Source organism: Lepidochelys kempii, chromosome 9 (assembly GCF_965140265.1).
Source record: "Lepidochelys kempii isolate rLepKem1 chromosome 9, rLepKem1.hap2, whole genome shotgun sequence".
NCBI classification, from domain to species: domain Eukaryota; kingdom Metazoa; phylum Chordata; order Testudines; family Cheloniidae; genus Lepidochelys; species Lepidochelys kempii.
In genome coordinates, this window is record NC_133264.1 from 56640863 (window position 1) to 56702535 (window position 61673).

Below are 61673 nucleotides of genomic sequence, written 5' to 3' on the forward strand. Positions count from 1 at the left end.
TCGTGTGGTGACCGTTGTCTTTAGTGACTTGCTTTGCTGACTGCACTGTGAAAGGGGAAAATCATCCGCGATCCTTGTCCGTAACTGTAGACAACAGCGACATCTTGAGTCTAAACCAAAAATTGCTCGAAATGAATCGCAACATCAAAACCTCTATCAAGAAAATGCTTCATCAAATGTGAAGAGGAAAGATAAATGTGGGAATGTCATAAAAGCTACAAACACATATTTTCTACTGATTCTTTTGCACGTGTAGGCTGTTATAGTATCGGGTTCTGTAATTTAAAAACCAACGAAAAAATATAAGTCTTGACCCAGTTATAATATGTCCTCTTACTACAGCGTCCATTTTCTTTTACTGCATACCCTTAGGCTCCGTATCTCTTGCTAATGACGCATCTCATATACTTTGGCAAATAGGCCGATAAATGAAATATTTAAAGCTAGACATAAATAATTAGGATGTAATTGTTAGTCGTCAATATTGGGAGTTTGTCTCCTTACATATTAGTCATCATCGTATGCGGATGAATTAGAAAAATAGTATAAAAGCATTATCATATGTTTATTAAATGTTTGCCTCCACTGAAAGTACCTAGTTATCTACAAAAGGTTAAACTTCATTCCATCTTTGTTAAGAAACTAACATATCTTACAAACGAAAAGAAGAAAGCAAAGCTTTTTACTCAAAACAGCTGACTGAACAAAACATCTCCTTCCTAATCGGAAGCTTCCTGAATTTGGGCTGTCAGGCACAGATCGCAGTCAAGGAGAGAAAGTTAAAAAACCTTGGGTTTTGTCATCCCTGAGTCTAAGTTCTAAAAAGCACTATGGCTCTCTTCCCTTGATCACCTGGTATCTCTTCTCTGCATCTAGTCCACCATCACAAAAGGTGGATTTAAACTTGATCAAGTGAACTGTTTGATTGTAAAAAGTCTATACAAGCTGTATCAGGAGTACTCCAAACCGTGAGCAGTTATCTACTAGTGTAGTAACCCTCTGAGATTAGGACATTATGGGTTTGACTCCCTCCAGTGCAGTAGGGGCTGCAATCTGCACCACCAGGGCAGTCCTAACGTTAGGGTAGACTTCACCCTCTCCCTTTCTCTTGCCATTCCACTGGAAATTTATGCTTGGGGCACCACAGGAGCACCGCATACTGACACTGGCTGGAAGCTGCACTGGTTCACTACATCTCTGGGATGCCCTGCTTGGGCTGGTGCCAGCCCAGCTCAGGAGGCATACGTTCAGTACGACCTGTATGAATTCAGGATAGTATCTCAGTATTAGCCAGCCTAAATGTACTTCCTGTCTAAATAAAATTGGCAAAATGCAATCCATCCTCATAGCAATGTAGTTATAGATATTTTAAAACACATGAATCATTACTTGACAAATGTATTAGACTGAGCTTGTCGCCATTCTGTAGCTCAACTCCCAGTTGGAAGAGGCAGGATGGGGAGCTAGCTCCGCGAGAGGATGCTTCACTCGCTGACCGTGCTTAAACTCCTGGATGTCTGCCACCTCTCTCGGGCAGTACATAGACAACCGTGTTGAAAGCTGCAGAAATATCCAGGAGAATTAGAATGAATGTCTCTCTTTATCCATTTACATACTTCATACATCAGTGCCCTTAGAGCGGTTTCCATCCCATATCAGTGCCTGACTCCGGAGTGTGCTGCGACTAGAATGTTGGCCTCATTGGATGGACTTGCTACTGACCTTTTGTTAGCTTCCATATCAGCGTGGTCAGGAATGAAACTTTTGACATTAGGAGGCAGTTGGCTAGAACCAATGTATCCAGATTTCGTCAGTGTCGGTCGGATTTCACTGCATGTTTGAAGCAGGAAGGGACGAGTCCCTCCCTAATGATCAGTTGACCATTTCTTCACGAGTGGCTTCAACTGCTTATAACTAAGGCTGCCAGTCGTTCATGTAAGTCACAGGAGTCATGGAGTCTTTGACTTTCCTGGAAGTCTGTGACTTCCAGAGCAGCCGGTGCAGGGTGACCCCAGGGCAGACGTACCGGTCACTGCTTGGGGTGGCCCCAGGCAGCTGGTCCCGGGAACTGTCCCAGAACAGTAGTCCAGGAGCAGCAGCGGGGCCCCATGCCTCCCTCCACCCGAAGCAGTAGGGGCCACCTGCAGCCGAGAAGCAGAAGCATATACTGATGCCGCCCTCCCAGGAACAGCGGTGTCCGAGAAGTGCACCCCCTCACCCCCCGCGCCCAGTACCTAACGCATAACTAGGGGTAGTTTTAGTAAAAGTCATGGACAGGCCAAGACTTTTTGTTTATTGCCTGTAACCCGTGACTAAATTGTAGCCTTACTTATAACTTTCACCAGCGAGTATGGGAATGGGTCAGAGCCACAGCTGTAGGGTTGAGACTCTTTTAGCATAGCCAGGACTGCTTTAATGTGCTTGTACTCTCTTAGTTTGGTGGGTTTTGGCGGGGGGGGCAGATCCATGATGCTTTTTGCTGAGTTTTGTTGCAGGCTGTAGGCACTTGGGATTGATGAAACGAAGCTCTTTAGCGTTGGATTTGGCAGCATGGATGGAAGCTATCCTGCTGCTTACCTTTCTTCCCTGTGTCAGGATCCTGAACTCAACCAACTCATGGTCACTGCCTCCCAAATTCCCATCCACTTTTGCTTCCCTCGCTAATTCTTCCTGGTTTGTGAGCAGCAGGTCAAGAAAAGCTTCCCCCGTAGTTGGCTCCTCTAGCACTTGCACATTGTCCCCTACATTTTCCAAAAACTTCCTAGATTGTCTATGCACCGCTGTATTGCTTTCCCAGCGGACATCAGGAAAATTAAAGTCACCCATGAGAACCAGGGCTTGCGAGCTAGTAGCTTCTGCGAGTTGCCGGAAGAAAGCCTGGTCCACCTCATCCCTCTGGTCCCGTGGTCTATAGCAGACTCCCACCACTACATCACTCTGGTTGCTCACACTTCTAATAGAGCATCCCATGTGATGCGGAATGCATCTCCTAGGAATCCATGTCCCAGGCGCGCTCTAGAGCACAATTTTGAGGGCAAATGTTCTCCGGAGTGGCAATGATGTCTATGGTGGGGAATCCCAAGCAGATGAAGATGTAATGAAGGACTCACGTGTCGAGTTCCCATTCATGATCGTGGGAAAAATCCCCTCCAGTTTGCAGTGATGTTTTGGTGTCCAGGGAGGTATGCGGCTGAGATGGCGATGCCGTTTTGGATACATCGTTGCATACTTTTGGTGCCTCAGAGCAGAGAGTGGGACGTCGCCTGTTGAGGTAGAACATGCAGGCGGTATTGTCCATCATGACTCTGGTGCAGTGTGCGATCCCTGGGATAAAGTGTCTGCAGGCATTGCGGACTGCTCGTAGCTCTAGGAGGTTAATGTGCAGAGTGTATCTGGTTAAGGACCAGCTGCTCTGCACTGTATGAGTGTGAAGATGCACTCACAAACCAATTTAGGAGGCATCGGTTGGCCCAGATCCTGGGTGTGGGTTGCAGCAGGCTAGTGTGTCTGTCTCAAAAGGCAGGGTTCTGGAGTCTGTCTTAGTTTGAAGAAGAAAATAAAGGAAATGCACCCCAGGGTGACTATCAGTCACACTGTCATATAAGACAAACCCTCGGTGAGCTGCTCGATCAGTTCAGGGTGACGGTTATGGCTGTAGAAAGCACTGGGTCTCCCTGATCTTTCACCACAGTCAGCGGCCTCGCTTCCCAGCCGCAGCGTTCTGATTCCCCATGTGCAGTCCCACCCGGAACAGGCTGCGGTCAGCGGCCCGCTGGAAGGAGAGCCACGTGTGACAGCCCAGATCGCCGTCAGAAACCCGCAGCCTGTGAGCCAAGTGCCCGCAGCTCGCAGCGCGGGGCACTTTCCCGCAACACCCGCGGCTCCCCAGCTGGCAGCAGGCAACAAACGTTGTTATCCTCGTCGAGAATGAAGATGTGCACAGAGGCTGTGCCGCTCAGGGAGGGGACCCCAGCGTCCGCCGCCGGGACATGGACACTGAAGTTCTTCGTTCGCCCGCAGGCCCAGGTGCCCAGCGCGTAAATATCCCCGCCCCGGGAGCTGATGGAAACCAGCGGTCCCCCAGCGCCTCGCCGCTCAAGATGGCGTAGGACAATCGGCCATTTCCAGCCATCAGGGGCCACACGCCGGCCACCGAGAAAATGGAGGCGGCCAGACTCAGAGTGATTCGCTGGCACACAGACCGTGTACGAGGCCGATTCGAAGCAGGGGACCTTGTCATTTACATAGGAAATTCTCACTCGGAGGGATTCCCTGCGAGGCAGGGGAGGGGAGCCGCAATCACAGGCAACTATAGTGATGTTGTAGGTGGCCGCCCCTCCGCCCAAGACGCCGCTGGTCACCAAGGAGAATGTGTTTTCCGCAGGGACAGCAGCTGAAACGGTACGTTCTGCAGAATGTGGCCGCTGATCTTCCCGTTGTCTTCGGAGCCCTGGTCTATGACGCTGAGCAGACCGACCATCGTCCCAGCTGCAGTGTCTTCCCCGATAGGATCGGAAAGGGAATTTTCCGTCACTGCTGGGACATTGTAATTGCCATTCACAACATTTACAAGAACTGTGCAACGCTAACTGACTTCCCTCCCGCGCCTGCACTCCCACATTATATTCTCCACAATTCACTTCACCTTCCACCCCTAACTCCCCGTTATCAGGATCGATAGAAAACATTTTCTGAACATTGATTGTCGTGTTGCTGCCAACAATTTCCTCTAGCCTTCCATTTCCTCCTTCATTTAAATCGGTGCCATTCAGTCACTAACCAGGATGCCTTTGTCCACAATCTCCACTAGGCAGATAGTGTAGATGTTTCCATGAAATGCAGGGGCGTTATTGTTAGACTCCAGCACAGTGATACTCATCCGGCGGGTGCCAGATCTTTGGGGAGCCCCATTGTGTTTAGCTGCTGTTATTCGAGTCTGAGTCGATCCTTTTTCTCTGTCCAATGACTCTTCCAGTATTAAAATTGCCACTTTATTATGTCCGCCACGAGGCTCTACTTTCAAAGCAAAGTGTGCATTTGCCCAAATCTCATATGTGACCAAAGAATCAGTACCAAGAGGATCTTGAGCCCTACTATAGGAAGTACACTGCCCACTAAAACAGATTCAGCCACGTGGGGAAATCATCCAGGATTTCTAGTTCCACATACTACATTGCAAGATTTTCAACCACAATCTTAAATTTCAGTGCACAACGTCCTGTCCGCCCACGCAGCTCTGCTCTGTCCTTTTTCACAGTGACGATCAGGGCTCCATTCTGCATTTTCAGCTCCACAAATTCTCCGTTCCTGACACAGTCCGCAGCCTGCGAGCTGGCAGGTTTCTGATATTATCCAGTTCTAGATCCTCGGCCATATTCCCCATAAAAGCACCAGGCTAGCGCTTCAGACACTCAGTAACGAGCCTCTTCAGAGACAGACACACAGAACCAGCATGCAGTAAATAGGTCTCTTAAGTACCAGCCCTGAGTCCGACATCTTAGTTTGCTTCTGTTCTTCATAGTAACCGCTTCATAAAGGCTTGGCAATAAGATCATTTCTTGTCTCTGCCTCGCTGTGGTTCACGATGTTGTGCAACAAAATAAAGAAATAATTAAAATATACAGATACATTCCTTTGAAAATACCTTTCTTTTACCTTTGCCTGTTTACTCGTGTGGTGACCGTTGTCTTTAGTGACTTGCTTTGCTGACTGCACTGTGAAAGGGGAAAATCATCCGCGATCCTTGTCCGTAACTGTAGACAACAGCGACATCTTGAGTCTAAACCAAAAATTGCTCGAAATGAATCGCAACATCAAAACCTCTATCAAGAAAATGCTTCATCAAATGTGAAGAGGAAAGATAAATGTGGGAATGTCATAAAAGCTACAAACACATATTTTCTACTGATTCTTTTGCACGTGTAGGCTGTTATAGTATCGGGTTCTGTAATTTAAAAACCAACGAAAAATATAAGTCTTGACCCAGTTATAATATGTCCTCTTACTACAGCGTCCATTTTCTTTTACTGCATACCCTTAGGCTCCGTATCTCTTGCTAATGACGCATCTCATATACTTTGGCAAATAGGCCGATAAATGAAATATTTAAAGCTAGACATAAATAATTAGGATGTAATTGTTAGTCGTCAATATTGGGAGTTTGTCTCCTTACATATTAGTCATCATCGTATGCGGATGAATTAGAAAAATAGTATAAAAGCATTATCATATGTTTATTAAATGTTTGCCTCCACTGAAAGTACCTAGTTATCTACAAAAGGTTAAACTTCATTCCATCTTTGTTAAGAAACTAACATATCTTACAAACGAAAAGAAGAAAGCAAAGCTTTTTACTCAAAACAGCTGACTGAACAAAACATCTCCTTCCTAATCGGAAGCTTCCTGAATTTGGGCTGTCAGGCACAGATCGCAGTCAAGGAGAGAAAGTTAAAAAACCTTGGGTTTTGTCATCCCTGAGTCTAAGTTCTAAAAAGCACTATGGCTCTCTTCCCTTGATCACCTGGTATCTCTTCTCTGCATCTAGTCCACCATCACAAAAGGTGGATTTAAACTTGATCAAGTGAACTGTTTGATTGTAAAAAGTCTATACAAGCTGTATCAGGAGTACTCCAAACCGTGAGCAGTTATCTACTAGTGTAGTAACCCTCTGAGATTAGGACATTATGGGTTTGACTCCCTCCAGTGCAGTAGGGGCTGCAATCTGCACCACCAGGGCAGTCCTAACGTTAGGGTAGACTTCACCCTCTCCCTTTCTCTTGCCATTCCACTGGAAATTTATGCTTGGGGCACCACAGGAGCACCGCATACTGACACTGGCTGGAAGCTGCACTGGTTCACTACATCTCCGGGATGCCCTGCTTGGGCTGGTGCCAGCCCAGCTCAGGAGGCATACGTTCAGTACGACCTGTATGAATTCAGGATAGTATCTCAGTATTAGCCAGCCTAAATGTACTTCCTGTCTAAATAAAATTGGCAAAATGCAATCCATCCTCATAGCAATGTAGTTATAGATATTTTAAAACACATGAATCATTACTTGACAAATGTATTAGACTGAGCTTGTCGCCATTCTGTAGCTCAACTCCCAGTTGGAAGAGGCAGGATGGGGAGCTAGCTCCGCGAGAGGATGCTTCACTCGCTGACCGTGCTTAAACTCCTGGATGTCTGCCACCTCTCTCGGGCAGTACATAGACAACCGTGTTGAAAGCTGCAGAAATATCCAGGAGAATTAGAATGAATGTCTCTCTTTATCCATTTACATACTTCATACATCAGTGCCCTTAGAGCGGTTTCCATCCCATATCAGTGCCTGACTCCGGAGTGTGCTGCGACTAGAATGTTGGCCTCATTGGATGGACTTGCTACTGACCTTTTGTTAGCTTCCATATCAGCGTGGTCAGGAATGAAACTTTTGACATTAGGAGGCAGTTGGCTAGAACCAATGTATCCAGATTTCGTCAGTGTCGGTCGGATTTCACTGCATGTTTGAAGCAGGAAGGGACGAGTCCCTCCCTAATGATCAGTTGACCATTTCTTCACGAGTGGCTTCAACTGCTTATAACTAAGGCTGCCAGTCGTTCATGTAAGTCACAGGAGTCATGGAGTCTTTGACTTTCCTGGAAGTCTGTGACTTCCAGAGCAGCCGGTGCAGGGTGACCCCAGGGCAGACGTACCGGTCACTGCTTGGGGTGGCCCCAGGCAGCTGGTCCCGGGAACTGTCCCAGAACAGTAGTCCAGGAGCAGCAGCGGGGCCCCATGCCTCCCTCCACCCGAAGCAGTAGGGGCCACCTGCAGCCGAGAAGCAGAAGCATATACTGATGCCGCCCTCCCAGGAACAGCGGTGTCCGAGAAGTGCACCCCCTCACCCCCCGCGCCCAGTACCTAACGCATAACTAGGGGTAGTTTTAGTAAAAGTCATGGACAGGCCAAGACTTTTTGTTTATTGCCTGTAACCCGTGACTAAATTGTAGCCTTACTTATAACTTTCACCAGCGAGTATGGGAATGGGTCAGAGCCACAGCTGTAGGGTTGAGACTCTTTTAGCATAGCCAGGACTGCTTTAATGTGCTTGTACTCTCTTAGTTTGGTGGGTTTTGGCGGGGGGGGCAGATCCATGATGCTTTTTGCTGAGTTTTGTTGCAGGCTGTAGGCACTTGGGATTGATGAAACGAAGCTCTTTAGCGTTGGATTTGGCAGCATGGATGGAAGCTATCCTGCTGCTTACCTTTCTTCCCTGTGTCAGGATCCTGAACTCAACCAACTCATGGTCACTGCCTCCCAAATTCCCATCCACTTTTGCTTCCCTCGCTAATTCTTCCTGGTTTGTGAGCAGCAGGTCAAGAAAAGCTTCCCCCGTAGTTGGCTCCTCTAGCACTTGCACATTGTCCCCTACATTTTCCAAAAACTTCCTAGATTGTCTATGCACCGCTGTATTGCTTTCCCAGCGGACATCAGGAAAATTAAAGTCACCCATGAGAACCAGGGCTTGCGAGCTAGTAGCTTCTGCGAGTTGCCGGAAGAAAGCCTGGTCCACCTCATCCCTCTGGTCCCGTGGTCTATAGCAGACTCCCACCACTACATCACTCTGGTTGCTCACACTTCTAATAGAGCATCCCATGTGATGCGGAATGCATCTCCTAGGAATCCATGTCCCAGGCGCGCTCTAGAGCACAATTTTGAGGGCAAATGTTCTCCGGAGTGGCAATGATGTCTATGGTGGGGAATCCCAAGCAGATGAAGATGTAATGAAGGACTCACGTGTCGAGTTCCCATTCATGATCGTGGGAAAAATCCCCTCCAGTTTGCAGTGATGTTTTGGTGTCCAGGGAGGTATGCGGCTGAGATGGCGATGCCGTTTTGGATACATCGTTGCATACTTTTGGTGCCTCAGAGCAGAGAGTGGGACGTCGCCTGTTGAGGTAGAACATGCAGGCGGTATTGTCCATCATGACTCTGGTGCAGTGTGCGATCCCTGGGATAAAGTGTCTGCAGGCATTGCGGACTGCTCGTAGCTCTAGGAGGTTAATGTGCAGAGTGTATCTGGTTAAGGACCAGCTGCTCTGCACTGTATGAGTGTGAAGATGCACTCACAAACCAATTTAGGAGGCATCGGTTGGCCCAGATCCTGGGTGTGGGTTGCAGCAGGCTAGTGTGTCTGTCTCAAAAGGCAGGGTTCTGGAGTCTGTCTTAGTTTGAAGAAGAAAATAAAGGAAATGCACCCCAGGGTGACTATCAGTCACACTGTCATATAAGACAAACCCTCGGTGAGCTGCTCGATCAGTTCAGGGTGACGGTTATGGCTGTAGAAAGCACTGGGTCTCCCTGATCTTTCACCACAGTCAGCGGCCTCGCTTCCCAGCCGCAGCGTTCTGATTCCCCATGTGCAGTCCCACCCGGAACAGGCTGCGGTCAGCGGCCCGCTGGAAGGAGAGCCACGTGTGACAGCCCAGATCGCCGTCAGAAACCCGCAGCCTGTGAGCCAAGTGCCCGCAGCTCGCAGCGCGGGGCACTTTCCCGCAACACCCGCGGCTCCCCAGCTGGCAGCAGGCAACAAACGTTGTTATCCTCGTCGAGAATGAAGATGTGCACAGAGGCTGTGCCGCTCAGGGAGGGGACCCCAGCGTCCGCCGCCGGGACATGGACACTGAAGTTCTTCGTTCGCCCGCAGGCCCAGGTGCCCAGCGCGTAAATATCCCCGCCCCGGGAGCTGATGGAAACCAGCGGTCCCCCAGCGCCTCGCCGCTCAAGATGGCGTAGGACAATCGGCCATTTCCAGCCATCAGGGGCCACACGCCGGCCACCGAGAAAATGGAGGCGGCCAGACTCAGAGTGATTCGCTGGCACACAGACCGTGTACGAGGCCGATTCGAAGCAGGGGACCTTGTCATTTACATAGGAAATTCTCACTCGGAGGGATTCCCTGCGAGGCAGGGGAGGGGAGCCGCAATCACAGGCAACTATAGTGATGTTGTAGGTGGCCGCCCCTCCGCCCAAGACGCCGCTGGTCACCAAGGAGAATGTGTTTTCCGCAGGGACAGCAGCTGAAACGGTACGTTCTGCAGAATGTGGCCGCTGATCTTCCCGTTGTCTTCGGAGCCCTGGTCTATGACGCTGAGCAGACCGACCATCGTCCCAGCTGCAGTGTCTTCCCCGATAGGATCGGAAAGGGAATTTTCCGTCACTGCTGGGACATTGTAATTGCCATTCACAACATTTACAAGAACTGTGCAACGCTAACTGACTTCCCTCCCGCGCCTGCACTCCCACATTATATTCTCCACAATTCACTTCACCTTCCACCCCTAACTCCCCGTTATCAGGATCGATAGAAAACATTTTCTGAACATTGATTGTCGTGTTGCTGCCAACAATTTCCTCTAGCCTTCCATTTCCTCCTTCATTTAAATCGGTGCCATTCAGTCACTAACCAGGATGCCTTTGTCCACAATCTCCACTAGGCAGATAGTGTAGATGTTTCCATGAAATGCAGGGGCGTTATTGTTAGACTCCAGCACAGTGATACTCATCCGGCGGGTGCCAGATCTTTGGGGAGCCCCATTGTGTTTAGCTGCTGTTATTCGAGTCTGAGTCGATCCTTTTTCTCTGTCCAATGACTCTTCCAGTATTAAAATTGCCACTTTATTATGTCCGCCACGAGGCTCTACTTTCAAAGCAAAGTGTGCATTTGCCCAAATCTCATATGTGACCAAAGAATCAGTACCAAGAGGATCTTGAGCCCTACTATAGGAAGTACACTGCCCACTAAAACAGATTCAGCCACGTGGGGAAATCATCCAGGATTTCTAGTTCCACATACTACATTGCAAGATTTTCAACCACAATCTTAAATTTCAGTGCACAACGTCCTGTCCGCCCACGCAGCTCTGCTCTGTCCTTTTTCACAGTGACGATCAGGGCTCCATTCTGCATTTTCAGCTCCACAAATTCTCCGTTCCTGACACAGTCCGCAGCCTGCGAGCTGGCAGGTTTCTGATATTATCCAGTTCTAGATCCTCGGCCATATTCCCCATAAAAGCACCAGGCTAGCGCTTCAGACACTCAGTAACGAGCCTCTTCAGAGACAGACACACAGAACCAGCATGCAGTAAATAGGTCTCTTAAGTACCAGCCCTGAGTCCGACATCTTAGTTTGCTTCTGTTCTTCATAGTAACCGCTTCATAAAGGCTTGGCAATAAGATCATTTCTTGTCTCTGCCTCGCTGTGGTTCACGATGTTGTGCAACAAAATAAAGAAATAATTAAAATATACAGATACATTCCTTTGAAAATACCTTTCTTTTACCTTTGCCTGTTTACTCGTGTGGTGACCGTTGTCTTTAGTGACTTGCTTTGCTGACTGCACTGTGAAAGGGGAAAATCATCCGCGATCCTTGTCCGTAACTGTAGACAACAGCGACATCTTGAGTCTAAACCAAAAATTGCTCGAAATGAATCGCAACATCAAAACCTCTATCAAGAAAATGCTTCATCAAATGTGAAGAGGAAAGATAAATGTGGGAATGTCATAAAAGCTACAAACACATATTTTCTACTGATTCTTTTGCACGTGTAGGCTGTTATAGTATCGGGTTCTGTAATTTAAAAACCAACGAAAAAATATAAGTCTTGACCCAGTTATAATATGTCCTCTTACTACAGCGTCCATTTTCTTTTACTGCATACCCTTAGGCTCCGTATCTCTTGCTAATGACGCATCTCATATACTTTGGCAAATAGGCCGATAAATGAAATATTTAAAGCTAGACATAAATAATTAGGATGTAATTGTTAGTCGTCAATATTGGGAGTTTGTCTCCTTACATATTAGTCATCATCGTATGCGGATGAATTAGAAAAATAGTATAAAAGCATTATCATATGTTTATTAAATGTTTGCCTCCACTGAAAGTACCTAGTTATCTACAAAAGGTTAAACTTCATTCCATCTTTGTTAAGAAACTAACATATCTTACAAACGAAAAGAAGAAAGCAAAGCTTTTTACTCAAAACAGCTGACTGAACAAAACATCTCCTTCCTAATCGGAAGCTTCCTGAATTTGGGCTGTCAGGCACAGATCGCAGTCAAGGAGAGAAAGTTAAAAAACCTTGGGTTTTGTCATCCCTGAGTCTAAGTCCTAAAAAGCACTATGGCTCTCTTCCCTTGATCACCTGGTATCTCTTCTCTGCATCTAGTCCACCATCACAAAAGGTGGATTTAAACTTGATCAAGTGAACTGTTTGATTGTAAAAAGTCTATACAAGCTGTATCAGGAGTACTCCAAACCGTGAGCAGTTATCTACTAGTGTAGTAACCCTCTGAGATTAGGACATTATGGGTTTGACTCCCTCCAGTGCAGTAGGGGCTGCAATCTGCACCACCAGGGCAGTCCTAACGTTAGGGTAGACTTCACCCTCTCCCTTTCTCTTGCCATTCCACTGGAAATTTATGCTTGGGGCACCACAGGAGCACCGCATACTGACACTGGCTGGAAGCTGCACTGGTTCACTACATCTCTGGGATGCCCTGCTTGGGCTGGTGCCAGCCCAGCTCAGGAGGCATACGTTCAGTACGACCTGTATGAATTCAGGATAGTATCTCAGTATTAGCCAGCCTAAATGTACTTCCTGTCTAAATAAAATTGGCAAAATGCAATCCATCCTCATAGCAATGTAGTTATAGATATTTTAAAACACATGAATCATTACTTGACAAATGTATTAGACTGAGCTTGTCGCCATTCTGTAGCTCAACTCCCAGTTGGAAGAGGCAGGATGGGGAGCTAGCTCCGCGAGAGGATGCTTCACTCGCTGACCGTGCTTAAACTCCTGGATGTCTGCCACCTCTCTCGGGCAGTACATAGACAACCGTGTTGAAAGCTGCAGAAATATCCAGGAGAATTAGAATGAATGTCTCTCTTTATCCATTTACATACTTCATACATCAGTGCCCTTAGAGCGGTTTCCATCCCATATCAGTGCCTGACTCCGGAGTGTGCTGCGACTAGAATGTTGGCCTCATTGGATGGACTTGCTACTGACCTTTTGTTAGCTTCCATATCAGCGTGGTCAGGAATGAAACTTTTGACATTAGGAGGCAGTTGGCTAGAACCAATGTATCCAGATTTCGTCAGTGTCGGTCGGATTTCACTGCATGTTTGAAGCAGGAAGGGACGAGTCCCTCCCTAATGATCAGTTGACCATTTCTTCACGAGTGGCTTCAACTGCTTATAACTAAGGCTGCCAGTCGTTCATGTAAGTCACAGGAGTCATGGAGTCTTTGACTTTCCTGGAAGTCTGTGACTTCCAGAGCAGCCGGTGCAGGGTGACCCCAGGGCAGACGTACCGGTCACTGCTTGGGGTGGCCCCAGGCAGCTGGTCCCGGGAACTGTCCCAGAACAGTAGTCCAGGAGCAGCAGCGGGGCCCCATGCCTCCCTCCACCCGAAGCAGTAGGGGCCACCTGCAGCCGAGAAGCAGAAGCATATACTGATGCCGCCCTCCCAGGAACAGCGGTGTCCGAGAAGTGCACCCCCTCACCCCCCGCGCCCAGTACCTAACGCATAACTAGGGGTAGTTTTAGTAAAAGTCATGGACAGGCCAAGACTTTTTGTTTATTGCCTGTAACCCGTGACTAAATTGTAGCCTTACTTATAACTTTCACCAGCGAGTATGGGAATGGGTCAGAGCCACAGCTGTAGGGTTGAGACTCTTTTAGCATAGCCAGGACTGCTTTAATGTGCTTGTACTCTCTTAGTTTGGTGGGTTTTGGGGGGGGGGCAGATCCATGATGCTTTTTGCTGAGTTTTGTTGCAGGCTGTAGGCACTTGGGATTGATGAAACGAAGCTCTTTAGCGTTGGATTTGGCAGCATGGATGGAAGCTATCCTGCTGCTTACCTTTCTTCCCTGTGTCAGGATCCTGAACTCAACCAACTCATGGTCACTGCCTCCCAAATTCCCATCCACTTTTGCTTCCCTCGCTAATTCTTCCTGGTTTGTGAGCAGCAGGTCAAGAAAAGCTTCCCCCGTAGTTGGCTCCTCTAGCACTTGCACATTGTCCCCTACATTTTCCAAAAACTTCCTAGATTGTCTATGCACCGCTGTATTGCTTTCCCAGCGGACATCAGGAAAATTAAAGTCACCCATGAGAACCAGGGCTTGCGAGCTAGTAGCTTCTGCGAGTTGCCGGAAGAAAGCCTGGTCCACCTCATCCCTCTGGTCCCGTGGTCTATAGCAGACTCCCACCACTACATCACTCTGGTTGCTCACACTTCTAATAGAGCATCCCATGTGATGCGGAATGCATCTCCTAGGAATCCATGTCCCAGGCGCGCTCTAGAGCACAATTTTGAGGGCAAATGTTCTCCGGAGTGGCAATGATGTCTATGGTGGGGAATCCCAAGCAGATGAAGATGTAATGAAGGACTCACGTGTCGAGTTCCCATTCATGATCGTGGGAAAAATCCCCTCCAGTTTGCAGTGATGTTTTGGTGTCCAGGGAGGTATGCGGCTGAGATGGCGATGCCGTTTTGGATACATCGTTGCATACTTTTGGTGCCTCAGAGCAGAGAGTGGGACGTCGCCTGTTGAGGTAGAACATGCAGGCGGTATTGTCCATCATGACTCTGGTGCAGTGTGCGATCCCTGGGATAAAGTGTCTGCAGGCATTGCGGACTGCTCGTAGCTCTAGGAGGTTAATGTGCAGAGTGTATCTGGTTAAGGACCAGCTGCTCTGCACTGTATGAGTGTGAAGATGCACTCACAAACCAATTTAGGAGGCATCGGTTGGCCCAGATCCTGGGTGTGGGTTGCAGCAGGCTAGTGTGTCTGTCTCAAAAGGCAGGGTTCTGGAGTTCCAAGCTCCCAGGGAAAACGGACTCAAAGGTAATCTCTGCCCCTCAGGTGACAGTCGAAAAACGGTCTCTGTGATCGAACCCCGTCACAGGGGGAACGTAGTAATAGCTGCTAGGTGGACCCTGAGAGATCTTAGAGATAGAGTTAGAGTCTAGAATATATGAAAGAGTCGTGGATGTTGGGGAGATTTGTTGGTACGAATACAAAATCTGAAACCTGGTCCACTTTTTGAAGGTAAAAGTACGTCGAGGACTTTCTACTGTGCAGAACTTTCTACTAGTACCTCCTTTTAACCGGAGCCTTCTATGGAACCAAGCAGAAGCCATGCCTTGAGGTGGAGAATCTCCAAGTTCAGATGCAGGGCACGTCCTCTGTACTGTGAAAGGAGATGTAAAATGGTCGGTAGACGGATTGGTAGGCATGTCGCGAGCTGTGACAGATAAGAAAGAATATGAGGTCTGTCTTGGCCAAGTAAGAGCAATCAGAATGCCATGGGCTTCCTTTCTTTTTATCAACACCTTCAAAACTTGGCGAAATGGAGGAAAATCATAGAAAAAGTCCTTGTTTCAGGGAATGAAATGAGCATAGCATGGACATGTCTTTGTTCAGGTGAGTGGTGAACAAGTCTGTGGAATACATCAGGAAGTACTGTCGGATCTATCTCTTACTTATGGTCATGTGGGAATTCGTGACTAAAACTGGCTTCTATCGAGTGTGTGCCTGGAAGGTAAGCTGAGGACAGAGTAAAGTTGTCGAAGAAGAAACACCTGTTTATTATGGAATGGCTCAGTAGTTATTAATGTTGCACCTAGTTCACCATTACAAGCCAGAGTGCCTCAAATAACTTGAGGAGACTGGCTGGACACCTGACCTATTCATTGTCAGGCTTTCCGGTGCTTGGGGTAGAAATTTACTGTTTTGGGTTTTCGTTGGACTTCAGTGAAACAATTTCCACCTTAATTTTTTCATACAATGTTTTTTCAATTGCAGGTCGGAGAGCGGTTCTGTTCGATACACTGCATTTTAAATGTAACATGCGTCAGCTCTGTGTGGCCAGGTGAAGAGGAGACTGGAACGTGACCGCTCATTGTTGGAAAGGTGTCTCCTACCGGCCTATTTACAAAGCAGTGAGGTGTGTCTGTGATAAGGCAGCTCACTTCCCTGGTTACGCTGTAAGGAATAAACTCCAGCCAGTAGGAGGGGCTCCGCAGGGAAGGAATCAGCACAAATCCGAGAAGGAGGATACGCTACAGTGAGCCAGAGTCATTGCAGGAAGGACGAAGCAAAGGCATGTGCACAGCCCAGTGGTAATCACTCAGTGTTGGAGAGTTTGGTGGAGACATTTTTCCCATCAATATTTCAGCTGGAAATTCAGAAGTGACACAGGGCTCCATTTTCAGAAGTGCCCACTCCAAATCTCAGGCCGTGGCAACTATTTTCCAGAGTATGTTCAATGAACTATTTAGAGGAAATCCGAGAGCCCAATCAGAATTTCAGACCTGGCTTCTCAGGTCTCCTTGCTGCGAGATCATAATGCCAGTTCTGCAGCTGCCATTCTCTCCTGATGCCAAAGAACAGAGCCCATGGAAATCTGTGCAAAACGAGATAATTTTTTACCATCTATCGTGACACCAAGGCCTTCAGAAAGACTCCTTGTCACCTCTGTATCAACATGCTGCTAATGGCTCCCTGAGTACCTGTGTCACCACCTGGGGCAGTGATAGATGGAACTTGAAAAAGCAGATGTCTACCCAGCCTTTCGCTCAGGCCCGCACACAAACATCTGTCTCTGGCTATGCAAAGATAACAAGTGGCAGTGAGGGCTCAAGTAGGCAGACAGGTGTCCACATGTACGCCAGTCCCTGCCAATGCGCTACGGTAGAGAGGAAAACAGGGCATGAAGAGGAAAGCTGTACAAGGAGATGTGGGGAAACCCTGAGCAAAAAGAAAGATTTGGATCTTGTGGGGAGAGGAGGAGGAGAGAGATGGGGAAAAGAAAGATGCAGTAAAAACCCACACAGCCTTCAGGCCTAGCTAGTACATTATTATTGTATTAAGTCCCCTTTCCCTCTTTGTATTGGAGGTGGACCCGTACACAATCTTGCACCTTGATGGGATAGGATGGATCATTCCCCTCCCCCCACAAACACACCCCAGTGTTTGTTGTGTAAAATACCTTTTCCATCCTTGTTATCATTACAGCCAATACAATTTACTTCTCTTTGGAGACAACCACACCAGCTCCATCATCCTTTGTTGTTGCGTTATGCAGAATTTAATTCAAACAAGACCATGGTGCATCATTCCTCCCCCATATTTTGGTTGTCAAAATAACACAATATAATCATGCCAGTTATAATTATTTTGGTAATTTATTTCAAAATATCTGTCAACAAGTATGTCTAACACTACAGACCAAAAAAAAAATAAAAAGATGTTGGTAATTATTTTTTTCGCCAAATACATTCCTTACAAAGCCTAATACAGAACTTTGTGTAATTCATTTAAATTACAATACAGAACTGTATTTTCTGCACCTATTAGAAGCAGTGCACAGGTTTGGGGGAGTAACGGGAAGAGCTGAGGGAGAAGGAAGGAGCCTTGGATGGTGTTTTCTTTCGGGAGGCGGAATTGTTAGGGTGTTGGGAATCCTCCCCCATGCAGACCCTGGCTGACCCCAAGCCTCTCCCATTTACTGAGGCAGGTCTGCCCCTGTTCACTCACCTCCTCAAGCCCCTTCCACGTCCTCAGGCTCAAGACTGTCATCCCATTAGCTCCTGAATGAACAGTGTTCAGCGCCTCAGTGACGTGGTCCCTGCTACAATGTTATTCCCTTCCTGGAGAGGAGGTTAACCATAGTTTAGCTTGTGTTTATCTCGTCTCTCGTCAGAGCATCTGATGCGCCGAAAGAAATCATACAGTAAGGTTCAAAAGCACCTGACTGAATCGCGCACACACACCCTTTCCCCATTTCCAGTCACCCAGAATGCAAACTCTTTGTGACTTTGTGATTGTGATGAAAGATCGTTTATTACCAGCTTCGCCATATCCTGCAGCTACTCAGAACACTGCCTATGTCCATTATATTCCGCCAGGTCCCTCACAGTGACGATCCGAGGACTACTGCAATGGCTCCCTCAAGGACCTATCAACACTCTTCTTGCTACAGCCAGGCCGGACATATTGCTGCAGAACAACAGGAGGTGCTGAGTGCTGGCAATGCCACACAGCTGCTGCCCAAGGAGTCACACAGAGGAGACAGTAATATGACAGCTGAGCGCTCTAACCACTCAATAGCCTACGGCTTTTTTTAAAAAAATATTTTTTCCGCAGGTGACCCCCCTCCTGCTTCTAGCACATGAAGCAACTGTATTTGTGTTTTTGATCTCTCGTTCCCCCATTTCCCAGCATTGTCAACTCTTGTGGATTTTTTTATCACGTCACAGGATATTTGGGCTTTTTCTTCTTAAAGCCCCAACTCCTGGAATGATGTGATTATGGGAAACTCTCAGCTTCCATTTTTTAAAAAAAGTTAATTTCTTGCCCTTGTGGGTCTAAGGTTTAAAGACTTGAAGGCAAACGCATCCTTTGAATCGCGTGAGTTACTACGGGACTCATTTTTCGGAGCCTGACTTCATTTATGAACGCCTGGGGCTAGCAATGCTGCTTTTCTCTTCCTTTGGCTGCCACTTGTTTTTCATCATCTCCAATACGTGTACTAAATTTCCATTATATTCCCAGCTAACTTTACTTAATCCAAATTTCACTTGACAGATTTCCCCCCTTCTCCTCAGCCATTCATTATAGAAGCACGACTGTCCTCTCACCGGATTTATTTCAGTGACTCGAGATTTGAAAAGGCCCAATTTCTGTTCCCCCTTAGATAAAATCCCAGCTGTCCCCTTTAAATCCCTTAGGAATTTAGGATATTGGGAGGTTGTTTGTTTTTTTCAGACACTTGAGAAATATGCATAAGAAAAAATTAAAAGACTGGAGACTTTCTCTTCTGAGGCCATGTCTAGACTAGCCTTTTCTGTTCTGCTGTAACTAAAGAGTGAACACATGTTAACTAACTCATATCCTGAATGTTTATGTCCTGGAACACAAGCAGCCTAGATCTCCCGCACTGCAACTTGAGACTATTGCTCTTTGTTTGGTCATCTACCACTATTTTGAACAGTTTAGCGCCATCCTCTTTGAAACCTCCCCACCCCGCTTCAGGTAGTTGAAAGCTGCTAACAAATTCCCTCTTGTATCCCCTCTTGTGTCAATACATCTTGCTATTATTATATATTTAACAGACCAGCATTGTCTAGGGGATAGATCACCTAGGTAGGACTCTCAGATCTGGGCTCTGTTCTGATCCTGGCCTGCTGCATGACATGGGACACGTTACATTGCCATTGTATACCTCAGTTTCGCTACCTGCACAATTCACTGTAAAAATGCTTTGTAAGAACTAGTGATGAGCAGTGCTATATAAGAAGTAGGTACTGTTATTTGTTTGTATGGTGATGGTGCCTCTTAGCCTCTGGACGTGCTCCCCCAAAACTGGATGTCAGCAGATAAAGCATATGGAATCTGACCAGTTAGCATTGTTCTAGCTCTCGGTAACAATAATAATACACAGCAGATAGGACAAGGAGGCACATGAGAGGGAAAGGAGGGCTCAGGGTTAGAGCAGTAGCCTCAGACTTAACTCTCAACACCACGGAACTCCCAGCCCGGAGCCCAGCTGTTTCTTCGGGGTTCATGCCTTCCTGCTCCCAGCCGGGAGTGGGTGGCACGGAAGCCGTCTCTCGCGTCCAGTGGGGAGAACCGAGAGCTGGAGGCGGGAGAACTGTGCTCCAAGCATCGGGCTTCCTGCCGGGGGGGTTGCAGCGCAGCAGAGCTCTCTGTAGGGAGTGGGGAACCCCAGCGACAGCCGTAGCTGGGAAACTGGATGGCAGCCCAGCTTGGAACGGAGACACGGCAGCAGCCAAGAGCTGATGTCGGTCATAAATATAAAGGGAAGGGTAAACACCTTTAAAATCCCTCCTAGCCAGAGGAAAAACCCTTTCACCTGTAAAGGGTTAAGAAGCTAGGATAACCTCGCTGGCACCTGACCACAATGACCAATGAGGAGACAAGATACTTTCAAAGCTAGAGGCAGGGAGAAACAAAGGGTCTGGGTCTGTCTGGGTGATGGTTTTGCTGGGGACAGAACAGGAATGGAGTCTTATAACTTAGTAAAAAGAAAAGGAGTACTTGTGGCACCTTAGAGACTAACCAATTTATTAGAGCATAAGCTTTCATGAGCGACAGCTCACTTCCTCAGATGCATATCGTGGAAACTGCAGCAGGCTTTATATATACACAGAGAATATGAAACAATACCTCCTCCCACCCCACTGTCCTGCTGGTAATAGCTTATCTAAAGTGATCATCAGGTGGGCCATTTCCAGCACAAATCCAGGTTTTCTCACCCTCCACCCCCCCCACACAAATTCACTCTCCAGAATTGGAGGTGGACCCGTACACTATCTTGCACCTTGATGGGATAGGATGGATCATTCCCCCTCCCCCCACAAACACACCCCAGAGAAATTTGTGTGGGGGGGTGGAGGGTGAGAAAACCTGGATTTGTGCTGGAAATGGCCCACCTGATGATCACTTTAGATAAGCTATTACCAGCAGGACAGTGGGGTGGGAGGAGGTATTGTTTCGTATTCTCTGTGTATATATAAAGCCTGCTGCAGTTTCCACGATATGCATCTGAGGAAGTGAGCTGTAGCTCACGAAAGCTTATGCTCTAATAAATTGGTTAGTCTCTAAGGTGCCACAAGTACTCCTTTTCTTTTTGCGAATACAGACTAACACGGCTGTTACTCTGAAACCTGTCATTATAACTTAGTAAGTAATCTAGCTAGATATGCGTTAGATTATGTTTGTTTAAATGGGTGAGAAAATATGCTGTACCGAATGGAATGGATATTCCTGTTTTTGTATCTTTTTGTAACTTAAGGTTTTGCCTACAGGGATTCTCTGTGTTTTGAATCTACTTACCCTGTATGGTATTTACCATCCTGATTTTACAGAGGTGATTCTTTTTATTTTTTTCTTCTATTAAAATTCTTCTTTTCAGAAACTGAATGCTTTTTCATTGTTCTTAAGATCTAAGGGTTTAGGTATGTGGTCACCTATGCAAATTGGTGAGGATTTTTATCAAACTTTCCCCAGGAAGCGGGGGGTGCAAGGTTTTGGTGAGGATTTTGGGGGGAAAGACGTTTCCAAACAGGCTCTTTCCTAATAAAATAAACCCGGTTAGACGTTTGGTAGTGGCAGCGAAAGTCCAAGGGCAAAAGGTAGAATAGTTTGTACTTTGGGGAAGTTTTAACCTAAGGTGGTAAAAATAAACTTAGGAGCTTTTTCATGCAGGTCCCCACATCTGCACGCTAGAGTTTGGAGTGGGGAAGCAACCTTGACAATGTCAGTAACGCAGTGTCTACGTAGACTTTGTTTTGCCCTAACTACACAACAGGACATAAGCCCTACGGCTCTCAAGGAGGTGAAACTATTATGCCGCTGTACTGGGGCATGTACATCGGCAGGAGCAAGGCCGTAGTATGTACACTGACATAACTAGGTCGATGTAAGATGCCCTCTGTTATGGTCTCTAATGTTTTTATGCACAAGATCACTTTTTAAATTTACGATCAACCCAGGATAGATCAACCTTGCTTCTTCTCCAAGGCCATGATCGTTCCCCAAGGCCCCCGCCTCCATTCCCCCTCCCTCCTTCGCTTGCTCTCCCCCAGCCTCATTCACTTTCATGGGGCTGGGACAGGGGTTTGGAGTGTGGGAGGGAACTCCGGCCTGAGCCTGGGGTAGCAGGTTGGGGGCAGGTGTGAGAGGTGCAAGCTCTGGAAGGGCGTTTTGGTGCAGGGGTCATATAGTCACACTGCACCTAATGTCATAGAATCCACTGAACACTGGTCTACACGGATGTGGATAAATTGGAAAGAGTCCAGCGAAGGGCAACAAAAATGATTAGGGGTCTGGAACACACGACTTATGAGGAGAGGCTGAGGGAACTGGGATTGTTTAGTTTGCGGAAGAGAAGAATGAGGGGGGATTTGATAGCCGCTTTCAACTATCTAAGAGGTGGTTTCAGAGAGGATGGTTCTAGACTAGTCTCAGTGGTGGAAGAGGACAGGACAAGGAGTAATGGTCTCAAGTTGCAGTGGGGGAGATTTAGGTTGGATATTAGGAAAAACTTTTTCACTAGGAGGGTGGTGAAACACTGGAATGCGTTGCCTAGGGAGGTGGTGGAATCTCCTTCCTTAGAAGTTTTTAAGGTCAGGCTTGACAAAGCCCTGGCTGGGATGATTTAATTGCGGATGGGTCCTGCTTTTGAGCAGGGGGTTGGACTAGATGACCTCCTGAGGTCCCTTCCAACCCTGATATTCTATGATTCTATACACTAATGTAGAAGCGAAAAATCAATCCCCGATCTTTTCTGCCATCGACTCTGGAACGCCACCACTGCGAGAGGCGGAAGCAGAGTCGACGTGGGAGTGGCCACCATCGATCCCGTGCTGCAAGGATGTGAAGTCTATGATTCTAAGTTGATCTAAGATACATCGACTTCAGCTACGCTAGTCTTGTAGCTGAAGTTGCATATCTTAGATCGATCCCCCAGAGTAGAGCACAATTTTACACTGAGCTTTACTTTTTATTCGTGTCATTTGTAGTTTTGAGCTCCAAAATCCTTCGGGGATTGTCACATTCTCAACTGTGGTGTGTGCATTGCTTGAACCTGGGGCAAGGGGTTGGAGTGCAGGAGTGAGGGGGTGCAAGCTCTGGAAGGGAGTTTGGGTGCAGGAGAGGCTCCGGGATGGGGCAGGGGGTTGGGGTGTGGGAGTGGATGCGAGGTGTAGGCTCCAGCCAGGAGGCGCTTAACACAGATGACTCCAAGTCAGCGACACAGTGGGGCTCAGGCAGCCTGCCTGCCTGTCCTGGCCCCATGCCACTCCCGGAAGTGGCTTGCTGCTGGCAAATCTCTGCGGCCCCTGTGGGAGAGGGGGCAGCGGGTCTCTGCCAGGAACCGACCAGTGGGAGCTGCGGGGATGCTGCTGGGTGGGGAGAGGGCAGGATGAGGAGCTGCCTCCCCCTCACCTCCTCCCTCCAGGGGCTGTGAAGACATGCTAGCAGCCAGCTGCTTCTGGGAGCAGTGTGGGGCCAGGGCAGTCTGACTGAGCCCCGCTCCACCACCGGACTTTTAGTGGCCCAGAGATCATGACTGACTAGCAGAGGCTTCAGGATCGACCAGTTGATCATGATCCATGGGTTGCTGACCACTGTCTTATGTCGACCTAACTGTAGTGTAGACTCAAGGCTCAAGTGAACCTGGCTCAATTTCCTGCTCCACCGTACGTTTGTGTGACCTTGGGCAAGTCACTTATGGCCAATTTTTTAAAGGTGTTTAGGTACCTAAAGATGCAGCTAGGCACTAGGTTCCTCTCTGCATCTTTACACCAAGTGCCTTTGAAATCTGTCCTCCCATTCCCCATCTGTAAAATGGAGATGATGCGAACAACACCTAATGTTTACCTAGCACTTTTTATCTTTAGCTCTTAAAGCACCACTTTTAAAGTTTGTTTCAGAGTAGCAGCCGTGTATTCGCAAAAATAGAAGGAGGACTTGTGGCACCTTAGAGACTAACAAATTTATTTGAGCATAAGTTTTCGTGAGCCACATCTGATGAAGTGAGCTGTAGCTCACGAGCGCTTATGCTCAAATAAATTTGCTAGTCTCTAAGGTGCCACAAGTACTCCTTTTCTTTATACCTAGACAGTTTGTATATATTTTATTTGTATAGTTTTCCCCTATTGCCTGGCCCTGCTACAATCGGGAGTATACCCACCTTCAATTATTTCTCCCCTAGCAGTTTGGGGTGGAGAGAGGAATGCTAAACCTTTGAATCATTAAAATTCTTAGTTCACAGAATACCAACAATTAACTAATATTAACCACAAATAGTTTCCTCTTTACTGTTTATCTCTATGACCAGGGGGTGTGCACACCTGAATGACCAATCGCTTTTGAGTGTATGGTATACCTTTTAGCAGTATTCTCAACAATTACAACAATTACAATTCTGCCCCCTTTCACAATTCTCCACCAAAAATGTTATCCTTAAACAAAGCACACGAGATCTTTTTATAGGGGAGAAGGCAACACGCATTTATTGAGAATACAGCTAGCATATTCTTTTTAGTCACCCCCCGCACCCCATGCGCACAGTCCATGCACACAGTCCTGCCAGTTGATGTTTATAGTTACCAATCCAGAGTCTGGATCAATCTAGTGGCCAGCCAGATTGGTCACAGAGTGGAGCCGGGCTCTGTTGGTCACAATCCGATGCTCCTGGAGTAGTGTCAAGACGAACCCAAAGTCCCATGACAAAGCACTCTGTTCTTATAGTCTTTTTTTGTTGTTGTTGAAGTCTATGGATTTTTCTGTGTCAGTTTGTGACCGGTTACTTCTTAATTTGGTGTTATTTTTTGGTGACATCTGAGGGTCATTCTGTCTGGTTTTGATTTAATTTTTATTCTGTGGTTTAAGGTTGCCAGCCTTCACCTCAGGGTTGTCAATCTGCCCCTCCTCAACCATGGATGGGTGTTGATGGTTCTCTGCTCTCTCTGAGTCTTCAGTCTCTTTAGTTTTTTTACTCCTTCTCCCTTGACCATTTGGCTTCAAAAATGGCCTTCACATTTTATTTTTTTCCTATGCATATATTCCTTATTTACAGGTTTTTGCAGAGTCCTAACAAATAGCAGTGTTTTATGTTGAACAAGAAAGGCATCATAAATTAGACCCTACTAAATTTTGTAACTATCCTTTCCCATATTGGGTCCTGGCCCTCCAAAATTCCTCTAATTTAATACATCCTTACAAACTAGGAGCATAACCTGCAGCTTTGGCACCACTGACTCAGGCCCCAGGGGCAGTGCCGTTGAGTCAGGTGCCCCCCGACTCCCTGACTTGCAGCTTAGTTGAGGTCCAGTTGCCTCCTACACCAGATACCTCTGCGGCTGCAAGGGATCTTATTATCTTGACAGTATCGGCATCCACTCAGCTCAGACCAAGGCGCCGGCACCTGTACATGTGGCACCACCCTGAGGCAAGCCAGAACTCATCCACCTGCTGGCACCGTTGGTTGAGCTGTGGCACTGATTCCGTTCTCGGCCCTGTTCCCACTCCTGATGCTGCTCGTAATCCTGGCACCCCTCTCCATCGCGACACTGCTCATACTCGCAGCACTTGTCTCAGCACCGCTCTGTGTGCCAGTCGCCGTTGAGAAGCCAATCCCAGACCTGATGCTGCTCATCATTTTGGCCCAGGTACAGATCCAGTCACGGTTCCAGATCTTAGTACTGTCCAGGTCCCAGCACCGCTCCCCAGCATCGTGACACCACTCTCTATCGCCTCATCGACGTGACTTGGCGCAGATCCACTCAGCACCACCATGGCCATCTCGTTCTTCCTCTCATTCTAAAGGATCGGAGGCGGGCTCATACTTCTCAGAACGCTGCCATTTGGACCACAGCCACATGGACTAAGGGGCTGGACACTGGCAGGCACAGGAGCAAGGTCCCACTCAAGGGTCTACTCAATAGCCCAGGGTGCTCTGTCTGGGACTTCTCAATCAGCCCCATCTGAGCCACGAGTACCAGAGGCTACCGCCAGCTGACCCACCCCATGATGGCTTCTCTCCCTGCTTCAGGTCCCCCTCCAACTCCAGTTCTTGGTCCAGGCACTGAGGTCGCTGGCACAGGGCAACTGGGCCCAGCTCTCCAAGAGGCCCCAGACAACCCACCTCCTCCCCCTCATCCGATGAGGCGGTGGCAGGCACTGCAGTATTGGGTCCCCCTCCGATAGACCTCCGCACGCACCAGGACCTCCATGCGCAGGGTAGCGCAGAATACTAACTCCAAACCTCAAATAAACTACTGGAGGAGCAAACAGCTGTGCATATCTATCAGTGTTATAGAGGGTGGAAAATTTATGGGGCAAGGGGTTGGAGCTTTATACAGAGCTTTATACAGAGTAAAATAGATTTATACGCTTTATACAGAGTAAAATAGATTTATTTGAGGTTTGGATCCCATTGGGAGCTGGGTGTCTGGGTGCTGGAGACAGGAGTACTTGCTGAGCTCTTTTGTTTAGTCTTCAGATTTGAGGGCATTAACCAAACTTTGGGTCTGTGTTGCAGCAGGCTACCTTGTCTGGTTCAACAAGACAGGGTTGTGGAAGCCCCAGGCGGGCAGGGAAAATGGGCTCAGAGATAGTCTCAGCACATCAGGGGGCAGTCTCAAGGGGGTCTCTGAGACAGAACCCACCACAGTGGTGTAATCAAACAGGATATGTGCACAGCTGATTGCTTTGAGACACTGGTAGTGAGTTTGAGTGAGTTTTAAGTGTGGTGGCTGGAGAACAGACAAAGGAGTTACTGGTTTGTTACTTTCTGTTTGCTTATTTTGGGTTAGGGAAATAAGGACAGAAAAGTAAGCAAAATGAGTGAGAGTGAAACTCAGAAGAAGCTAGAACTTCAGAGGCTGCAGATTGCTGAGAAGGAAAATGAACACAAAAGGCAGATGGAATTAAGACAAATGGAAATTGATGTGAAAATTGCCAGGGAGAAAGCTGCTCATGAAAGAGTCACGGAGTTAAAAGGCAAAGAACTTGAGGCCCAGAAACAGGTCCAAATTGAAGCATAAAAATCTCTCCTGGAAAAAGAAGTCTGCCCACCAGCAAGCCCTGGAACTCAGGCAGCTGGAGGCTGACAAAAGGCAGCCCACCAGCAAGCCCTGGACTTAAAAGACAAAGAAATTGAGGCCCAGAAACAGGCTGAGATTGAAGCACAGAAAGCTGCCCAGGAGAAAAAGAAAAGAGAGAGGAAGCAATTCCTGGAGTTAAGAGTCAAAGAAATACAGGCCCATATTGAGACCCAGAAGCATGAGCTTGCTGTAATGGAGTGGAAGAATCAAAAACCTTCAGCAGCTTGCTCCACTTCCCCAAAAGTCCACAAATGGGAACGGTTATTCCCACCATATGATGAATTCAGTGATACTGCCCAAAATGTCATCACCTTTGAGAGACTGCACTCTCCATGCAATTCCCGAGGATCAAAAGATGACTACTTTGGTAGCAAAATTGATTGGAAGAGCTCTGGATTTATTCAATAAGATGCCTACTGCTGATGCTTCAAACTATGGTACCGTTAAGGAATTGGTTTTGAAACATTATCAGATTACACCTGGAACCTACAGGGTTAAATTAAGGAGCCTTAAGAGGGGAACTGGACTAAGTAATGTACTTTATGTAAATGAAATGAAGGATTTGTGAGTCAAGTAGGTGAGGGGAAAAGGCAGTACAGGCTTTGAAGAAATGTGCAATTTGGTTCCTCAGGGGCAGTTCCTAAATATGTGCAGTGATGATGTGTTGCGGTTCAAATACCAGACAGAACAAGGCTTTAAGCAAGCAAGCAGGCTGGTCTGCCGACAGGCTGGTCTCCTGTCAGCTTTCCACCCTCTCTTTTATTCTTTCTCTCCCCCCGCGCATTACATACTCCAACAGATAAAAGGAATACACTGGCTTTGTTCTTATTCTTATTTACCGATATCTATCTACCGCATTCCTTGCTCTCGGGCCTTGAGCCCAGTCCTGGGAGGCTTCCCACGGTTCATGTCATCTGGGCGAGATTCCAAGGTTCATGCCCTTGAGAGGAGCCGTGTGTGCACTGCTCCTACACAACACTCCGGGTGTGCCCTGAATGTTGCCAAGTGCATGAACCTTGAATGAATGCTACAATGAGGTAAAAGAGTATTTGTGGGACAAAAAGGTGGATGCAGTGGGGAACTGAGCAGGTAACACATGAACCTGCTGCTTCTCCGAGCACCGGGGTATCCCAGGCTGCTGCCTCTTACCACACAGGATTTGTAAAGGTTGCTTCTATGCAACCAAGCAGTGAGCATATGCGTGCTGTTAAGCTTAATGGCAAAGTATGCCAAGGTTGGAGGGATACTGGTATAGAAATTTCTGTTGTCAAGAGGGACCTGATCCATGAGAAGGATTTATTACCAGGAAAAATGGCAGAATTAGAACTGTTGGGAGATTAAAGTCCTTGCACCTTTAGCTAAGGTACACATGGAAACTGGTGATTTGCAGGTTGAACTGACTGTCACAGCAGTGGCACACAATTTTGCACTGTTTCTTCTGGGAAATGATTTTTTTGATGCAGCAGAGTCTGTCCCAGGGTTTGTTAGCAGCAAGAAGGAATCTTGTGCTGAAAGCCCCAGAGAGGAGGGTGAAGTCACATGGGCTGCTGGGCTGTAGCTCACGAAAGCTTATGCTCAAATAAATTGGTTAGTCTCTAAGATGCCACAAGTACTCCTTTTCTTCTTTAATTCTTCTGTAGCAGTGGAAAATGGGCCGTTGGGGGCAGGGATGCTCAAGACCATCAAGGCAGGTCCCTGCGGGAGAGGGTGTCTACAGCCAGCTCCTGTCTGTGATCATCATGTATTTCTCTATCAGTGTTATAGACAGTGGACAATTTATGAATTTATCCTGTGGTACCACAAGAGGCCATTTTTACAAAAACATAAGCAGATATTTATAGCTACAGTCTGCTCTTAAAGGTGACCTGAAAAAAAAAATCCAGCAACTGTAGTAATAGGCTCAGGCCTTCAAATGGCAAGGGGCACTGAGCACTTACTAGCATTTACATTTACCTTTCCTTACAGCTCCCCCAGAGGAAAGATCACCAGCTCCTTCCTGACCCCAATCCTGATCAAATGAAGTCAGTGGAAGTTTGGCCACTGATTTCAATAGCAGCAAAATCAGGCACCCAGAATGCAACTATGACCCTGTAGTATTTGACACAGAACTCCACAGTAACAAGGTGTGGGCTTAGGAATGGGGGTGGCTTTTTTAACATAGTGCAGTTTCACAAAGTTTCTTTGATTGCTGTCACAAGGTTATAAAATCATAGTAATTAAAACAGGACACCAGTAATGTTATTGGCACAGGAGGATAAATGTTATCAGGATGCTCAGATCTAATCTGTAGTCACTCGGTAAATGCTTCATTCATAGAATATCAGGGTTGGAAGGGACCTCAGGAGGTCATCTAGTCCAACCCCCTGCTCGAAGCAGGACCAATTCCCAGTTAAATCATCCCAGCCAGGGCTTTGTCAAGCCTGACCTTGAAAACCTCTAAGGAAGGAGATTCCACCACCTCCCTAGGTAACGCAGTCCAGTGCTTCACCACCCTCCTAGAGAAAAAGATTTTCCTAACATCTAATTTAAACCTCCCCCACTGCAACTTGAGACCATTACTCCTGGTTCTGTCATCTGGTACCACTGAGAACAGTCTAGAGCCATCCTCTTTGGAACCCCATTTCAGGTAGTTAAAAGCAGCTATCAAATCCCCTCATTCTTCTCTTCTGCAGACTAAACAATCCCAGTTCCCTCAGCCTCTCCTCATAAGTCATGTGCTCCAGCCCCCTAATAATTTTTGTTGCCCTCCGCTGGACTCTTTCCAATTTTTCCACATCCTTCTTGTAGTGTGGGGCCCAAAACTGGACACTCCGTTGCCTTGCACCTTCTGCAGTCATTTACACCAAGGCAAGGCAGGTGTAAAACATTACTGTTCTGACTGGACAGCTTGTCACACTCAATAAATGACACACCAGGTACAGGGCAGGGGAGAATCGCGCCCAAAAAATCTGTTTCTTTCAAGGAGATCTCCCCTCTCAGTTCCTCCTCCTGATCCCTTGTCTCTCAGTGACTCTGTTCTTTTCCAGCTGAGCCACAGACTGCTTCAGGTCTTCCACTATCACGTCCACATCCTCCTTGGTGGTGTCCCGCCCCACACTGAGCCGCAGGGCATTCTGAGCCACTTCATAGGGAATCCCACAGCTGAGTAGTACAGAGGAGGGCCTGGAAAACAACAGAATGAAAGCAGGGTTTAACCCTTTAAACATCACGGAAACACATTCCTCCCCTGTAAAATTCACTAGGATAGTAAAAACAAGTATAATTATCTGAGCAGTGGCAGCCCCCTCCTCCGCAGCAGATTATACACTCTCCCTGTCATTCTGGCTGGAAGGCACTGGATTCTTCTAGGAGTTGGTCAGTGCTGTTCAATCTAGTCAGCTGGAGGTGTCAAGACAATGATGTGAGATACTTGCTCTTGCCTCTGCCTACTGGAGCTAAACACGCTGATTCCACAGTACTTTTGGCCTGCAGTATTTCAGCCAGGCAGGAGTAAGCAGTGACCCATGCCACAAACTGGGATCAAACCCATCTTCCGCGTGGCAGTCGATAGCACTAAAAATAAAGACGCTCAGGGTACCGAGCTTTATGATTCTATGAAAACACCAAGGTTTCTTACTCAGATTTTGGACAATCTGGAATCTTCTAGCCTCATGGCTCAGCTGGTCATGAGGTGTCCTATCTTTCCAGTCTGACTGCTCTCATTCTGACCCTGCAAATGCTGAGCTCCTCAGGTCAGCTTCCCTGTTTTCCAAGTGCTCTGAGCGTACCATCAGTGACATGGCACATAACAGCAGGAGAGCGAGTCACCACCTGAGCACCTCACTGCCCTGTCTATTCAGTGAGAAACTACCCAATGTCACACTAATCCCTGTTACTCAGTGACTCGATTTGTTTACTGTACATCCTCAACCTACTCCTGGGGGTTACTCAGGACCATGTGGAAAGCACTACTCTTCCTGTGTGATCCCAAAGGAGCAGTTTGAAGGAGCAATTTTTTATGAGAAACTATTTCATAAAGGTGCAAACTCAGTCCCCTTCAACCTGACCTCTTTCGTCCCAGGAGAACAACTCAGTATCACAACATGTATTGCTTACTGGTCACCCTTCTCAGAGTGGCATGCAGCACCAACACTGGCGAGTAGAGTCTTGCAGTGGGACAGCACCATCTGCCCTGCAGAAGAGACAAAGCACAGGCCCCACTCAGCACAGGATACTTACCAAGCAGAATGACAGCACAGGGACCCTTCTTTAAACCTCCCATATGCAAATGACCAACCTTAACTTCAAACAACCCTTTCAGCACAACCTCTGAGCAATGTTTTGGCAGGGTCATTTTCCTCTCTGCTTTCAGGGTAAGAATAATAGAATATCAGGGTTGGAAGAGACCTCTAAGGAAGGAGATTCCACCACCTCCCTAGGTAACCCATTCCAGTGCTTCACCACCCTCCTCGTGAAAATGTTTTTCCTAACATCCAACCAAAACCTCCCCCACTGCAACTTGAGACCATTACTCCTTGTTCTATCATCTGGTACCACTGAGAACAGTCTAGATCCATCCTCTTTGGAACCCCCTTTCAGACAGTTGAAAACAGCTATCAAATCCCCCCTCATTCTTCTCTTCTGCAGACTAAATAATCCCAGTTCCCTCAGCCTCTCCTCATAAGTCATGTGCTCCAGCCCCCTAATAATTTTTGTTGCCCTCTGCTGGACTCTTTCTAATTTTTCCACATCCTTCTTGTAGTGTGGGGCCCAAAACTGGACACAGTACTCGAGATGAGGCCCCACCAATGCCGAACAGAGGGGAATGATCACGTCCCTTGATCTGCTGGCAATGCTCATACTTATACAGCCCAAAATGCCATTAGCCTTCTTGGCAACAAGTGCACACTGTTGACTCATATCCAGCTTCTTATCCCCTGTAACCCCTAGGTCCTTTTCTGCAGAATAGCTGCCTACCGATTCAGTCCCTAGTCTGTAGCGGTACATGGGATTCTTCCGTCCTAAGTGCAGGACTCTGCACTTGTCCTTGTTGAACCTCATCAGATTCCTTTTGGCCCAATCCTCTAATTTGTCTAGGTCCCTCTGTATCCTATCCTTACCCTCTAGCACAGTGCTTCTCAAGCTATCTGATATGGGGGACTGGCAATTTTCTTTCCAATGTGTGTGCAGACCAGCAGCTGATGGCCCACGGACCAGCACCAGTCCGCAGACCACCACTTTGAGTAGCACTGCTCTGCGTATCTGCCACTCCTCCCAGTTTAGTGTCATCTGCAAACTTGCTGCGGGTGCAGTCCACGCCATCCACCAGATCATTAATGAAGATATTGAACAAAACCGGCCCTGGGACCGACCCTTGGGGCACTCCGCTTGATATTGGCTGCCAACTAGACATGGAGCCATTGATCACTACTCGTTGAGCCCAATGATCTAGCCATCTTTCTATCCACCTTACAGTCCATTCATCCAGTCCATACTTCTTTAACTTGCTGGCAAGAATATTGTGGGAGACCGTATTAAAAGCTTTGCTAAAGTCAAGGAATAACATGTCCACTGCTTTCCCCTCATCCACAGAGCCAGTTATCTCGTCATAGAAGACAATTAGATTAGTCAGGCATGACTTGCCCTTGGTGAATCCATGCTGACTGTTGCTGATCACTTTCCTCTCCTCCGAGTGCTTCAGAATTGATTCCTTGAGGACCTGCTCCATGATTTTTCCAGGGACTGAGGTGAGGCTGATAGCCTGTAGTTCCTTGAATCCTCCTTCTTCCCTTTTTTAAAGATGGGCACTACATTAGCCTTTTTCCAGTCATCCGGGACCTTGCCCAATCGCCATGAGTTTTCAAAGATAATGGCCAACGGCCCTGGCAGGCCTGACATGCTTCTCCACAGATGAGGGGACTCTGGTGATTCAGCCCTGTGCCTGGCATCCTCCCGCAAGATCAATGAGCTGCTGCTCTCTGGCTCTCTGATCTCTCTCTTGTGCAGGCCTTCTGGCATCCTGCTCCATGGCTGAGGTGGCCATGCAATACGTCTCCTTCAGAGTCTGATAGTACAAGAGGAGAAGCAGCATGCTAGAGGAAGGGGAATTATGGCCCCAGACAGAGATGTAAAGGATGACCGTGGCTAGGATAGAAGAGAGATACCTTGCAGCCCTGGCCCCAAAACAGAAAAGTTACAAGTGTTGCAGAGCCGCTTGGTGCCTGGAAATTGACTGTTAAGGTGGAGTCTCTGCTTTCCAAACGAAAGCTGGAAAATAAAATAAACATTAACAGCTCCATGAATGTAAACTGCTCTCCCCTGGGTAGGACGCAGCTGGACAGGAAGACTGCATGAGGAACATGCCGTAGAGCCCCTATAAGCCTTCATCCCCACCCACCACTAGGGCTTTGGGGAGACCTCCTGGGACTTCACATGTACACAGCCCAGGCTGATTGGTGATTTGAACACTGAGCTGGCAGGCTGGGACACAAGCTCTAGACTGTTTCTGGGGAATTCACCACTGTGCCATGGCAACTTTGCTCTGGTTACACACCCGGTGCAAGGGGGATCCAAGGCCCCCACAGGAAATAAACCAGCATAGGAGTCACCCTAAGGAAGCTGAAGACCCTGCTCTGCTGACTCCACACTCCCACTGCCACTGAAAGAGGCCCTGCTGCAGGGAGAGTTCCCGGGTGGGTGAGTAGCATGTTGTGGAAGTAACCTGGACAACCCTGCTTCCCCATGATTCCTGCACCCCTTCAGAGGGCCCTAAGGGCCAGTGCAGAAGGGCTACAAGTTAGGGGCACCAGGGGCAAAACAGCATCCAGCATCACTGAATAGGGGGGATGCATGCCACCGAATTAGAAGGGAGTCATGGCCACAAACAGAAAACCAGTGAAAAGGGTTGTGACTTCCTTCTACAAGAAAGCTGGGGAGGGCCAGTGTTGGCTGAGGAGCCGAACAACCTGAAAGGGGGGAGTCCCATTTCACGCCCTTTTTTATCTATTATCTAGGTACTTACCTGGCTCATATAGTGTGTGAGCACCTACCCTTCTTCCTGCTATCCTTCTCAGTCCATTTCCTCCTCCCCCCTTTCTTTATGATCACATATGCACTCCCCTGCTCAGCTTGCTATATTTCAATTGCTTCCTCCCACCATTTCAGAGCCCACTGATGGTGTGGGCTGTGTCTCTCCCTGCCAGATGCTTTTGTCACAGTCCTTCCAAATTGCTGGTTCTCTTGAAAAACACGCCCTTTTCTCCTCCTCCAAGAAGCTTGCTATACAGGCTGCCCAGAGATCAGAGACTCCAGCAGGGGCATAAATGTAACATGAACCAGGTATGCTCACTTCTAGCCTCTCCTCCAGGTAATCCCGAACCTCCCTCATGTGAGCCTCATAATCCTCACAGTTTTTGTTCACCAGCTCAGCAGCCTGAGTGGGGAGAGGAAAACAAATCAGATGCTATATTTCTCAGCAATTGTAACACAAGACCTGGTGACAATCATGTGAGAAGAACAGTAATCCCCTGGAAATGTACCATAAAAACAGCCATACTGAGTCAGACCAATGGTCCATCTAGCCCAGTATCCTGTCTTCTGACAGTGGCCAATGCCATATGCTTCAGAGGGAATGAATAGAACAGGAATCATAGAGTGATCCATCCCCTGTTGTCCACTCTCAGCTTCTGAGTCTAAGTCAAGGTAGGAATATGTTTGCCTTTACCAGGAACTATGGATATGGGTGTACAAGTACTAACAACCAGTCAGAATGGAATCATTTCCTCTGCCTCATGTACCTGTATATAAGCCAACTTTTCTGACCTGAAAGGAGGCACACTTGGGGGTGGAAAGGCTTATACATGAACTAATTCCACCGAGGTGGAATTTGCATTGGTCACTGTCAGAAGACAGGATACTGCGCTGGACGGACCTTTGGACTGACCCAGTATGGCTGTTCTTATGTTCTTAAGGTGCCTAGCCCCCAATCCAGAGAAGGAAGCCACCTTGAGGGGGATGCTGGTACCATCAGTGGGGCACAAATCCTAGTCTGGTGAAATGAATCCCAAACTCCACATACTCTGGACCCTCAAAGCGTTTCTCCTCCAAGGGGTACTTTCAGAACCCAAGTACCAGCACATTTGTTTGTGTGGTGTCGGGCCAGATTTCACAACAGCTCTGCATTCGGCATACTGAGCACTTCAAAAATCTGTTCCCTTATTTCAATGCCTAAACAGGAGCTAAGCTCCTTACAAAGTCCTGGCCCTAGTTTGGCACATTTATAGGACAATTTGGTGCAGCGTTCAGGCTCCTGGTGACTTGCCAAACCAGTGCTAGGCACTATGTAGTTTGTTCATCTTCTCTGAAGAATGCTTCCTGGATATCAAACTGTGCATGGGCTCTCAGCTTTCCCCCCAGCCCCTCTAACAAACTTGGTATAGAGTTCCACAAGGGGCGGGGAAGTCCCCTAGCTCTAACTTTTCCTAATCAGAGCTCCGTACACTGAAAACCACTATGTAGTTTTGGCCTCTTTATAAAAAATCTCTTCTGGGTGATATAGTTTTCAAATATGCTATTACTCCACAAGTGAATGCAAACATTTTGTAGCCATCTTCCCCCAAACCTTGACGTGAGCGCTGGGGAACAGGACTGTATAGTTCTCAGAAGAGGAAAGGAGGGGGAAGTAGAAGAAAGAGCAGATCGTGCTGTGCTTTATTACAGATCTTTCATGAATTACAGAGGCCATTTTTCAAGGTCAAGACTAATGCTTTCTAAGACTCATATCCACCACACACAACTTTCCCCTCTTCCTGTGAAATACACACTTATCCCAACATTCTCAAAGCATTGTGCAGATTTAGCTTGGTGACTCCCTTTACTGGCATGGGAAGTTGTTCAGCTAAATCTCCCAGACGCACTTTGAAAAATTTCCTTTGGCTAATGACAGAAAACAAGGGTTTACACTGCAGTTTTGTTTTGCTACAAATTGACTTTTCTTTTTTAGTTAGGTTTTCTTTTAAAAGAGCTTGCAGTACAGCAGACAAGTTACATACTTGTCCATCAGGCAGCACTAATGTTTGACTCACATGCTTCCTTTTTCTCCCTTTATTCCTTCTGAACTCACCTTGCCAAGGCCAGCGATCATTGGCGTATTCTCTGTCCTGAAAGAGAAACATTTGTACAGAAATTATCTATTTCCACCTTCTCCGGGAAATCAATGGGCGCCGAGAGCCCCATTTTTAAAAGGCAGTAGCCCCACTTGCATACACAAGTAATGTGAGCACAACTGCACGGCAACATGTGGGGTAATTACCACAATAAACAACTGTGTGCACAAATGGCCAGTTTGGTGCTTAACTCCCTATTTGTTCACAGCTGTGGTAAGGGAAACTGATATTTTTCAGTTCGTCAAGAGAATCAATGTTTCCTTTTCCTACATGGAAAACTCTACCTCTGGCTGCAAAAATCAGTTACTAGCTTGAAGCTCTCACTGAGATGTCTGCAGATGGCTTTTAGGAATCCAAGAGAACTTCAAAATGGTCTTCTCTTTGTGACTCCAAAGAAATTTGACATGTGGCTTCCACAAAGTCAGTGATACTGTTGGGGACACTGGGGCATGGCCACTAGGTAATTCGAGGGGATGGAAGACCACGAGTGTCGATGAAGCCCCCTTGCACTAGGCCCAAGTGTCCTTGGCTCCCCCTCCCACCTGGAGGCACTCGCAGCAGCTCTGTGTACTAGGCCCAAGTGTCCTTGGCCCCCCCCGCCTGGAGGCACACACAGCAGTTATGCTGAGAATCTGCAACAATATGTTGCAGAGTCAGACTGCCTGAAACTAAGCAAGGCCAAACAGGGCAGATACGGAAGAACAATTCTGAATAAAGCAGCTTTATGTATGGTTTAAGAAATGATACAGAGAACACGGGAACTAGCTGGGAATTGGATTAGCTGGCTATATGGATACTTGGGGCAGCTTGCTATTGGATAAGTATGCTGGGAAAAAGGATGTATAAAAGCCTGTGTAACTTCCTGCTCTGTGTGCAGGATTTGAGATTTTATTCTCCCTGTACTTTTTTGCAGCTGCAAATAAACTTTTCTGCTTCCCCACCTCGTTGTGATTATTGGGTATAGCACACCGGGTAGCGAACCAACTCCAGCTGTTGTTTAGCCTCTCGGCACTGGGTACCAGCAACAATACTGTATTCAGAATGCATTTAGTCAAGAGCATAACAGACACCAATGTGTCAGCAGCACAGTTCTCCCATACCCACAAGAAATCTTACTGTCCTTTGGACAGTTCTCACAGGAGACACAGGCTGGGAATAAAATGAAATGTGTTTGATTTTCAATCTAACTATACCCTAAAACTGGCTGACTGATGAGACTGTTCTTTCCAATGTGGAAAGACTTCCAACCATGTGGACTTTTAGGATACATCTACTGATGCGGTGGCATATAGAGTACAGACACTACATGTCCAGCTAGCACAGGTATAAACTATAATGTAGATGCTGAGGCACAGCTTAGGCAAGTAGAGTGCCCCACACTCCTGAATCCTAGGGTGTATACCTACAAGACTATCTACATGCCCAAGCAGTGCCTCCCATGTCTACATTGTAATTTTTAGCCATGTAGTGTCCCATTACCTCCCTGTTGCGGTGAAAGGCTCCAACAACGGGAAAGGCAATGGGGAAGGGCTCTGAGACTTTTGTTTAAGCAGAGAAAGTCATCGGCAGCCCTCCACCAGCACCTTTCCTCTCCACAGTGAAAGGCTCTAGCAGCAGGAAAAGGTTCTGGGAGGGGAGAGGCAGTGGGGAAAGGCTCCGTCAGCTTCCCTTTCATGGCTCTGTGTAGGTACATACCGCCCTAAGTGTGGATGCAGCCTGTCTTTCATGGAGGATGTAGCTACATGTACCTGACATTTCGCCCTCTACTGGAAGAGATTAGAATTGCACAGCTGAGCATCAGGCCCCACACAACTAACAAGTAACAGAGTTTCTCAGCTCAAGTGCAGGATCAGGAGGTTCTGGGTTCTAGGCCCATTGCTGCTGCAAGGCTCTAACTGCGTCGTGGAGTATAGTGATGGAATCCTGGTGGCCTTCAATGCTTACAATTTTGTGTTTAGTATTTATATGACACTTGACATCTTCAGTGCAATTAACACACTAACTCATTTTTTCTCTAAGCATTTTACAACTTGTCACCCCAGAAAGACCAATGGAAGTGAGTACTCCAAAGCTTCTCACAGGGTGCATTCACTAAATAGCAAAGCCATCTGCTTACTTAGCCAGTCCTCTAAATGTACTGACCCATGAAACATCTGCTTACCCATCAGGCCATCCATCTTACCCAGGACGGAAATTCCGCTCCTGTCCCCCTCCAAACAGCATGGGATGCAGAGGAGTGGTGACCCCAGGCCCTCGCACGTACAGTGCTCCAATCCGTGGGGCATAGAACTGCAATGACAAATACCACCTCTAAGAAAGGGAACTCAAGGAAACTTCTTAATTCCCCCTCCCCACTTCACTTTGCACCTCTTGGAGAGGGTTGCTGGATTCTACCTGTTCTGATCCTGATCCTTCTCACTTTCACTTTCCCAACAATTTATAATAATAATTTGCCCTCTGCGAATAATACTCAGCACTTCCCCTATACTGTATTCTTTTCCCATTCCAAGCAATTTACTATCTCTCTCCAGTTAGTCCTCACAACAGCCCTGCACAATCCTAGTCAACTCCCTGCTGTTGCAAACTCCAGTTCCTCCTTCATTGTGGTTCTTTTGCAAACAGGATACCTCTGGAACAAGAATAAAAGCCTTATCCTCCATTTTCATTTTACTGATGGCCTAGGAACCATGGAACCTTCTCAACTTTTGTACCATCTTGCTCCAAGGCTAGTTATGTAGACACAAGTCTGCCATAGGGTTGAGAGTGTTTAACAAAAGTAAAGTAGTGTATAACTGACTGTCCACTGTCCATGTCCTCACATCACTGTATCCACCTGTATGCACACACTGTATATATACACGTACAAAAGACAGCTGGGTATAGTAAAGACTGTCTTCAGAGTGCCATCTAGTGAGAAGCTTTAATATTTAAAAGTCTAATGCACTAAATCCTCCACAGTAGAAAGAGAAACTGGCTGGACTGCCTTATTTCCTCTCTCTCTCTGTGCCACAGGGAGATGAGGATGCTCTGTCTATGTGAGCCATACACAAGTAGATCAACCCAAATCCTGAGTTACTACCTTGACAAGAGAAGAACATTCACCCACATGCCTCGTTTGGAGTCAGAAAAGCAGAGAGCATGCGGACAGCATTTGGATTCCCAAATCCCCTGCCACAATACTGGTTGGGGTAACATGTTTTAGCCCTGATGTAGCCATTGCAGGCATGGTTTTTGTCCTCCAGACTTCTACTAAGAAAGTTGGCTTTTCCTTTCCCTTTTGTAAAAAATTAGAAAACCGCTTTTCATCATCAGCCATTCTTTGGCCAGCCTAAGGCAGAGAATACAAAGCCTCTACTCAGAGGATGCAGCAATTCAGAAGAGAAGGTTCTCATATTGAAAGGCGATTTAAATATATGGACAGCTCCAGTGTGACATGAAGAGAGAAATCCAAGGGGAATAGAGGCATACCTTGTGTCCCACAATGGTGAGGTAATCCACTCCCAGCTCCTGTCCATCCACTCGCCCCTTCCCTATCATCTGGGCCGCGTCTGTGTGCATCAAAATCCTGGGCAGCCCTGATGCCATTCTGTTCTGATTCAGGATCTGAATCTGCTGGCTGAGCTCTGAGATGGGCTGGCGGGAGAGAACACTGTCACAGGTGACAGGTGACTGGGGTCTCAAACTCTTCAGACTGTGTAACACATCTTGTTAGAATGTTTCATGAACACCTCCCCTTCTATTGGCGACTGTCTCCCTTCCTATTCACTATCCTGCAGGCCACCTTCCCTCCATTCACTATCACATAACATCCCCATAAAGAAAGAGCTTGCATGGAAAAGTGACATTGAATACTTTTGTAATAAAAGAATCATAGAAATGTAGGACTGGAAGGATCCTCAAGATGTCATCTAGTCCATCCCCTGGCTGAGGCAGGATTACGTATACCTAAACCATCCCTGACCGGTGTTTGTCTAACCTGAAGTGTAGCCATTTTTAATGACATTTAGCAGCTAATAACTAGGAGGAGACACCAGTAGCAAGTGACCAGCCAAATCTTTGAAGGCCACCAAAAAATGCTCCAGATACCACAATCTGGGAACCACTGTTTTAGGCTGACAGACAGAGGGGAGCAAAGAAGAAGATAGGAATATGAGAAAGGGATGACAAAGAGGGAGAAAAGAAAAGAGAGATAGGGAAAGAGAGACCAGGTCAAAAGACCAGGCAGGAGAAGCACCTCAGTGCACAGAAGATGCCAAAATAACAAATGTTAAACAGAGTATGTAGCACAGATTTAACCCCCCTTCTCTCCAACCCATGATAAATAAAACCCAGGGACCAACTAACCATGATTACCCCAGTCTCGTTATTGGCCAGCATGATGGAAACCAGGCACGTGGTTGGACGGATTGCTGCAATGGTATCATCAACTTCCACTTGTCCAGTCATCTTGGACACTGGAACAAAGGTGGCTTCTGCATGTCAAGACACGAGCAATTAGATTCATCATACAGACTAATACCGCATAGACAACAACAAGAACTTAAAGAGTATAGTCTAGCAGTTGGCGTGATAAAACAGTGGTTGCATATTGCACAGGGAGGGTGGGTGGAATGTCAGAAACTACTCAGGGTCTTTCATATCTTGGGGAAGGAGACATTTGACTAGATATGAGGATTATGCTCCCAGCTTTTAAGCAATGGGTGAAATACACATGCTGTAACACCAGCTAGTGGCCACATGAGGGATGTCCTTGCAGATGTGGTGGCTGCTTGCCTTCCTGACCATACACAGTGAATGCAGGATAGAGAGGACAAACAGAAAAGGTGGGCAAGAGGCCTAGATTATTGAGCTAAAGCCTTCATAGCTGCCATTAAAATTCTACATTTACTGCCCAGGGAAAGCAACATTTGGCCAGGTCAGAGGGTGAGGGGGAGTGCAATGTTCCCTTCACTGAAGGCTGAAGAAAACAGCACAAAACACTGGACTTTTCCATTGTAGTTTAAAAGAAGTGAAAATTCCCTTGGTGCTACCATCGGCACCTCAAACTCTGTGCTCCCTGCAGGACCTTGATCATAATGATCTGACAAAGTAACTCCAGTAACTACGCTGCTTGAGATTGCTTTTGCTAGCACCCCATTCAGAACCTTTCATTTCATGCACTGGGAAAAGTCCAGTGTGCAAGAAAGAACTGAAACTTATATTATTTTGAAACAAAAGCTGCTGTGAAAAGCAGCTCAACAGAGGACCTGTAGGTGGGGAGTATATATCAATGACACTCCCTTGCAATCCCCATGTACTCACCTGCCATGTGCTCTTTCACAAGGTGTTCCAATGGCAAACGGACTGAGTCATGTTCCACATTAGATGTAATGAAATGAGGAGTGGCCCCGGCTGCTCTTTTGTGATCCTCACCAGGCCCATCCTGTCCCAGCATCTGACTCTCTCTAAAATGCCTCAGTGCCGTGTGGATAACTAAATTATTTGCCTGCAGAGAGGTAAGAGGGAAACCGCCAGAGGAGGGTATAACCAAGGGCAGTGGGTAGGGCACAGAATCCCTTACTTTCAATTTCTCACTTAGCTGTATGCAAGTCAGAGCTTAAAATACTTTTGGTGAAAACATAATCATTAGGGCAGACTGAAAATGTCAATGGGAAATGAACTCCTCTAACAGATCCTTTAACCAAGGGCGTTAGGCCATCTTCAGACTGTGAGAGGAGGGGTCATTTGTGCTCATCATCTCTGGGTAACAGTTTTCACTCCAGGCTCTCATTTCAAAACACATCCATTTACAAGTTATAAATAAGGGAAAAGGTCATGCTATAAAGCCAGTATACAGTTTCTGTCAGTTTAACAGGTTCGTGGTTATATCTTCATAGAGAATTGGAACTTACCACACAGAGGAGGAAAAAGACTGCATTGTTGTGTCTTTCAAATAAAAAACAGACTAAAGGGGGAGTATTGCATCCAGTTTTGGGCCCCCCACTACAGAAAGGATGTGGACAAATTGGAGAGAGTCTAGCGGAGGGCAATGAAAATGATTAGGGGGCTGGGGCACATGACTTATGAGGAGAGGCTGAGAGAACTGGGCATATTTAGTCTGCAGAAAAGAAGAGTGAGGGGGGATTTGATAGCACCCTTCAACTACCTGAAGGGGGGTTTCAAAGAGGATGGAGCTCGGCTGTTCTCAGTGGTGGCAGATGACAGAATAAGGAGCAATGGTCTCAAGTTGCAGTGGGGGAGGTCTAGGCTGGATATTAGGAAAAACTATTTCATTAGGAAGGTGGTGAAGCACTGGAACAGGTTACCTAGGGAGGTGGTGGAATCTCCATCCTTAGAGGTTTTTAAGGCCCAGCTTGACAAAGCCCTGGCTGGGATGATTTAGTTGGTGTTGGTCCTGCTTTGAGCAGGGGGTTGGACTAGATGACCTCCTGAGGTCTCTTCCAACCCTAATCTTCTATGAGTCTATGTTTGTTATTGTTTTGGGGCTTGTCTATGCAGTGGGGTAATGCACTCTATTGAGGGGCAGGATTTCTCAAGTGCACTAATGTGTTATGCATTACATAAGAATGGCCATACTGGGTCAGACCAAAGGTCCATCTAGCCCAGTATCCTGTCTTCTGACTGCCACATGCCCTAGAGGATCAAGTGATCCATCATCCGTCGCCCATTCCCAGCTTCTGGCAAACAGAGGCTAGGGTCACCAGCTCTGCCCACCCTGGCTAATTGCCATTGATAGACCTATCCTCCATGAGTATATCTTGTTCTTTTTTGAACCCTGTTATAGTCTTGGCCTTCACAACATCCTCTGGCAAGGAGTTCCACAGGTTGACTGTGCACTGTGTGAAAAAATACTTCCTTTTGTTTTAAACCTTCTGCCCCTTAATTTCATTTGGTGGCTCCTAGTTCTTGTGTTATGAGAAGGCATAAATAACTCTTCCTTATTTACTTGCTCCACACCAGTCATTATTTTATAGACCTCTATCATATCCCCCCTTAGTCGTCTCTTTTCCAAGCTGAAAAGTCCCAGTCTTATTCCTCCTACGGAAGCTGTTCCATACGCCTAATAATTTTTGTTGCCCTTTTCTGAACCTTTTCCAATTCCAATATATCTTTTTTGAGATGGGGTCACCACATCTGCACGCAGTATTCAAGATGTGGGAGTACCATGGATTTACAGAGACAATATGATATTTTCTGTCTTATTATCTATCCCTTTCTTAATGATTCCCAACATTCTGTTTGCTTTTTTGACTGCACATTGAGTGGATGTTTTCAGAGAACTATCCACAATGACTCCAAGATCTCTTTCTTGAGTGGTAACAGCTAATTTAGACCCCCATCATATTTACATGCATAGTTGGCATTAATCGGTCTTTGTAAAAGCACGCAGTGCTGTTTGAAACAGTATGATGTTAAAGTGTATCATGGAACCATTATTGTGCACCAGCAATTTCTACATGGATCAACTAATGAGCACCATTTTAGTGCACTTAAGTATGCCACTCTCCCCCCAGCCCTGCAGAGTGCATCACCGCATGTAGAGGAGCCATTACTGTCTGTTCTCTCAAATGCCACAATATAAGCACTCATCCTGTTCGGAAAGGCTGGGGCTAGGATTCATATGCTCACCTCCGTGCCCCCTGAGGTGAAAATGATGTCCTGGGGCCTTCCTCCCACCATCTGGGCTAGGCTCTCCCGAGCTTCATTTATGATCTCCTTGGCCTTTCTACCTGCGGGATCCATGTACACAGTTGATCAAGTTGTTTTTATTACATATTTACAGTAGAAAACTGTTAGAAAGGATGCAACACTGGATGTTTATTCTTGTACTAGAAGTTCATTTAAAAGGGATTTAATGTATTTCCACAGATGTTTGATTGAATGTATGAGGTGGATTCTTATCCACATTTATTTGATTTTCTCTCTGTAAGATTAAAAGATCAAGGAGAGGTAATAGAGTGTTTAGAAGAGAGTGTCCTTGGGTGACAGTGATAGCAAACAAAAATCACTTTCATACAGATGACATCACAAACACAGGAAATCCCCATCATTTGCAGTTAGAAGCTGCACTCAGCAAAAAAGGATTGCCTCCTTAAATTTCATGTACTTCTTTCTAAAGACATATTCCTTTCATATGTGCACTGTCCATATATTAATCATGGGACTTATGAGGAAGCTCTTCCCCTCCATGCAAGTTCAGTGCAGTTGCTCAGTACCTGAAAATATAAACAAACTAAAAATAAATCACAGTTCAAACAGAATCAGTTAGCAGACAGGAGCAGGGAGAGAAAAGACAAAGGAGGTATCTAGAATGTTTCAGAGTCAGAGCGAGCTAGCACAGTAGGTGAACTTGTTTCCCTGGAACTCTTTTTGAACGTTGGTTTGGTTTTTTTAAATTGACATTTAAATGAACTTTATGTTTCTCACTAAGGGGTGTCCTAACAGCACCTACACTGAACAACCAAGCAGAGGCTGTAACTCTCTGATCTCCAATCTGAAAGAATGAGAAAGTTTTCTTTTATTTAGAAGTTTATTTTTATTAATTTCTCTGGGTCATGAACTCTGTAGCTAGGGGCCAAGATTTTCAAAAGTGGATGCCTAAAGTTTAGACTCTGAAGTCCATATTAAGGCACCTAAATAAGTGGCCTGACTTTTAATAGTGCTGAGCACCAATGAGACTTGCTGGAAGCACTGTTCTTTGTTTTTTGAGAGTCAGGATGTTTATTTAGATAACCAAATATAGATTTAGGAGCCTATCTTTAGGCACCCATTTTTGAAAATCCTGGACTCTTGAGGTGAGCTTTTTTTTTATGACCCTTTTTTCTACTGTTCATGAACACTGTCAAAAACTTTAATTTTTGTATGAAAGTCATCATGCTTGGTCTCAGTTCAAGGTGAAATTCTCTTTAGAGTGATTGAATTCAATCAGCTCTGCCATTTTTGAGTTACAGGAGTGGGTTAAATTACACTGCACCAGCTTTTTAAAAAGTGTGCAGCCTTTATTACTAATTATTAGTATGATTATTTATTTGCATTGCATTAGCATCTAGGGTTTCCGTTGTGCTAGGCAGTTCCCACCCTGAAAAGCTTACATTCTAAGTTTTTGTTGGCAAATAACTAAAAAATGGCAGAACATTTACATTTGGCATGGCTCCAATTAGAGCTGGTCAGAAACTTTTCAACAAAAGACTTTTTTGTCAGAAAATGCTGATTTATCAAAACTGAAACCTGTCGTGGAAGCATATCAATTGTGACAGGAAGGTTTCTCAGGTCCAGGATGGAATTTCTGATGAAAGCAAGAGAGAGAGAGACCAACCCACCCCAGACAGCCAATACCCTGGTGTTTAGGGCACTCATCAGGGTTGTGGCAGACCCAATGTCAAATCCCTGCTTTTCACTATTCTTGCTACTCTTTCTCTATTCCCACCCCCCCCCCCCCCGGTCCCACAAAAAACTTAGAACAGTCTTGGTTTCATTCTGCACTTGAATGGAAGCAAATATTGAAACTTTCAAATTTTTCACAAAATGGAATTCTTGTCTTCCAGACATCCCTAGCTGTAAGCTTTAGTGTAGCATGTGCCACTAGCCATATGTAGACATAAATCTTACATACGATGCAATGTATAAAGCATTAAAATTCATGTCTGCATATGCTCAGCTTTGTAACTATAAATTTTCTACAATAATAGGCTTTAATCCTGCAAACATTTGCACACGAGTAGTCTCAAAGAGGTTTCCAGCTAGTGGAATCTTCTATTCATAATGATCAGGACTGCCTGTGAACCCAACTCCCCCTCTCCTTCCTGAGATCACCTCTTTCCCTTCCTTCAAAAGCTGCTCTTACCTGCTGTGTAAGAACTGCTGGGATTGCCCCAGGCCTCATGCATGGCCTTTGTTACAGTTTGGATCACTTCTGGTGCCATTGGGGTGGTTGCATTGTAATCCATGTAAACCTTGCTGTAGGTAAGGAAGCAAAGAGAAAGAGAGAGAAAGTTAGAATAGGAGAGGAGAAGAGAGTCAGCTTTCAGCAGGATCCCCAAACAATGAACGTTACGGCTCCATCAGAGAGAACACGTCTTTTTTACCTAAAATAGTGCTTTAACCAAGTTTCATTTGAAGCAAGCATTAACCTCCTCCTCCTTCATATAAGATCATAGCACTAGAGCAGAATGACCACCCCCCCTCCAAAAAAAACGGAGAGATCCCAGCCCTGACCATCACCATGTCAGAAGAGATCACAACTGGATCTTAAGTCAGACATTTTGAGCTGAGTCTTAATCATGACCTGCACGAATATCTAGGCCTAAAACCTGTTACTGTTCTTATGAATTTTAAGCATAGATTTCCCAGTAACTCAGAAAAATTTCAACCTTCTACTTTTTTATAAAAATGCTCTCACTCTCCACTCTCCCCTCCCCCTCCACAACCCAGGAAAAATAGAGAAGCCACTCACTCACCTTTCCACTGACTTATTTTCTTCCCTATCACACTTCTTATCCACAGCAGTTTTTCTCCCATCTTTTGTTAGCACCATTTTTTCCACTTGATTCCCCTCCATTCTGCAAAAATCTACATACAAGATCAGTAGGAACAGTAAAAGTTTAAGCTTGACAAACACACACACACACACACGAGTCTCCTGATCATATTATGATTTCTACATAAAACACAAGTGTCTATAGTTTGTCTCATTCTTCCCTAAACATTTTGTAGTTTCTATGCAAACTTATCGTAATCACAGAATTCTTGATGAGATGCTGAAATGCTGACTCTCTCTAGTAACCTAGTAAACATATCTCTACAGTAACATTTCTGCATATTATTTATGCCTCTCCTTTCCAGTGAAGTTTTAATAAAAGGGTTCAGAGGTTTGTTTATACTTGGCACATGATGTGTATTTTCAGGAATGCTCTAGTAGAAAGGACTGGGGAGGTTTTTATCAGGAACCCTCTCTCCTCCCTCTCATTCTACATCTCTCCTATACCATCTGTGAAAATATCCTCACCTTTCTAAAGTGGTTCTGATTCTTTTCCACAATTCTTTGAGAGCTTCTATTGAACTCTGCGATCCACTGATCCTTCACTCTGTAGCAGCCTTGTCTGTGGTGTCGGGTAGTGTAATACCTACGCACCAGAGTTTAACCAAAATAAAGATGTCTATTCATTCTATACAGAAGGCTAAACTATATTTTTAAGGATTGTCTGTAAGCCAAGTCTGCACATCAAGGGCCATACACTGCTCTCAGTCTACAGCAGAGTTCCCACCAGTAACAACTGGAAGCTTGTACCAAGATCAATATGGGTCTTATGTACCTCAGATTTTAGTTAGTAAAGTTACTGTTTCATTCAGCATCACTCAGTAGGAAAACACGACAGCAGTGACCCTAAAAGTACCTGGTATACCTGTCCTTCATTTATCAGGCTACTTACTTGTCTACAATTTCTTGATGCATGCTGTCATAAATATAAAGGGAAGAGTAAACACCTTTAAAATCCCTCCTGGCCAGAGGAAAAACCCTTTCACCTGTAAAGGGTTAAGAAGCTAGGATAACCTCGCTGGCACCTGACCACAATGACCAATGAGGAGACAAGATACTTTCAAAAGCTGGGGGAAGGGAGAAACAAAGGGTCTCGGTCTGTTTGGGTGATGCTTTTGCCAGGGACAGAACAGGAATAGAGTCTTAGAACTTAGTAAGTAATCTAGCTAGATATGCATTAGATTATGTTTGTTTAAATGGGTGAGAAAATACGCTGTGCTGAAAGGAATGGATAATCCTGTCTTAGTGTCTTTTTGTAACATAAGGTTTTGCCTAGAGGGATTCTCTGTTTTGAATCTAATTACCCTGTAAGGTATTTACCATCCTGATTTTACAGAGATGATTCTTTTTACTTCTATTAAAATTCTTCTTTTCAGAAACTGAATGCTTTTTCATTGTTCTTAAGATCCAAGAGTTTGGTGAGGATTTTTACCGAACCTTCCCCATGGAAGTGGGGTGCAACGGTTGGGAGGATTTTGGGGGGAAAAGATGTTTCCAAACAACTCTTTCCCAGTAACTGGTTAAACGTTTGGTGGTAGCAGCGAAAATCCAAGGGCAAAGGGTAAAATAGTTTGTACCTTGGGGAAGTTTTAACCTAAGCTGGTAAAAGTAAGCTTAGGAGGTTTTCATGCAGGTACCCACATCTGTACCCTAGAGTTCAGAGTGGGGAAGGAACCTTGACACATATAATTGCAGTAATTGTGTAAATTAAGCATGCAATTGCACACCTACACTGTTTTAATATCTGGCTGTTAAAAGGGTCATAATCAGTCTTAAGAGTTAAAATGCCACTGAGTTGACTGGAACAGTTCACACCTCTCAAAGCCTTGTTTCAGGCTTTCTGCAGATTCCAAGATCACTTTGAGAACCGTTACACTTGCTTCACGTTTGGCAAATTCTATTCATAACCATAAGAACCAGAAGTTTTTCTTTAAAACATGAAAGCTTCCTTTCTGTAGAATCTGAATCTGTCCCAAGACCAGTTAAACACTTCAAGGGCCAAATCTGAATGAGATATCAGAGAATGAGTGATCCTGGCTTTTTTAAATAGGAGAATAGTCTGGCTACCATAATATCATGTGGATACTAAGTTGTACTTGGATATAAAAAAGAGGAATGGCAGTATTAAAACAGGAAGTGATTAAAGCAAAATGAGTGAGGATATGAATATTCACTAAGGATACAGTTAAGAGTACCAAATACTTTCACTTGTCATCTAAGACTATATATAAAATCTTCACTGAGGGTTCTGGGCTGGGGGTGCAGGTTCGGGGGTGCAGGAGGGAGTATGGGCTCTGAGCTCAAGGTGCGGGCTCTGGGGTGGGGTCGGGGATGAGGGGTTTGGAGTGCAGGAGGGGGCTCTGGGTTGGGGGGGGGAGGGTTAGGGCTGGAGCTTACTTTGGGCGGCTCCCTGTCAGCGGAGCAGCAGGGATAAGGCAGGCTAGTCCCTGTCTGTCCTGGCTCCATGCTGCACCCCGGAAGTGTCCAGCAGGCCCAGCACCTAGGCGGGGAAGGGCAGGAGGCTCCATGGCACGCACTGCTCTTGTTCGCAGGCACCGCCCCAGCAGCTCCCATTGGCTGGTCCCCTGTTTCCAATGGGAGCGCAGAGCTGGTGCTTGGGGCAGGAGCAGCGCGTGGAGCCCCATGACCCGCCTGCCTAGAAGCTGGGCCTGCTGACCACTTCTGGGGCGCAGAGCAGTGCCCCAGGACAGGTAGGGACTAGCCTGCCTTAGCATCGCAGTATCGCTGACAGGACTTTTAACAGCCTAGTTGGCGGTGCTGATCAGAGCCGCCAGGGTCCCTTTTCGACTGGGTGTTCCGGTCGAAAACTGGACAGCTGGTCACCCTAGTCCTGACCCAAAAAGAAGTTGGGGAGGGGGGGAGTCGCAAGGTTATTGTAGGGGAATTGTGGTACTGCTACCCTTACTTCTGTGCTGCTGCTGGTGGTGGTGGCAGCGCTGTCTTCAGAGCTGGGCAGCTGGAGAGCAGTGGCTGCTCACAGTTTTAATTGCACTGTTAAACAATAATACAACACCAATTTAAATGTATTATAAATATTTGTGTATGTTTCTACATTTTCAAATATACTGCTTTCAATTACAAAGTGCTCACGTTATATTATTTTTATTATAGATATTTGCACTGTAAAAAAGATAAACAAAAGAAACAGTATTTTTCAATTTACCTGATACAAGTATGATAGTGAAATCTCTTTATTGTAAAATGCAACTTACGAATGTAGGTTTTGTTTGTTTTAACATAACTGCACTCAAAAACAAAACATTGGAAAACTTTAGCGCCTACAAGTCCAGTCAGTCTATTTCTTGTTCAGCCAATCGCTAAGACAAACAAGTTTATATCCATTTACAGGAGATAACGCTGCCTGCTTCTGATTTACAATGTCATCTGAAAATGAGAACAGTTCACATGGCACTTTTGTAGCTGGGGTTACAAGGTATTTACGTGCCAGATGTGTTAAACATTAGTATGCTCCAGAGTTCAGGGAGATTACTGATGAACCTGGGAAGCTGAATAGCACATACCACCTCCTCAGCTGCCCCGGAACCTGCATGGGGCATAAAAAATAAAAAACTTCCCTCCAAAACCCTGCAACAGGGGGTCCGGTGGCCCCGGCAGCACCACAGGAGGCTGAGCCTCCCCCGGCCTATTATACTCTCCGCCCATGCCCCTTCATGCTTCAACCACCATTCCAGAGGACATGATTCCATGCTGATGACAGGTTCTGCTCAATAACAAACCAAAGCAGTGTCGATTTACGCACATTCATTTTCATCATCTGAGTCACCAACAGAAGGTTGATTTTCTTTTTTGATGATCCGGGTTCTAGTGTTGCTCTTTCAAGACTTCTGACATTATATTCCACACCTCATCTTTCTCAGATTTTGGAAGGCACTTCAGATTCTTAAACCTTAATACTATTTCTTTTATCTTTTTTACAGTGCAAATATTTATAATAAAAAATAATAGTATAAAGATCACTGTACACTTTGTATCCTGTGTTGTAATTAAAATCAATATATTTGAAAATGTAGAAAAACATCCAAAATATTTATAATAAACTTTAATTGGTATTCTATTATTAACAGTGCAATTAAAAGTGCGATTAATTGTAACTATTTTTTTAATCTTGCAATTAATTGTGATTTTTTTTTAGTCATTTGACAGTCCTGATGAGAAAAAAAATTCTCTGATTGATCACGTTAAATAGGAACAGTGAGCCGTACTAAACATATTAAAAGAGAAAATACTTTGAAAGTGGCAATTTTAAACCCCTGAGTGGCATCTTATTCTTCCGTTGGAGAAAATGAACAGCTGTTTTAATTATTTGCTAAATTAGTAGTTGCTTCTCTTTTACTGGCTTTTATCATTAATTGATTAAACCATATCCACAGTAGAGAGACTAAAGCTTCCCTTATCTAAGCATGAAGACAGCAGCAGTCTTGTCTCCAATACTGACAGAGAATCTTCTATGGCATTTCTCAGATTTTACATTTTATCTCATTTTCACCTTCCTTTATCAACATTTATGGTTCTATCTGTAATTAGACTGCAGACAGTGTGCCAGCTAAGATTTAGCAAATTAAAGTAGTTTTAAAAGATTCTTATTTCTCTGTGAAATGTAGACCAAGGCCTTTTGAATTAAACACCTAGAACATTTTACAGACACACAAAGGAAAAGAAAAAACTACAGCCACCAAACAAGTGGTGATAGTGATAGTGTTTGTTTAATGTTTTACCTGCTAGACTCATGTAATTAGTGCTTCTGTGTCTTGTACTTTATACCTTCAGAAGTGGTCATTTTAATAGTCTTTATTAATTCCAAACTCATCCCATCCTTCTGTAAACATTCCTAGTTATTGCATCAGATATACAGTAGAACCTCAGAATTACGAACACCTCAGGAATGAAGGTTGTTCGTAAAGCTGAAATATTTGTAACTCTGAACAAAACATTACAGTTCTTTCAAAAGTTTACAACTGAACATTGACTTAACACAGCTTTGAAACTTTACTATGCAGAAGAAAAATGCTGCTTTTAACCATCTTAATTTAAATGAAACAAGCACAGAAACAGTTTCCTTACCTTGCCAAATCAAATTTTTCAAAACTTTCCCTTTATTTTTTTAGTAGTTTACATTTAACACAGTACTATACTGTATTTGCTTCCGCCTCTCCCCCTGTTGCCTGATTGTGTACTTTTGGTATCAAATGGGACGTATGGTTGACTGGTCAGTTCATAATTCTGAGGCTCTATTACAGGGGCAGGCAAACTTTTTTGCCTGAAGGCCGCATTGGGTTTCTGAAATTGTATAGAGGGCCGGTTAGGGGAGGCTGTGCCTCCCCAACCAGCCAGGGCCCGACCCCCCTGGCTTCTCACCCCCAATGGCCCCCCCCGGGACTCCTGCCCCATCCAACCCCCCCCTGCTCTCGGTCCCCTGACCGCCCCCAGACCCTCTGCCCCTAACTGCCCCCCTGCCACCCCATCCAACCCCCCCTCCTTCCTGACTGCCCCCCCCGGGACCCCTGCCCCATCCATCCACCCCTTCTCCCTGACTGCCCCCAGACCCCTTGTCCCTAACTGCTCCCACCACCCCATCCAACCCCTCCTCTCCTTCCTGACTGCCCCCCTGGGACCCTTGCCCCATCCATCCACTCCTTCTCCCTGACTGCCCCCGGACCCCTTGTCTCTAACGACCCCTTGTCCCTAACTGCCCCCCCACCCCATCCAACCCCTCCTCTCCTTCCTGATTGCCCCCTGGGACCCCTGCCCCCTTTCAACTCCTCCATTCCCCACCCTCTGACTGCCCCAACCCATATGCACTCCCCTGCCCCCTATCCAACCCCCCCCCCCCCGCTGCTCCCTGACCATGCTGCCTAGAGCACCAGTGGCTGGCAGCACGGCTGCACCAGGACAGGCAGCCGCGCGGCACAGAGCACCGGGTCAGGCCAGGCTCTGCAGCTGCACTGCCCACAAGCATTGCGCCGCATGGCGGCATGGTTACAGGGGTGGTGGACAGCCTCCCAGGCCAGGAGTTCAGGGCTGGGCAGGACAGGCCCACAGGCCGGATGTAGCCCATGGGCCGTAGTTTGCCCACCTCTGCTCTACTGTTTCATCCAGCTGGACCAGGCTGCAATGGTCAGCAAATGCCTGGCTTGAGAGTATGAGGAAGGCCTTTGAAATACCAGCAACAGAAAAAAGAGCCCTGATACCAAACACCACTATTACTGCTGCAATGAGCCATATGGCTACCAGTGGTTAATTCCTGCCCTCAGATTGGGTCTGATCACAGTGTAGTGAGAGAGAGCTGCATATGTCCAGCTGAGCCCACTGTTAAGACCTGGAGCAGCAAGTCCTTGGTCCTAGCTTAGGGACAGTTAATTCAGTCCAACTCTACCCAGCCAACTTCTCCTTCAGACACCAGCTCAGTACTGGTTCATCGGTGGGTTGTACTGGAACGAACCCACCCAATGCTTCAGAGAGCAGCCATTGGTTACCAGCACTAATACTCAGGCACTGGCCAATCAGCACACTGCCCTCAGGCAGCAGTCAATGGTTACCAACTATTAATACCAAGGCACCAACCAATCCGCTCCCTGTCCTTCAGCCATTGGTTACTAGCACTAATACCCAGGCACTGACCAATCAACTCACTGGCCCTCAGGGAGTGGTCATTGGTTACCAACAGTTAATATCCAGGCACCGACCAATCATCGTCTTGTCTAGGGGCAGGGGCTGCTCTTTTGGCAAAGTCCTCTCCCCCTTACCTGCGCCGCCCGCCGAAGGCAGCCTGGGCCGATCGCAGGGGCGGGCAGAAGCTGCCGCAAGTAGCCGTGATTACTCGCTCCCGTACGTTAGAGCAGAAGCTCTGTCCACGCCGGTCACAGAGTCGGGCCGGGCGGAAAGACAAGACGGGCAGACGCGATAGGAGAAGACGCAGCAAGAGCAGCAGTTCCGGTTTAGGCCATAGAGAGGCCAGGCTAGGACGGAACTCCCGGAAGGGGGTGTTGCTCCCGCGCTGCCCCTCTCCAAGATGGCGCAGGTATCTCCGCCCTCTCTCCCCAGAGCTGCGCAAACTCCATAGAGCCGTCTCTAAGACGGCGGCGAGATCTGCCGAGGGGCTGGGCCGGGGTGGGTCAGGGCACACGGCTCGGGCCTAGGAACCTGCGGGGCTTTAACATGTCGAGCCCACAGCGTCCTCCGGGGTCCGTGCTGAGCAGCCAATGCGGGGGCGGAGGGGAGGTGTCAGGGCCGCGCTGGGGGGGCATGGATGGCAGGGGCATAGGACCGGCCTGAGGCGCTCTCCTGCCTCTAGGGGCCCTGGGTTGTGCTTCCACCCACCTAATCTACCGTAGGGCCAGTTCCCAGGCTTTACAGATCAGGAGCTGGATGTTAGTAACAAATGGGTTTCCCCCCGAATGTCGGGGTTTTGTGCTTTCATGTTATGCGGTCAGATTTTCTCTGCACTCTAGAACCGTTCTTGGCATGTAATGAATGGAGATTCTCATGGAATCACTAGAGTCCGGGAGCAGCTGGGGCTTTACGGACATCAAAAGGCACAAAACTTTAACTAAAATTGCAGTTTCCACTATATGCATCTGAGGAAGTGAGCTGTAGCTCACGAAAGCTTATGCTCTAATAAATTGGTTAGTCTCTAAGGTGCCACAAGTACTCCTTTTCTTTTTGCGAATACAGACTAACACGGCTGTTACTCTGAAACCTAAAATTGCAGTAGTTGCTAACAGTGTTTGTGAAGCAAGGGGGTCCTACTCAAACTCCTGGCTCCACCAAAACCAGGGCAGCTGACCCTTTCTCTCCGTCCCCCTCCAGGGTTGCCAGGTGTGTGGTTTTCAACCGGAATGCCTGGTTGAAAAGGGACCCTGCTGACCCGGCTGTTAAAAGTCTAATCAGCGGTGCAGCAGGGCTAAGGCAGGGTCCCTGCCTGCGGTGGCTCCGTGCAGCTCCCAGAAGCAGCGGCATGTCCCCTGTTTTCCCCCGCCCCCGGCTCCTAGGTGTAGGGGCAGCCAGGGGGCTCCATGTGCTGCCCCCGCCCCAAGCACCAGCTCCTCAACCCCCTGCCCCTCCAGCTCTCTGAACCCCTCAGTCCCAGCCTGGAGCTCCCTACGGCACCCCAGCCCAGAGCCCCATATTTTTGGCCCCACCCTGGAACCTGCACCACCAGCCCAGAGCCCACACTCCCTTCCACACTTCAGCCTGGAGCCCCCTCCCATACTCCGAACTGCTTGGCTCCCTCCCTCCCCAACCCGGATTGCACTCCAAACCACTCATCCCTGGCCCCAGCCCAGAGCCCACACCCCCAGCTGGAGCCCACACCCCCAGCTGGAGCCCTCACCCCCTCCCATGTCCCAATCTACTGCCTCAGCCCAGAGCCCTCTCTGACACCCTAAACTCCTCATTTCTGGCCCCACCTTAGAGCCTGCACCCCCAGATGGAGCCCTCACCCCCTTCCAACCCCCTGAGCCAGCCCAGTGAAAATGAGCGAGTCAGTGAGGGTGGGGAGAGTGAGCGACAGAGGGAGGGGGGATGGAGGGAGCGGGAGCTGGGCCTCGGAGGAGGAGTGGGGTAGAAGGTGGGGCAAGGCTGTTTGGTTTTGTGAGAGTAGAAAGTTGGTAACCCTACCCCACACATGGGTTTTGTCACCTTTAGAAAAATGTACCAGGGTTAATGTAGATTGTTCCCCCTTAATAAAGTGAAAAGCACCTTGTGTCCATGTACAGAAGTGCTTCAACCAGTGTTATGTAACAATTAGAGTATGCTCTGCCTGAAATTTTTAGGGGTAATACTTCAATCAATTGGGGATCAATCCAGCATGAACATTGGCACAATTGTGCATTACTGACTGACACAGCTTAGAAGTGACAGGCCCTTCAGCCAGTGAGCCTCCTTAGTTGCCAGCTAAGAGTCCCCTTTCAAACCATGACTTCCTCAGAGTACTCTTCCCCAGAAATGGTCCCCCACTCCCTCCAAAAGCTCCATGTTCAACTAAGGGTTCCTGCATAGACATTCTAAGCTAATAATCCAGGTGTGAACTTCTGACACATTTCCCTCTGGGGTCCCCCTCCTAGCAGTGGCCTCCAGAGTATACAGTCTCCTGTTAAATGTTCCCCTCTGCCCATGAACCCACCCCATTAACCCTCATCCCTGAAATGCCCTGCCCCCACTTCAGTCATACCTCTTGTCCTGGCCACCAGATGTCCCAAACTGAGCCAACTGTGGCTCACCAGCTGCAAGTACAGGTGCCAAATCATGACTTACGGCTGATGAACCAAATAATACAGATGCTTGGATTCCATTGACAGCAGTCCCCCACACCTCCATACCCCCTCCCTCCCTCCCCGGGGCCAAAAGAAAGTGCCTTATTAGGGCTCTGCTTTGTCGGAGCTGTTTAGGTCTAACAGAGCAACATCATCTTTTGATGACGATGAATAATTTTTTGCAAAGGATTCAACAGTGTCACTGTTGAGTAGAGGTGGGCAAACCACGGCCTGCGGGCCACATCTGGCCCCTGGGACCGTCCTGCCCAGCCCTTGAGCTCCCGGCCAGGGAGGCTAGCCCCAGCCCTCCCCTGCTGTCCTCCCTCCCATGCTGTTGTGTGGGTAGCACAGCTGGCTCCGGCTGGGCGGCGCAGCTGCTAGTCCTGCCGCTCTGAGCAGCATGGCGGGGGGGGGGTGTTGGATAAGGGGTAAGGGGTTCCAGGGGGCAGTCAGAGGACAAGGAGCAGGGGGGCTTCGATGAGTTGGAAGTTCTGGAGGGGGCGAGGGCCAGGCTGTTTGGGGAGGCACAGCCTTTCCTACCCGGCCCTCCATACAGTTTTGCAACCCTGATGTGGCTCTCGAGCCAAAAAGTTTCCCCACCCCTGCTGTAGAGTGTTCAGCACCAGATCCTGTGGGTATTTTGAGGTTTATAGGGGGATTGGATACTTTAGGGGCAGTAGTTGGATGATGTGGCCAGGATGCATTTTAAAGGGTGGGGTGAGGAGGTTGGATCTTCTTTGAGATCACAGCCCATCCACTCTACAGATGCATCAGTTTAAGGCAGCCCTAGTGTGGATGCAGGGTAAAGCTCAGACTGTTTCAGAGTGGCTAGTGTGGACACACTCAGTTCTTTGTGTTTCAAAAGTTGAAGCACAATGGATTGAGCATTTGTAATATTGAAAAGCTAATATTTAAGAAATTCAGTCAAAAAAGTGACAAAACTAACCAAATAATAAATATTAACATTATATAAAGAAGTTAGACCAGCAGGACAGTTTCATTGTGCAGACATCTAGATGGACTGATCTAAGAGAGTAGCTATCCAACAGTATCTGTGTATACCATAATATCTTAGAATGTCTTTTTTCATGTAAACTTTGTCCTTTTCTCAGCCTGTTCTGATGTTTGTTCTTGCTGCAAAAATCTAATTTTGAGTTTCATTTTACTTTCAGGTTGTCAAAATTACAAGACAATAAAGAATAGTGATGGAGCCGTTGGATACAGGATCTAAAGCAAAGAAAACTCTAGGAAACATTGACTATGTAGAGTCATCAGAATTTTCCCAAGGAATTCTGCCTACAAATAAGGATGTCATTCAGAACATGTTGTATCTGTTGCAACCCAAAAGAGTTGGGCAAGCACAACAGTCAAAAGAAGATGCAGCCCAATTGCTTGCTGAACTTCTGCAGGAACACTGGCTGTTTTGCAACTTACACACCATAGCAACAAAAAATATAAAGAACTAATATTCTCAAAATGTATGAAGAATTCACAAAACTCTATCAAACTAGAAAGGAGAGACAAAATCAGTCATTTACAGAAAAGGCAGACACATTCAACAGGAGTTCAGAACAGCTCTTTGACATATTTTGTACAGACACAGTGATAAGAAATGAGATGGAACAATGCAGTGGTATAAAAATGACAGATGTTGAGTGGAAATTTCTTGAAGATCAAAGAAGTGAAAGAAAAATGTACCATAAAGATATCATGGACAAGAAAGAAATTAAGATGATGGAAAGAAGAAAACTCCAGTGCCTGGAGCACTTGAGAAAAATTGCAGAAAAAAAAGAAGCAAGTGAAGTCAAAGAAGAGACTTACAAAACTGATGAGAAGTCAGATGAAGGTATAAGTGTAAATGAATCATATGTTGTAGAAGAGTTGGATGATGAAGGTGTTCCAGATTTTTCATCTAAAGGGAAAAGAAAGCATCTGTATTCCACGTGGACTGCCAGCTCACCAACATCAGCTGGTGATAGTATGCCTCTTGAGTGTCAACATATACGTATAAGCATCAGGAGAGTTAGGCCTGGGTTCTATGAGACAGTTGACAAGTTTAAAAACTGCTAGTACATGTCTGTCTCAAGCCGAGGCTACTGTAGTAGAAGTTAGCAACAAAATGTGTAGGAGATCTTGAAATACCATGATCATTTGGAAGTCACTGATGTAGATACTCTAATATTATGTCTACACTACGGAATAAGGTCGAATTTATAGAAGTCGGTTTTTTAGAAATCGGTTTTATATATTCGAGTGTGTGTGTCCCCACAGAAAATGCTCTAAGTGCATTAACTCGGCGGAGTGCATCCACAGTACCGAGGCTAGAGTCGACTTCCGGAGCGTTGCACTGTGGATACATATCCCACAGTTCCCGCAGTCTCCGCTGCCCATTGGAATTCTGGGTTGAGATCCCAATGCCTGATAGGGCTAAAACATTGTCGCGGGTAGTTCTGGGTACATATCATCAGGCCCCCCTTCCCTCCCTCCCTCCGTGAAAGCAAGGGCAGACAATCGTTTCGCGCCTTTTTTCCTGAGTTACCTGTGCAGATGCCATACCACGGCAAGCATGGAGCCCGCTCAGGTAACCGTCACCGTATGTCTCCTGGGTGCTGGAAGACGCGGTACGGCATTGCTACACAGTAGCAGCAACCCATTGCCTTCTGGCAGCAGACGGTGCAGTACGACTGGTAGCCGTCCTCGTCGTGTCCGAGGTGCTCCTAGCCACGTTGGCTGGGAGCGCCTGGGCAGACATGAGCGCAGGGACTAAATTTAGAGTGACTTGACGAGGTCATTCTCTTTAGTTCTGCAGTCAGTCCTATTGAACCGTCTTATGGTGAGCAGGCAGGCGATACGGATTGCTAGCAGTCGTACTGTACCATCTTCTGCCGGGCAGGCAGGAGATGAGGATGACTAGCAGTCGTACTGTACCATCTTCTGCCGAGCAGCTATGAGATGTGGATGGCATGCAGTCCTCCTGCACCGTCTGCTGCCAGCCAAAGATGTAAAAGATAGATGGAGTGGATCAAAACAAGAAATAGACCAGATTTGTTTTGTACTCATTTGCTTCCCCCCCTTCCCATGTCTAGGGGACTCATTCCTCTAGGTCACACTGCAGTCACTCACAGAGAAGGTGCAGCGAGGTAAATCTAGCCATGTATCAATCAGAGGCCAGACTAACCTCCTTGTTCCAATAAGAACAATAACTTAGGTGCACCATTTCTTATTGGAACCCTCCGTGAAGTCCTGCCTGAAATACTCCTTGATGTAAAGCCAGCCCCTTTGTTGATTTTAGCTCCCTGAAGCCAACCCTGTAAGCTGTGTCCTCAGTCGCCCCTCCCTCCATCAGAGCAACGGCAGACAATCGTTCCGTGCCTTTTTTCTGTGTGGACGCCGTACCAAGGCAAGCATGGAGGCTGCTCAGCTCACTTTGGCAATTAGGAGCACATTAAACACCACACGCATTATCCAGCAGTTATATGCAGCACCAGAACCTGGCAAAGCGATACCGGGCGAGGAGGCAACGTCAGCGCGGTCACGTGAGTGATCAGGACATGGACACAGATTTCTCTGAAAGCATGGGCCCTGCCAATGCATGCATCGTGGTGCTAATGGGGCAGGTTCATACTGTGGAATGCCGATTCTGGGCTCGGGAAACAAGCACAGACTGGTGGATCTGCATAGTGTTGCAGGTCTGGGACGATTCCCAGTGGCTGCGAAACTTTCGCATGTGTAAGGGCACTTTCATGGAACTTTGTGACTTGCTTTCCCCTGCCCTGAGGTGCATGAATACCAAGATGAGAGCAGCCCTCACAGTTGAGAAGCGAGTCGTGATAGGCCTGTGGAAGCTTGCAACGCCAGACAGCTACCAGTCAGTTGGGAATCAATTTGGAGTGGGCAAATCTACTGTGGGGGCTGCTGTGATGCAAGTAGCCCACGCAATCAAAGATCTGCTGATATCAAGGGTAGTGACCCTGGGAAATGTGCAGGTCATAGTGGATGGCTTTGCTGCAATGGGATTCCCTAACTGTGGTGGGGCCATAGACGGAACCCATATCCCTATCTTGGCACCGGAGCACCAAGCCGCTGAGTACATAAACCGCAAGGGGTACTTTTCAATAGTGCTGCAAGCTCTGGTGGATCACAAGGGACGTTTCACCAACATCAACGTGGGATGGCCGGGAAAGGTACATGACGCTGCATCTTCAGGAACTCTGGTCTGTTTCAAAAGCTGCAGGAAGGGACTTTATTCCCAGACCAGAAAATAACTGTTGGGGATGTTGAAATGCCTATATGTATCTTTGGGGACCCAGCCTACCCCTTAATGCCATGGCTCATGAATCCGTACACAGGCAGCCTGGACAGTAGTCAGGAGCTGTTCAGCTACAGGCTGAGCAAGTGCAGAATGGTGGTAGAATGTGCATTTGGACATTTAAAGGCGCGCTGGCACAGTTTACTGACTCGCTTAGACCTCAGCGAAACCAATATTCCCACTGTTATTCCTGCTTGCTGTGTGCTCCACAATATCTGTGAGAGTAAGGGGGAGATGTTTATGGCAGGGTGGGAGGTTGAGGCAAATCGCCTGGCTGCTGGTTACGCGCAGCCAGACACCAGGGCGGTTAGAAGAGCACAGGAGGGCGCGGTATGCATCAGAGAAGCTTTGAAAACCAGTTTCGTGACTGGCCAGGCTACGGTGTGAAAGTTCTGTTTGTTTCTCCTTGATGAAACCCCCCTCCCCTTGGTTCACTCTACTTCCCTGTAAGCTAACCACCCTCCCCTCCTCCCTTCAATCACCGCTTGCAGAGGCAATAAAGTCATTGTTGCTTCACATTCATGCATTCTTTATTCATTCATCACACAAATAGGGGGATGACTACCAAGGTAGCCCAGGAGGGGTGGTGGAGGAGGGAAGGAAAATGCCACACAGCACTTTAAAAGTTTACAACTTTAAAATTTATTGAATGCCAGCCTTCTTCTTTTTGGGCAATCCTCTGTGGTGGAGTGGCTGGTTGGCCGGTGGCCCCCCCACCGCGTTCTTGGGCTTCTGGGTGTGGAGGCTATGGAACCTGGGGAGGAGGGTGGTTGGTTATACAGGGGCTGTAGTGGCAGTCTGTGCTCCAGCTGCCTTTGCTGCAGCTCAACCATACACTGGAGCATACTGGTTTGGTCCTCCAGCAGCCTCAGCATTGAATCCTGCCTGCTCTCATCACGGTGCCGTCACATTTGAGCTTCAGCCCTGTCTTCAGCCCACCGCTTACTCTCTTCAGCCCGCCACCTCTCCTCCCGGTCATTTTGTGCTTTCCTGCACTCTGACATTATTTGCCTCCACGCATTCGTCTGTGCTCTGTCAGTGTGGGAGGACAGCTTGAGCTCAGAGAACATTTCATCTCGAGTGCGTTTTTTTTTCTTTCTAAGCTTCACTAGCCTCTGGGAAGAAGATCCTGTGATCATTGAAACACATGGAGCTGGTGGAGAAAAAAAAAGGGACAGCGGTATTTAAAAAGACACATTTTATAAAACAGTGGCTACACTCTTTCAGGGTAAACCTTGCTGTTAACATTACATACATAGCACATGTGCTTTTGTTACAAGGTGGCATTTTGCCTCCCCCCACCACGTGGCTACCCCCTCAACCCTCCCCCCTCCCTGTGGCTAACAGCGGGGAACATTTCTGTTTAGCCACAGGCAAACAGCCCAGCAGGAATGGGCTCCTTTGAGTGTCCCCTGAAGAAAAGCACTCTATTTCAAGCAGATGACCATGAATTATATCTCACTCTCCTGAGGAGAACACAGAGAGATAAAGAACGGATGTTGTTTGAACGCCAGCAAACATACACTGCAATGCTTTGTTGTACAATGATTCCCGAGTACGTGTTACTGGCCTGGAGTGGTAAAGTGTCCTACCATGAAGGACGCAATAAGGCTGCCCTCCCCAGAAACCTTTTGCAAAGGCTTTGGGAGTACATCCAGGAGAGCCGTGAATGCCTGAACAAAGTAATCCTTTCACATGC

At 46.9% G+C, this 61673-nt stretch overlaps 1 protein-coding gene and 1 pseudogene across 8 annotated transcripts; one reads left to right on the forward strand and one right to left on the reverse strand.

Annotated features, from left to right (window-relative positions):
• Positions 1–24090: 24090 nt before the first annotated feature.
• On the reverse strand, positions 24091–53444 carry SCLY (selenocysteine lyase). Of its 8 annotated transcripts, XM_073360518.1 has the most exons (14): positions 53158–53444; positions 46841–46958; positions 46293–46404; positions 45680–45792; positions 43465–43565; positions 41137–41320; positions 40180–40307; positions 39304–39468; positions 38018–38124; positions 35793–35829; positions 34020–34103; positions 32836–32938; positions 30788–30863; positions 24091–29854 (listed from the first exon to the last, which is right to left on the reverse strand). In XM_073360518.1, the coding sequence occupies exons 3-14, from the start codon at positions 46391–46393 to the stop codon at positions 29668–29670; spliced, it is 1386 nt and encodes a 461-aa protein (XP_073216619.1). In that variant the 5' UTR covers positions 46394–46404; positions 46841–46958; positions 53158–53444; the 3' UTR covers positions 24091–29667. The 8 variants fall into 8 exon arrangements, 6 of the variants coding, with proteins under 6 accessions (XP_073216619.1, XP_073216621.1, XP_073216618.1 ...); XM_073360520.1 differs by lacking the exon at positions 46841–46958 and having other exon boundaries at positions 40189–40307; XM_073360517.1 differs by having other exon boundaries at positions 46293–46958.
• LOC140917501 (uncharacterized) lies at positions 53088–60671 on the forward strand (annotated as a pseudogene).
• Positions 60672–61673: the final 1002 nt, after the last annotated feature.

Excerpts from the sequence above, each read along its gene's own strand:
- SCLY (XM_073360518.1), bottom strand. The coding sequence starts at position 46,393 with ATGGAGGGGAATCAAGTGGAAAAAATGGTGCTAACAAAAGATGGGAGA. Across the intron at positions 45,793-46,292 it reads GAAAATAAGTCAGTGGAAAG|CAAGGTTTACATGGATTACA; the intron begins GTGAGTGAGTGG and ends CCTTACCTACAG. Across the intron at positions 39,469-40,179 it reads ACGAGACTGGGGTAATCATG|CCCATCTCAGAGCTCAGCCA; the intron begins GTTAGTTGGTCC and ends CTCTCCCGCCAG.